We start from the raw sequence: 68,584 nt of genomic DNA on the forward strand, positions 1-68,584 counted from the left end.
ATAGAAATACCTGTCCAGAATGTACTTTAGATCTTCTTAGTCTTTGAGTATTACTTGATAACAGTCAGTGTGATGCATCTGAAGAATCACAGCATTCTATGAGTCAAATGACCAGAGTTTGAATCCTGGCTCTGATAGTCACCTGTGTGACCTCGATAGATATAATTATCCTCTCTGGGGCTCAGTTTCCTCATCTATAAAAAGGGAGGGGCATGAATTTAGGGTTACATTTTAAGTCAGAGGACCTGATTTCACATCTTAACTGCTGTTCACTAACTGTGTGACTGTAGGCAAGTTGCTCAACCACTCTGAGCCTCGGTTTCCTCATCTGTAAAATATGGTTTGGACTGAATAACCTCTAAGGTTTCTTCTCGCTCTAAATCTATGATCCTAATAAATCACATTTACATAGCACTTTACCTCCTATGACTTCTGCAGACATGTAAAGGTGTTCCATGCATGTTTTTGCCTTGGGGAAATAACTATATGTGCAAAATGTGCCAGTTTAATGGATAGGCATCACAGATGTAGAGTCAGGAAATTAATATCCCCAGTTACATTTTTATGCCTCAGGTCTTGCTGCAGGGAAGCAACTATCCATCACTGACACAGGAGTTACACGGTTCAGAAAACTAGGCAGTGGAAATCCATGGAGTGAGAAGCATTTTCACCTCATCACCTAAGACCCAGGTTTGTCTCCCAGAGGGAGATTAACAGCCAGTTTTGGGGGGAGAGGGGGCGAATACTGTCCATGAGCATAGGTACTGAGGATCCCTGGCTGTACTGGAGGGTCTAAGAAGGCAGGCTTCCTTTTCCACCCAAAGTTCACAGCCAGATGCTGGCCAATTCAAGTCCTCAGAAGCAACTGTCTCTCTCCTAGGATGAAACCCTACAGTGAAGATTTTTAGCCTTTTTTGTGTCAAAGGCCCCTTTGGCATCTGCTGGAGTCTATGGACACCTTCTCAGAATTTTTTTTAATTCATAATTGAAGAAAATGCTAAATTTCAGGTAAAGATTACTGAACATAAAGATAATAATTTTTTTTTCTTATTCAAGTTCACCAACCACCAGAAATCTAACTAAGAACCCCTTCTGAGGAGCCAGGTTAAGAACTCCTGTCCTAGAATAACTCCTGCTGAATAAAACAGGCTGACAACTCTTGTAGCTTGATGTATGTCTCCTGGAGTGGTGGGGTAGCAAGGACTTGAGGGGTCTTAATTGTCAGGCTTTCCTTTCACTCACCAATGCAGAGAAGAAAAGGAAAGCTAGAAGAAGAAAGAAAAATGCCTCTTTCTCTTGCCCTCTCTCTTCTCTCTCCCTGAGGATGATGGGATGATGAGATTCCCTCCCAGGAATGCTTATTCAGAAAGCAGAAAAACAAAAGAAATGCAGAAGCCTGCCCTGGCCTGGATCTCCGTACTAAAACCTCAAACATGTATATACACGCAAATGTGCATATATGAGTCATACGGACTGTATTTAAACTTCCCCAGAGAAAGAACTCTCTCATATTTGTATGAAGATAACAATGGAGGTATGACATTCTTCATAACAAAAGCGACACAAGAATTACTGGGTGACCAATAATAACGATTAACTAGCATTGACAGAGACTTTTTACAAAGTTTTACAAAGGCTTACAAAGCGCTTTGCAAATATGTCATTTGATCCTCACAACAACCTCGGGAGGTGGGTGCTATTATTATTCCCATTTTACCTATGAGGAAACTGAGGCCAGTAGAGATTAGGTTACTTGCCTGGAGTCACATGACCAGTAAGCGTCTGGAGGCTGGATTTCACCTGTCTTCCTATCTCCAGATCCATTGTTCTATCCACCGTACCGCCTATCTGCCTCTAGGATTGTTACGAGATATATTTTGGTGAGGAAGAGGATGGCGATGACAACAATAACAAACAATTGACCCTCTGTGACATCCTACTAGGAGAACTGAACCCCATTAACTCTGTCTCTCAATAAATGAAACCAGAAGATAAAGAGAAGTCACACCTAAACAGAAGGATGGCGTCCAAGTACGCCTTGAAGAGGCAAATATAGCAAGTCAGAACATACTCTTGTGATGTCATGGTCGTCTTGGAGAACAAAGTACCAACAACAGCAAAGTTGTCGGTAGAATCAATTTTATCAAACAGGCAAAGGTGACAAGAAACATCACTTCATGGGGCATTTCGCCATCTTGTCTTACATGACTTATGATAAGCCTTTGTGAAAAGACCACCATGAAAACAGTTACAGCTCTTGTGAAGAGTGAGGAGGCAGACTATAGACAAAAAAAAAAAACCCTCTAGATTAAAACAACACGGTAAGAGGGAAATGGTATAGTGGACAGAGGACTGGTTTTGGAGTGAGGGAGACTTGTGCTCAAGTTTTGTATCAGATAGATGGATAGACAGACAGACAGACAGACAGACAGATAGATATAGATACAGATGTAGATTTTTTGTGGACTAGGGCTCTCTCTTACCCAGGCTGGAAATATGACAGCCATTGCAAGCTTGATTCCACTAAAGATCAACAAGGAAGTTTTGATCCATTCAGTTTCTAACCTGGACCAGTTTGCCCCTTTTCAGGCAGCCTGGTACCCCATCACCAGAGGCCTCACCATATTGGTGCTGCACTTAGTGTGAAAACCTAATTAACTTTAGCCCTATCGCAGTTCAGAGCTCCAGAGCTCAAGGATCCACTCTCTCCCCAGAGCAGATCTACCCTCCCAGGACTACAGACTATAGATGTGAGTATACCACCACACCCAGCACATCTGATGTGTGTTGACTACGTAAACCTGGGCAAGGCAGTTTTAGTGTCTCTGGCAACAGTCTAAGACTATAAATTACAAATGAGTTCCTGACCAGCCTCAGGGAAGGAAATTCCCATGCCAGGAAGAAAGGCAAAGATGAAATCACAAGTACAAACCAAAATAATACTTTTATATTTGGTTACTTTAGGAACAGCTAAGTAGCTCAACAGATAGAGTACTAGGCCTGGAGTCAGGAAGACTTGTCTGCCTGAGTTTAAATCTGGCCTCAGACACTTTGTAGCTGTGTGACCCTGGGCAAGTCACTTAACCCTGTTTGCCTCAGTTTCCTCATCTGTAAAATGAGCTGGAGAAGGAAATGGCAAACCACTCCAGTATCTTTGACAAGAAAACCCCAAATGGGGTCATGGAGAATTGGACACAACTCAACAACAACAACAACAACAAAATTGGTTACTTTAATGCAAAGGCAGACATATATACCAAATATATATATATATATACATATGTTGGAAAATATGGTTCAGAAGTAAGGAACAAGAAAGGTCAAAGGCTTATCAGCTACTCAAAAGCATCATACCTATATACATCATGAATGCTTTCTTTAAGAAAAAAATTAGAAGGTTCTAGACATAGTGAGCAAGAAATCAAGTTGATTGTATTTTAATAGACTAGAAGCAAATCATGACTGATTTGAGAATTATTCTAGAATCATCAGTCTGCATGCAATCAGACTACCAATTTGTCTGAACAATAATAATAATAACAATAATAGCCAACATTTGTATAAATGATTCAAGGTTTGCAAAGTCTTTTATATATTATCTCATTTGATTCTCGCAACATCATTGTGAGGTAGGTGTTATTATCATTCCTATGAGTTCTATGCAACCTATGAAGTTTGCAAAACCCTTTATATATACTATCTGATTTCCTAGGCCCAGCACTCTAGCCACCAGAAATGAGAGAATGATGAAAATGATGAAAAGAAAATGAGAGAGAAATGGCATGCAATTAAACAACTCCAGCTTGACCTATTTAAACAAGCTATGGATGCCAAAAGAAAAAAGAAAAAACAATAAGCGACAGATGGAGGAATGGGAATTAATACAGATTGTAAATATTTCCTTCAAAAGTTAAACCAAAGTAAATCAGTTGCCATGATAAGGAATATAAAAGAGCCTGGAAACTGTCATCCAAGAATCAATTGATCTCCTTGCCAAGCAAGGTGCTACTGCAACTAAACACAACATCAATTTAGAATAGAAAATCATTTGTAAAATCTTAGGGAAGAAGATGATGGAAGACTATAAAACATACCACTTCATAAAACAGTGGAATGCATTTGAAGGGAAAAGAAAGTTTCCAAAAAAAAAAAAAAAAGGCTTGGCAAACTGGAAGGAGGACAACAAAGAGATGAGAAATGACAATCTGTAAAAACTTTTATGATCTCCTATTCCTCAACAGGAACAGTGGAGCCACAACATAAAGATTTCACCATCCTTGTCTAGAATGTGGCTGCTGAAGAAGAGAGAAATGACCCTGAAGAAACAAAAGATGGGAAAAGTAGCTGGACTAAACCAGAGGAGGCCCCAGCTAGAGACGACACAATGTTTGGTCACCAAGAAATACCAAAGATGAGGGAAAAAACTCGAATTGTATTATTACCAAAAAAAAAAAAGGTGACCAAGAGAATATTAGTAACTACTGACCCATCTGACCACTTTCCTGTCTCTACCCAGTTTTTATGAGATTAATCGACACCTGTATTGAGAACATCCTTGATACTTGATGAAGACTTGAGAAGCTAAGAGGAAGAATATCACCAACAATATTTTATAGCAGAACACATCTTTACAATCACATGATTGATAGGAAAGTATAGAGAACATAAGACACCACTGTTCATATTGTTTTTGTACTATTAAAAAACACATTTAATTTCACAAAGAAAAGTTCTTCATCAAGGTGTCTCCCATGCATATGTTAAAATCCTCAACAGATCAAACAATAAAGATAACTTTGTTGAATGACTTTCTGCTTACTGCTATAAAGTAAGGCATAAACAGGGAGACAAAAGTTCAACTAAGTTGATAACCAATGTCATAGACGACAGCCAAGGTAGAATCCAAATGGAAGAGGGAATCCCTGTAGATTGGTTCAGTTCTCCCTATGTACCTACTTGCAGGTGCCATTGTGCTGATTACATCAAACCTGGCAATATGGCAAAACATTGTAAGTGGAGACCTGCAATCATTCAACAGAATTCAGCCTGACTGGAGAGTAGGGATTTGATATCTTCCAGTGACCGAACAGTAACAAGGAAAATCAAAGGGGAGAGTGCTCCAGCTGACTGAATCTTTAGCTTATTTGGCTATGAGTTGAACAGCCTTTGGAGGGATGCCTGCTAGTGCCCTGTAGGAGAAGCTGATGGGAGGTCTGAATCTTAACTCCTGAGTTAATGAGTTCCTTGAACTCATTAATATTTAGATATGACTATAGAATGGTTTGGAGGTAGCTGGGTGGTACAGTGGCTAGAGTGCTGGGCATGGAGTCAGGAAGACTCGTGTTCCTGAGTTCAAATCTGGCCTCAGACACTTACTAGGTGTGTGACCCTGCCTAAATCACTTAATTTTGTTTGTCTTCAGTTTCCTCATCTATAAAACAAGCTGGAGAAGGAAATGCCAAACCACTCCAGTGTCTTTGCTGAGAAAACTCCAAAGGGGGTCATGAAGAGTTAGATGTGACTGAACAACAACAAAGTAGAATGGTTTTGGACTACCTGGGTCTTTAAGGAATTGAAGCAGTCAAATTACAGAGTAGCTTTATTGACATTTTTTTCCTGCTATGAGTAAAGAACAGTTATGCTGTGTTTTGGGATTTTTTTTTCAGGCATAAGAAAACAATTTATTTCCTTCAAACAAGCAAAATGCCTAAAACAAGGGATTCCCAAGTGAGCATTGACAGAAAAAAACTTAAACAAACAACAGCAATAACATAACTACTATCCTATCTCCTAGGAGGTTAAGACTTAAGACCACCAAAACAGAAAGCAGTATTTAAGGCTGCTAAATCAACATTTCACATTTCCTTTTTTTCTTAATCTTTTTATTATGAAGTAGAAAATCATCAAACAATACAATATTTCCATATATGAAGCCCAGAAATGAGGATTATATATGAAACCATAAATCTATTACATATTATACCATGCTTTTTTGATTGACTCAAGCTGTCTGTGTGTGTGTGTGTGTGTGTGCGTGTGTGTGTGTGTGTGTGTGTGTATGTGTGTATGATTGGAATCTGGCAGCAGAAAGATCAGAGTGTCTTAGTGGGTGGAAAGCCCAGAAGCCACAACAGTCTAATTTCACAAAATCTACACACACACACACACACACACACCATCCCTACACTAACTAGACAAGTCCTATCACACACAAAAGTAGCAGAGCTTGGAGACAGTGGTAGTCAGCTCTCAAAGACAACTTATATAGTACTTTAAGGCCAGTAAGGTATTTTATATAAATTGCCTCATTTGATAATAATAAGAATTAGCACTTATATAGCACCTACTATGTGCCAGCCACTGTGCTAAGCATTTTATTTCTTTTTTTATTCTTTTTATATAATTTTAACATTCATTTTTAAAATTTTGAGTTTTAGATTCTCTCCCTCCTACTATCCCCGCTCACTGAGAAAGCAAGTAATATGATATCAATTATACATGCGAAGTGATGCAAAACATACTTCCATATTAGCATGTTGCAGAAAAAAAGCAAGAAAAATAATGAAAGGGGGAAAAGTGTGCTTCAATGTTGTTCTATGCATTTTACACATTATCTCATTTGATCCTCACAAGTAGGTGCTGTTATTATCCCCACTTTACAGATGAGAAAACTGGGGTAAAATGACTTACCCAGGGTCACATGGGTAATAAGCATCTCAGGCCAGATTTGAATTGAGTCTTTCTGACTCTAGGCACAGCTCTCTATCCACTACACCATTTAGTTGCCATTTGATCTTTACAACAAGCCAGCCGGGTAGATAGCATAGTTACTATTATTCCCCTTTTATAGATGAGGAAACTGAAGATCAGATAGATTAAGGAACCAGTCGAGGAAGAGCCAGAAGGATGAGAAGTTTCTCTTGTTCAGTCCTGTCTGACTCTTTGGGGTTTTCTTGGCAAAAATGCTAGATTGGTTTGCCACTAGTGGTTTGTAGTTTGTCTACTTTCATAAATACCTCGTCTACCTCCATAAATCTCACACTCTCCCCCTTCCCTTTTATGGCCACCACCCTAGTTCAGCCCCTTATCAACTCTCTCAATAGCTATATCTTGTACAGGATTGTAATTCATGTGTACCATGATTATAAAAAGACAATTTCACTGCCCCTATACATTAAATAACAGAGCACCTACCAATAATTCTACTTCTAGTCCACCAGAACCTCCAAATTCTTTCAAGAAAGGAAATGTTTGAACCATCCCAGGAGAAAGGAGATCTGCCAATTAAGAGTGACCTGAACCATTTCCTGAAGTTGTATACAGCCCTCTGTGGAGGCAGAAACCTGATGAACTAGGTGACTCCACAAGGAGGGGTTGGAAAGTGTTAACTGAAATGTTATCCAAATGTAGTCTGTCTTCATCAGATAAATCTCCCTGAAGGCCAAATGCAAGAAGTCACTGGACCAAAGCCCCTTCTTCCTTTTTCGGCTATTGATGATTTATTAAAGACATAGCTTCTGGGGGGTAGAATGTCTAACATCTTAATCAGGGATATTATTTTAAAAGTCCATTCCAGCTTTCAATGATATCCACCACCTAAATATGGATTGTGGCTATTTTTGACATATTTGTGGATAAATAGGTTTTATGGCTATTTTTCTTCAACGTGGTAATTAAAGGCCATTGCTTTGAACTAATTGTGACCTCTGACTGAATATTAAGGGTAAAATCATTGATGGGGACTTATGAACCATGGTTTAGTGAATGCATATCAGAAGACCACCTTAAAGCTGAGGTAACCTTACCTGTTCTTTGAGTTATTCAATGACCATAAATAACTGCATTTGTACTTGCAGACACTGTGATTTTGTGTCTATGTGTTTTGGCAAATCCCTTCATATCTGAAGGCCTCAGTTTTTCCTCTATAAAATGATGTGGGTAGAATAAATGTTTTCTAAGTTTCCTTCCAACTCTAGCTCTATGATCCTTAAAAAGTAACAAGGTGACATTGTAAAGTCCCACTGTGGACTTCTGAATTAATGAAGTCATCAGCTAATAAGGGGAAAGGTGAAAATAGTGATCTTCAATAAAGTAAAACCAGAGCAAGGAGGGCCTCTTCATATCTAAGGAATATCAAAGAGATATTCATTAAGCTAAAGAAAATACTAGAAATGAGGAGGAGGAGGAGATGAAGAGGGAAAAGGAAAGGAAGAGTCAAGTCATCAAAATAGAAATAAAGACAATCTTCTCCAGGTGAGTGATAAGATCAAAAGCTATCAAAAGCTATCGACAAGAATTAAGGACAAAATGAGCATATAGTTAGGGATGAAATAGTCACTGCTAAACCAGGATGCTCAGCAGATTTGGACTGGATGGAGGATAGAACACCAAACACCAAGGAAAAGAGAGGTCAGCAATGACCTGAAGAGGAGGTCAATCCCCAAGTAGGGAAGCTCAGCCTAACTTCCTCTAAAAATTAGAGAAGGTCTTATGGCTAGAGAGTATGCTTCAGTCCACAGGACACAAAAGGAGACAATAAAAAGTAAGGTTTCCTGAGTCCAGCATATAGCAAGCATGCAGCATTGATTCATTCAACAGCCATTTATTAAGATCTTCTGTCTGCAAGACTGTGACAGGTGCTCACAAAGATACAAAGTTTAGATAAGACAGGCTCACTGCCCTCATAGAGTTTTCAGTCTAATGGAGAGGTAAGACAAGAACCCAATCAGCTACCATAGATACTGTTAGATGATAAATACAAAACAAAGAGGGGATCACAGCAGAGTGAGCTGACTGAAAGAGTAGTTGTCTAGCTTCAATGTAACCAGATACTAGACAAACTGCAATATTTTAGTTACTTAGAAACTTGCAACCTTCTCATATACCCTCACCTTTAGGCAGTAATAAATAGAGTAAATTACAAGGTGAAGACTACATCCGCCTGGATGTCTGCGGAAATTGAGGAAAACTAGGTGTAGAAAGAAAGGGCTAGAAAGTCCAGACCACACACCAGAATTAATGAAGACAAGAGAGGCTTCAGCCTCCTACTGCCTTCCCATATTTCACTTCCTCCATTTGGCAGCCCAGCCTTCCAGATCAATCACTGATGCCCTTAACTCAAGGACTAATTTTTCACAACTGTGGTCTGAGTAGAATGTAAGCTCCTTGAGGGTAAATACAGGCATACCTCATTTTATTGCATTTTGTTGTATTGTACTTCTGCTTTATTGTGCTTCAAAAATACTGCTTTTCTTTGCTTTTTTTTTTTTTTTTTACAAATTGAAGGTTTATGACAAACCTGCATCGAGCAAGTCTATCAGCACCATTTTTCCAACAGCTTAGGCTCACATTGTGTCTCTTTGTCACATTTTGGTAATTCTTACAATATTTCAAACTTTTTCTTTATCATTATATGTGTTATGGTGATCAGTGATCTTTGATGCTACTATTGTAATTGTTTTGGGGCACCACAAACCAGGCCTACGTATGATTGTGAACTTAATCAATAAATGTGTGTGTTCTAACTGCTCCATCAACCAGCCATTCCTCTGTCTCTCCCTCTCCTTTAGCCTCCCTGTTCCCTAAGACACAACAATATTGAAGACTATTATATAAACTTAGTTGATAAAGCAGCAGCAGGGTTTGAGAGGATTGACTCCAATTTTGAAAGAAATTCTACTGTGACTAAAATGCTATCCAACAGCATCGCATGTTATGGAGGAATCTTTTGTGAAAGGAGGAGTCGATCGATGTGGCAAACTTCATCGTTGTCTTATTTTAAGAAATTGCCACAGTCACCCCAACCTTCAGCAACCACCAACCTGATCGGTCAACAGCCATTGACATTGAGGCAAGACCCTCCGCCTGCAAAAAGATTATGACTCGCTGAAGATTCAGATGATGGTTAGCATTTTTTTTTAGCAATAAAGTATTTTTTTTTAATTATGGCATGTACAGTTTTTTAGACATAATGCTATTGCACATTTAGTAGACTGCAGTATAGTATAAATATAACTTTTGTATGCACTAAGAAACAAAAAATGTATGACATATTTTATTGCAATATTCACTTTATTGTGGTGGTCTGGATCCAAACCCTCAAAATCTCTAAGGTATGCCTGTACTCTTTCATTTTGTTCTTATATGCCTGGCATACGGCACAGTGTCTGGCATAAAGGATATGCTTAACAAATGCTTATTGGATTGGATTGGATGCCGTATCTAATTTATTTCAGAGGACTAACGGGGAAATATGCCTCCTACTTCTCAACAGAGAGGTGGTAGACTATAGGTGTGGAATGAGGAATATGTTTTCAGATATGTGTTGATTTGTTTTGCTTGAATGTATCTATTTGTTACAAAGTTGGGGGGGTGTTCCCTATAAGGAAGTGGGAAGAGAAAAGAGAAGTCATTGGAAAATAACTGCTATAAAAAGAAAGCAAGAAAACACATCAATGAAACATTTGAAAAGGAAAAAATGGATTTTATTGGATTGCCCTATTGACAAAATAAAGTGAGGTCAGGGAACTAGGAAGGAAAAATTACTCATTCCTGTTTCCCACTATGAAAATTTCCACTGAGGCTGTTCTCAGTGAGGTGTTTATCCAATTAAAACAAGTAAAAGTAAAAAAAAAAATTGAATGCCTGGGAGGCTTAACCCTCCCCCTAATGAATTTCCCCCACACACAAATAGATCTCTAGTCAGGGATTTTCAAGCAGGCAACCATCACCCACTCCTTGTGCTTTAAGTAACCCTCTCTCTCTCCCTCTATCTCCCTCCCCCAAAAAACCCCACCTTTTTTTAAAAACTTTCCAGGGTGTAAACTCAGCTGTGCAAAGTGACCCTGCCCCTCCCTAGGCTTAGTGCAGGGATTTAATAGGCAAATCTGCGAATGTGAGGGGTCTCTGATAGGCACCTGTGGTGTGGGATCGACTGAGAGAGCCAGGCGAGGATCTGGATCATTCATTACCCAGGGTCAGCATCTCTGGGAAAAGTTTCGCCTGCCCATGAGTCTAAAAGATGAACTCTCCTTGTCTGTTGGGGTAAGGAGAGATCCCTAAATTACTGATTAGATAAAGACCAACTGGCCACGTTTCTAGTTTCTTCCTGTCAGCTCCACCCATAGAGCACATGAGTTGTTTCCTCCACCTGAAGGGAAAATCTAGGTTAAAACCTTGCTCTTCTCCTTGTTCTATCCCTTTCAAATGATCACAAATCCCATGACAGTGAGTGTTAGTGCTGGAAAGAGTATCACCCCTGTCTGACTACTGGTTCAAGTTCCAGGTATCACAAGGGTGACTTTGAGAGAGTTACTTCATCCCCCTGGCCCTAGTTCCTCTTCTGTAAAATCAGAGAGCATGTTGGATAATATGATCTCTAAGATCTTCTTGACTTAAAAAAAAATCTCATCTAACTTGACTATGACTGTTAAATTACCAAAATCACCTCAAACAACCCCTGGGGGTAGGGAAATGGGCCGAGAGAGAAGAAACATTGTTTACATTTTTGGATGAGGTCACTATATCTCGTAGGGAGCCAATGGTATGTGTGTGTAGTGGGGCGTTTCCTTCCAACCCCGTCCCAGTTCTTCCTATCCTCAGGGACTTTGGAAAATCCAGATCATACATTCTACTTATGGTAATGGTTGCAAAAAGGCAGCAGTCTTGAGTTAGCAGCATCAGTGCCCTGGAACTGTGGGCTATTGAAACTCTTATCCCTAAGCTGTCGTCTAGAGAACATAAAATGGGGAGAACCAGTTGGAAGAAGCCTCTCTCCTCACTCACTGCCACCACCACACCCCCCCACACACACACACACACAGTTCTAAGGTGTGGTCTGGATTTTTCAGCCGTCTCCCCCACACCTTGTTTTCCTTAATTAACTACCCTCAAGAAGCTGACGTTCTATTGGGGGAAATAACATGTCCAAAGATATATAAATACAAAGCATAAATGTAGCACTCCCTCCCCTGGCTATTTTACCAACTGGTACATACATTGAAGGCTGAGTGGCCAAAGGGCAGCTGCCACTCATAGTTTCTAGGGGTATACTTCTGTGGGAACGCCCGAATGGGCACAAATGACTCTTAGCAAAGGTATTTACTAAGATGGCGTGCCGCAAACAATAGCTGGTAATTACAATTTGGGCTAAGGAGGAGAACAGACCTTGAAAATCCAACCTCCCCAGCAGAGATGTTGCACTCATCTAAGTTAGCTGTGACTATTAAATTGTCATCACCTCAAACATCCCCTGGGGATAGTGAAGTGGATCTGTGAGGAATCTAGAGAGAAAAAGGACTTCCAAGCCCTTTGGTACCAGCAATTATATGCATTACCTTTGCCACATGTGTATCCTACGCGTATGCCTCACCACCATTTTACTCTGTTTGAGGCCACTCTTCTCATGGATGCTACGTGTATTTGTAGATGAGTAAGCCCCAGGTTTATGGGAGGGAGGAATAATAACAATAATTGCTAACATTTATATAGAACTTTAAAATTTACAAGGCACTTTACATAAATTATCTCATTTGATCCTTACAACAACTCTATGATGCAGATGCTATCATTAACTATTATTATTTTATAGATAAGAGAACTAAGTTGAGAGAGGTTAAGTAACTTTTCCGGAGTTATATAGTTAGGAAATATCTGAGGCTAGATTTGAACTTGGCTCTTACTGACTCCAGGTCCAGTGCCCTATCCACTATGACACCTAGCTAGTTGCCTGGAAAATATCATTTTGGCAGCTGTGTGAATGATGGATTAGATGGTATTAGAGCTACACGTTTTAGTCCACGGAATCGAATCTATTTTTCCTCTGAATTTTTTGAAATATGCTCTTCCAAAATCTACAGTGTGGGAGGGTCATTAAAGGTTTTTGAGAAGGGAAATAATGATCAGAATAATGCTGCTTTACAAAGATCACTCTGACAGGGAGATGTTAGGAGGCTATTCATTCCAGTCTTGCCTCCCCCTAGTCTCTGGGGGTCAATGACCCTGCTGGCTTACAAATAGAGAGTCAATTGAGAGTCTTGGGCAGGGGCTGGATCTTCCAAAATACCACAGAGCCTTTTCCTGGCTCTATCAGATACAAATGCTATTTTCTTCCTCTTGGTTCCTGACCTCAGGCAACCCCTACCTCAGAGTGAGACTGTCCAACAGAGTTATGAACTAAAGCAAGAACTCCTGCCTCTCCCCATCCCATCCCCTAGGAATCAGGCTGCTGCCAGTGCCAGAGGAATCTCTGGAGCTAACACTGCCCCTGGGGGGAGGGAGATGCCTGCAGGCAACTACAAAAGCAGGGGGAAATCTCCCAAGTTCTATGTCTCACACTTATATCTCTCAAACCACATCATCACTGATACACACAAACACACAGTCATGAATGGCAAATAAACACATGCTTTCTTTCCTCCACAATCTCAGGCCCTGAATTTCTCTGCTAGTTCTATTTCCTCTTCTCACTCAGCCCAACAGAGGGGAAGCCCAAGGAAAAAAATGTGACTAAAGTGCAAGGACAAAGATCTACCTAGTCAAAGAGATCCTGGATGAGAATTCACCCACCTCCCAAAGACATATGAAATATGAACAAAACTTGATTCTGAAAAGCAGATTAGTAAAAAAAAAAAAAAAAAAAGCTCACACTGTGTGGCAACTGGAATGACTGCACAGAGGCAGATCTCCTCAAACTACAAGTCTGCCCCAGCCAGCTGCTGCTTAGTTGCCTTCCTAAGTCAGTCCAGCTGGAGACTTAGTAGGTCATGTTCAGCAATCAGCCCTGGAAAGTCTGTACTAAAAGCCAACCCTAGGGTCTCAGGGGAAATGGCTAGTGAACTTGTCTTTGGCACGATTCAGGCTGAGAAGACTTGTGCATGATTCTAGCCTAAGAGGAGCCTCTAGGATTAGAATGTCTCTGGGACTAGATTCCCACTAATATTGAATGAAACTGGAGCTTCAGAGAAAAGTGTAGCAGAGTGGGGAAGGAAAAAGAATTTTCATATCAATCCTAAAATCTCCTTCTCCATTTTGGAAGGCAAGAGAGGTAGGCTGGCAAAGATTTGGAGAGTTAAACACCAATGGTATAAAATCAAATGGTCTTCCATTTATCTCTGGAAAGCTAAGCAGCACAGGATGTCTGTTAGCCAAAGGCAAAAGGCTGATGATAACATGAGAAAAGCCACAAATAAGATCTAATGGTAAGTACTCTAAGTGATGTCAAAATAGGCAAAGCATCCATGACTAACACAAGTGAGGTGGGAGACCTGAATAGCACCTGTAATAGGGACGGTTAGGTCAGGGAGAAGGATATAGCTTGGATGATAATGAGAGATGAGGAGGAAAAGGAGGAGGAGGAGGAGGAGGAGAAACTAGGTGATAAGTAAGATCTGTTCATTGCTTGCCCGAGGTCTGGAATATGCACTCAAGCATTGGCATAGGGAAATCAGATATATGTGTGTACATACATACATACATACATACACATGGACACACACTTGGGAGGAACCCAAACGTAGCTACCACTACCCTAACGTCATGTGTTACAGGCTCTGGAAGCCAGTCCCTGGCAGAGTTGCCCAGATGGTGCTATTCCAGTATTGCCCAGGTAAACTCTGAAAGTTTCTTGTTTCTTCTGTCCAGAGCTATCTTCTCAGTCACCCTCACTGACCATCCCAAACAAGATGAAGAGATGGCTGATGTGGGCAGCTTCTTGGATTCTTCCCTCAGTTCTGTACCAAGCTGAAACATAAGAAACAGTTATTCTCTCCTTGTTCTCTGCTAAATAGTTATTTTCTGTTGTTCCCTAGCATCTTATCTGTCCCCAGAAAGTCTACTCCCACTTGTAAGCCTGAGCAGACAGACCAGCCTCCCACCCTGGGACATGGCAGCATTTCCCCAGGCTAACTGACACCAGCAGCCACAGAGAATGCCATAGAATCTCAGGTCTCCTTTCAGAAAAAGAGAGAACAAAAGAGAGACCCTTTCTTCATCAGTTGGTTTGATGATGACAATACAGAACATGCCAAAGACTTGGGAGTTGAGGGTGGGGGAGATAAATTTAGGAATGATTGAGAGTACATGCAAAATAAATACATTGACTTAACAGCCATTTGTCTCCATAGTTACATATTTGTAACATGTCTCTGCCTGAGTCTAAATCCTAAAGTTCCATTAGATGGGGTTGTCCCTACATGCAAAAGAGATTCTGGTCAATAAATAAATGCTTCCTATTTTACAGAGCAGGAAGTAGGGGTCTTGTTCTATGAATACCAAGCCCTACACCCTCAACATTATTTATTTCTAAGTCAGGTAAAATGTATGTAAAAAAAAATTCTAGTATTGTTTACCATGTTACTAAGTTTCTAGTCAAAAGGCTGGACTTAAAAAAGAAAGTCAGCACTATTAAATGAATTAGGGCTTTACTTCTCAAAGATTTAGCAACTTCAAAACTGTGTTTTTACAATGGTTGGCACAAACCTTAACCACCAAAAATGGATGCTTATAAAAATAAATGTTTTTCTGTTTTTCCATTAGAAGTTTAGTGGCTAACTCCATCCCCCAGAGGTGGGGGCGGGGGGGAGGGAAGAATAGGAAAATATTTGCTTACCTTTCAGGGACCTTCATAGTCAAACATCACTCCAAACATCACTCCTGAACTGTTCATTGGCATAACCTTTGATTCTCCAACCTCCAGAAGACTTCTCTCCTTGGCTGTTCCATATATGAATGCTAAGTGCAGGGACCCTGAGTCGGCGACAGACATTCTCACCAGGTTTCAGAGACATGAAGCTGCTTATCACCAATATCAGGAGTCAGACCTTTTCACATTGAAATGTAGTCTAGATGGAGCTCTGTTTATTTTCCAAAGAGATGTAAAGAGGTGGATATAGTAAGCAGTTCCCAGAAAGAACTAAGATCTTAGCAAGTTCTCACTTATTAAGCTGAAAGAAGTCATAATTTCATAGACCTTTCCATAACGTCCCTTAGCTACCTCTCCCCACTAACCCCATCCAAGTCTTCTAAAATAATTTCTCTGGGTGAAATAGGAGGGAACATCGTTTCCCAAAGTCTACTCAGATTCAGCCGATATCCCCTACTCTGCAAACTGATCCTATCATGCTCTTGGCTACCACAAAGCTCACGAGCATTAGAACTTACACCCCAAACCTCTGGGCAGGCTGAGGCAGCTAAATTGGGTCTCAATTGTCAGGATTAATAAAACTGGTGGCAAACAGTTGCTTCCTATCTTGTTAGACACATTCTGACCCTCACTGACCTAGACTGAGTGGCAGCTTTTGTATACTAGAAAAAGCACTGGCCTCCTGAAAGTCAGGAGGCCAGAATGCTTTTAGCTGAGCCTCCAAGCAAGTCTCTTACTTTAGTCAAAGGACTTCACTTCTAGGGAACCTGTTTCCCTATCTCTAAATGATGGACTTGTACTAGAAGATGATGGATAACATGCTCTGGCATGGTCCCTAAGGCCCATAAGGCAACTAGGTGTCTGCTAGGTAAGCCACACAGATGTGAGCAGGTTTCTGTGAGTGGGTGAGGAGGGGGGTGTGTGCATAGGTGAGCAAGAAGGCAGAGGTTCTCTAGCACCTAAGAGTATTTTGGTATTTTGGTGTATTCTCTTCTCTGGGACTCAGTGCCAACCTGCTGGATGGACTGCCCTGTCCGGAGCACCATGCCAGGCCACAATAACACAAAACCCACCCAGCTGAGCGGATACTGGTCATCCGGGAGGGTGACTACAGCTCTAGGATGCAAAAGGCGTGGCCCTGCCCTGGGCTAAACTTGCTATGAGCCCCAGCCCATAGCCTTCCGGGCTCCTCATTTATTCCGCCTGCAGCCAAGTAACTGGCTGGCTGCCTGACAGCCTGCCGCCTGGCCCGAAGGGAGTATCGGCTGGAAGAGGGGCCAAAGGAAATGGCTGTGCTCCTCCCGGAGAAGGAAAGGAGGGGTTAAGAAACAGCTACAGAACAGGCTTCGATTGAAGAGCTTTCCCCGGATCCACGCGGGCGTCTCTGTCCACGTTTAGATGTAGGGAGGGGAGAGGAGACTAGCTGTGGGAGTGGCGAAGAGGGTTTCACGGGCAAGCCAGCCCTCAGTGAGTCTTCCAGTCTGTCCGTCTCTACCTGTCTTTCACAGTTTGCAGCCATCCAGTACTGTAATCTGTCAGTGGGTTGAGCCCAAGCTTTCAATTCCTGTCTCTGCGTCTTGGAGACTGTCTGGGGCATCTGCTCTCTGGTCCATTTTCTGAGTGTGTGTGCAACAGTTTGTCCATCTCCTTGCGCCTCGGTCCAGGCTGGGTATTGCGGGCAATGAGGGGTGACAGGGAAAGAGTGGGGCGTCCAGGCCGACTAGCCCTCAGAAGGGGGCTGGAGGACGGGAGGGCGGGTAGCTGAAGAGTGGGGCTGTGCAGAGGGGAGAGGAAGGGATCTAGCGAGGAAGGGCGGTGGGGTGGGAGGCTGTTCTGTTTCCCTTCCCCCTCCCGCCCCGGCGCCGGGGTCGGGGCCGGCCTCACGCTAAGTCCTGGTGGCCCCGGCAGCGGCGGCAGGAGCCGTAGAGCGCCGAGAGCAGGTAGAGTGAGAGGCAGAAGCAGCCGCAGACTGAGGCGGCGAGGAAAGCGTTGTAGGCGCAGGGCAGCGGGTAACGCTTAAGGTTGCAATAGCTGTGCCGCTGCGTCTGGTCGATCATGATGCCCGAGGCCGCCACGTACAGGCCGGCCGCCAGCAGGTCGTGGACCACGTTGGTGAGCAGCCAGCGAGGGCCCAACAGCGGAACCAGCTCGTGCTTGCCCAGCAGGGTGGTGAAGTAGAGGCCAGCAGTCAGCAACCAGAAGAACACGGAGACGAAGAGCGCGAAATGCACCGGGCCCTGGTACTTGCTGGAGGCGATGGTGATCCAGAAGGCTGCTCCGGCCAACAGCTGCAGCAGCCGCAGCACGCCAATCGGACTCCGCAGGAAGGATCGTTGCAAGCTCACCGAACTCCGCGCCCCGGCCGCAGGCGGCGGGGGCTGACGCGGGGGCGGGGGGCGCATGGCCCTGGAGCGCGGCGGCGGCTGGGGGGAGACCGGGAATGCTAGAGGCGGGCCGGTTAGCAAGGATTTCAGTGATTTCCTCCCCAGCGGCCGCCGCAGTCAGCCACCCCGCTAGCTGCCAGCTACAGCCCTTCCCCTAGTCTGCCCCCACTTTCTCTGCAGATTTTCACTCCTTCTTTCTACACTGGTCTTCTCGTGCCCCGCCGCCTCCCTTCCAGCTCTCCTCTGTTTCTCTAGCTCTCTCCACCCCTCCTACCCGCTCTTTTCTCTTCCCTCTCTGTCTCCTCCCCCGAACTTTGTACACTCCCTCTTTCCCTCTTCCTGCCATCTTTTTCACCACCCTCTCCCCCTCAGCTTCTCGCCTCTCCTCCACTTTCCCAATCTCTAACGTCCAGGACTGGGCAGGGCGGAGCCCCAAGCACCCTTCCATCCCTCCTTCTCACTCCCTTCTGACTTTGATCTGTTAGGGCAACTTCTGTCTGCGGAGGGCTCGGCGCCTTTCTTTTTCCTGTCCGTACTTCTGGTCCCGTTACTTTCATAACTTCAGAGTGTGGAGGCTCCGCCTGTTTTTGAAAGGTGGAGAAAGAGTCGTTGTTTCTTAGGTTGTTGTCCACACCCAGATGGCTATTTTTCTCGTCTAATTTAGCCCAGCCAAACTAAGCATGTCCCTCCTTTTCCAGCCTGGTGCACAACGTGGAGAAGATTGTTGAGCTCTCTTTGGCCTTATGCCACACGTGCATAAAAGTAATCGTAGGATCATCCTTTCTGAGTGAGAACAGCTGTGCTGGTAAATGTTTAACAACTTGCTTTCGGGAAGGGGAAAACAACAACAATAAAATCTTGTGCTGATAACATACTTTTTAAGTTTAATCTGTATTATTCCTATTTTAACCATTACTTTCTTAAATCTAGACAATCAACATAACAGTAAATCAAGCCCTGATGTGTAACCTTTAAAGATTTCTGAGGTGTAAATGTTCACACTGAAAATTGTGCACAAGCTGACTCCAGCACACCTCATACCTCTGCATGGCTGACTATTATCAGAGAAAAAGTTGGCAGCATTCTGTATTAGAAAAAAGAAGCCAACCTTGGGCCATTAGCAGAACCTGCAGGAGGTAGGGGCCCAAGTCTGGCTGTTCACTAATTAACCTTGGATTCAAATCTGTTCCCCACCCTGGTCCTACTTTAAATTAGATGCCACACACATTTATCAGTGGCCTCCACTGGGCAAGCACTGTGCTAGGCAGTGAGGAAACATAATGATAAAATCAGCTCCAGCACAGAATCTATATGGTCCCTTATGGAATTTATGGTCTAGAGAAGGGAAAGGGATACAACTGTGACAGGGTTTATCCATCACCTCCACCATGCATTTGTTCAGAATCACATGGAATTCATGGAGTGATACGCCTTGAAAGACAGTATGGCATAGTGGTTAAAGGGCCAGTCTTGGAGTCAGGCAGACCTGAGCTCAAGTATCATCTCTGACACTTATTAGTTGTGTGACCATAGGCAAGATTCTTAACCTTGCAGTGCACGGTTCAACTTACTAAGACTATAATTAGCTGATGAATTACCAATCTGGATCAGTGGAGGGAGTTTCCACACTGGAAATTACCTACACAAATTAAATCATAGGTTCAGCCTAAAAAGGTAGAGGGCCTTAAAACAATAATCAATTGATTTTTCATATTCACCCAAGTCCAAGTTATCTTGCCATTTGCCTGCCCCCGCTGCCCAGGTTCTCCCAACAGACCAGCACTCCCAATAGACAATAGGCTTGGATCAATAGAATCTATGTCCCAAGTCACTGAGAGAAGTTAATCTTCACTCATCTTTGAAGACCCCATCTATCTTCATTGGTGACTGAGTGAGTACAAGCTGGACCACTTAGCCCCCCTATGCACATGCTCAACCCCCTTCCACCTCCTGTGCTGGGCACCAGAACTCCTTTTCCTGGCCACCACTCTTCTATATGTGTTGTCTTGTATTAGAATGTAAGCTCCTTGAGGACAGATACCGTCTTCTTCTATTTGAAACCCCAGTGCTTAGCACAAGACACAAAGTGTTTAATCAAAGCTTTTTTCACCCATTTATTCATTGTCCTGAAACATTCGAATGGTCAGAAAATAAGATGTCTACTAGGAGAACTTAGGGAAAAGATACAGTCAGAAGATGTACATTTCTGAACTATGTAGGTCATCATGACTAAAAGAATTTACCACCTAGTGGCCAATTTACTGGTGAGCTTCTCCAAATGTAGTGAAACTGGTCCTCAGATGCCACATAAAGACCAGTACAAACAACAAACAAACAACGCGAAAACCTCAACAAAATAAGAGAAAGGGAGTTTAGGAGAACCTGAGGAAAAGAAGAGGGAATCTTTCCAGTTATCTAGAAAAGGTCTTGAGAACCTAGATTAGCAGCATCTGTTTAGATACTCACATGTGCTAATAAATGTTTAACAACCAGCTTTCCAAAAAATACAAGTGTTTAACAACCAGCTTTCAAGTATGCATGCACACAAGTATATATGTGTGTGCGTATATACATATATGTGTGTATATGTACATATGTGTACAAAGACTTTTAAGTTTAATCTGCATTATTAACATTTTCTCCATTACTTTCTTAAGTCTACTCTAAACCATCCACAGAACAATAAATTGGGCCCTGACTTGAAATGTTTGCCAATTTCCAAGCCATAAAATTCCATACCAGAAATTTAACAATCAGCTCAGTCACTTCAAGCTCGCTCCCGTTTGTTTCACCACCCTGCAGGCATAATTCTGAAAGGAATGAAGTTGATCTTATAAGGAAGTATTCACTAGTTTGTTTTCTCAGAGATGCTATTTTTAGTTTGGGAGAACTTTGCAGTCATTCCAAGGGACTTTCAGCAAAACTCCCTGAGCAAGTAAAACCAGGCAAAAACATATTCATAATTTCATTCCAAGGGTCATGTCTTTATTTTTTAATTAAATGTTTTATTGAAAATCTATTTATTATTGAATAATAATACAATCCCTAAAACTTGTTTAACAACCTTTGACAATTTAATAAATTTCAAAGAATAAAATATAACTTTTTTCCATCACTAGTACTACGTACAACCCACCTTACCCCCCCATCATGATTTCAATTTTTTTCAACAAATCTAATAATAAATAACCTAAAGAAAGTCCCTGGTATAGACTGTACCTGTCTTATCTTCTGTCTCTTCTTATTACATAAGTTGTATAACTAACACAAAACTACCTAACTCCAGGGGCAGCTAGGTGGTACAGTGGAAACAGGACCAGCCCTGGAGTCAGGATGACCTGAGTTCAAATCCAGCCTCAGACACTTGACACTTACTAGCTGTGTGACCCTGGGCAAGTCACTTAACCCCATTGCCTAGCCAAAAAACAAAACAAAAACAAAAAATCCCTACCTAACTCCAAATTTTATTCCTACATCCAATCTCTCTTCTCTTTATGCACAAGATATCACCAACTCAAATCATGAGACAGGAACAGCGCCAGTCATTGTCCTTCCACCCTGGTGTCTCATGTTCTAATAGGTATGGAGAACTAGAAATGCCCCGGAAGACCCTAGCCTCGGGGTATGGAGAGTCTCAAGCACTCTAGATAACTCTCCACTCGTTCCTTATGCATAGAAACCTCATCCCAGTCTGGAATTCTCCCTGATCCCCTTAGCCTGGGAGTTGTTGCTTGGTCCATTAGTCGTGTCTGATTCTTTACGACACCATTTAGGGTTTTCTTGGCAAAGATATTGGAGTGGTTTGCAGTTTACTTCTCCAGCTCATTTTACAGATGAGGAATTGAGGTAAACAGGGTTAAGTGACTTACCCAGGGTTACAGAACTAGGAAGTATATGAGGCTGGATTTGGACTGAGGTCCTCCTGACTCCAGGCCTGGCACTCTATCCACTTTGCCACCTGGCTGCTTAACCCCGGGGAGGGGGGAGCCCCCGCGGTTCCCATACAATTTTATATTGTGTAAGATGTGTGAGGCATTTTCCTGCATCCTCATTGCCACCCACTGATAAGACCTTTGTTCTGATATTGAAAATATCTCCAAACAAGATGTAAATATCCTTATTAACACCACATTTGAAGAAGATCTATTGAATCATGGCTTGTCATACACCTAAGCCAATAACCAAAGTGGATATTTGAGTTCCCTGAAGGAAAGCCCCTGCAGCCTCACAGACAGGCAAGAAGCATTTATTAAGTGCTTACTATGTGCCAAGCACTTTGCTAAACTCTGGGGATTAAAAAAAAAAAAGCAAAAAAAGACAGATAGTCCCTGCCTTCAAGGAGTTTCCATTCTAATGAAGGAAGACAGCACCTAAAAGGAAGCAAGGGAGGAAGGAAGGTACCTGTGGAGGTATGGGGACAGAGAGGCAGAAGCACAGCCAGGAGGGGAGTGAAGCATGGCTATCCCACTGTCCCTCCAGGGAACCAAATGCAGCAGGAAATCACATGCCCCCAGGAAAGGAATGAACTAAGTGGGTCCAGAAATGGATGGTAGCTAATGGAGGCAGCAGGGAAGCAGTAAGGAGCTCCCCTGCTACGTTGGGAACTGCACAAAAGTAACCCAGCAGCAGGACAGGGGCAGTGATGGAAGTGAGAAGCTCCTGGACCAGAGCAATGATTCCGAGACAATGCTGAGTTCCTGGCAAGCCTCCTGGAAGAAGAGGAAGAGCTCATGGACAGCACTGAATTCCTGGACCAAACAAGAGTTAGAGCCAACAACCAGTAAGAGACAGAGTTCCAACGAGAAGCAGCAAAGCTGGGAAACCTTAGCCTTCACGGATGCTGTGATTTATGCAGATTGTACAAGTCTAGGAGGAAGGAGTCAATTATCAACCCCAAGGGATGTCTCTCCCTACAAGAATGGAAGGTCTCCATTAGAGGAGTATTCAGTACCCTAGAAGGGAGTATGTAGGTCCTTTGTAAAGTGGGGCTCACCTGAAAGGGAAAGAGAATTGTCTTGATTATTTATGGGTTCAGGTCTAAGTGCTTTTTGTTTTATGTTTATTTTGGGTCGGGTTAAATAAAGCCTGCCCTATTTTTGTAGCACTGTTAGCCTCAATGCTTGCATAGGCAGATCCTAGGGCCTTTTCTTCTGTAATGACCTAACCATGAGCTATTTAAATTCATTTGATTTCCCTCAAAAATCATGGAATCTATGAGTTAGACAGGACTTTGGAGACCATCGAGTCCAACAGGTCTCTGCTCTATGCCCAGAAGGTGGCTATACATTCTTTCCTTGAAGTTAAGCTGTAATTGACATTTTTGCTACCAGGTGTGCTTTGACAAAAAGTTAGAACAAGTAGGACTAAACACAGTCTCAAATCCTTTTTGTTGCAATTTGTTTTTTAAAATTTTACTAATTCAGTAAGAAGGGAGGGAGAGTCATTTTTAGTCCCCATGGGCAAAGAGCCCAGACCCCTACAAGGCCATCGGGAAAGGAGCTCATCTGGGGTGCAGCCTCAGAAGGTAAGAAGTGTGCCATCTAGTGGCTTCTTGTTATAATTCATTATTTTGACAGGAATGCAAAATCTGTCACTGATACTAAATTCCTGTACCCAGCGCAAAGCCCGACTTGAAGATCTCCATGGAAAGTGAACATCCTATCTCCCAAGGTGATCCATTAAACTTTCGGGTAGTTCTAATGATTGTTGATAGTTTTTCTTAGATGATGCCTAAAATTGAGGGAGGCGAGGGGAGGGGGAAGAGAGATGGTAAATACAGGAACCCTAGGCCACTGGAGTCCTTCCTTGGTCGGGGAGGATGAGGGGATCACTGTGCAGAGCAGGGGAGAGGGGAAGAGGACAGGTCAAGGGAAGATCTTACTTATATTACTTATCTTAACATTTTAAACTAATTCTTTTTGCTAACTGGGAGCTAAAAATCTGTTCTTGTCTTACTGATAAAGGATTTCAAGTGCTGTCAGTGCCTTCTAAATTAGGGACCCTTGGGCAAAGGCCTGATCACCCTACCCTAGTTATAGCTCTAGATATGTGTGTGGTTTGTCCTTTGTTCTCAAAGAGGACCATGACATCAGGAAGATGTTGTCATAACTTGCAAATGAGATACGACTTACTCTAAATAGCCATGAAATTCATGTTCTGATACATTGAGGGAAACTTCTGATAGGAATTGAGAGTGGAGAAATCATTTATAGTCTGATGTTCTTGGGGAAAACTGGATGGGGGCATGAGCCAAAGAGGATGATTTGTGAGAAGTTCCTAAAATGAAACTTCATCTTTAAAAACACAGAGCATTCTGTTCTGGGACACAGATTACAGAAATGAATAAATAAAAAGGTATTTATTAAGTACTTACTATGTGCAAAGCACCATGCTAAGTCCTGGGGATATAAACAGAAAAATAAGACAGTCCCTGATCTCAGGCCATGCACGTTCTAGTGCGGGAGACAACACATATAGAAGGTTTCAGCTGTGAGTCAGAGGGAGAGATCCCAAGGTCCTTAGGGTGGAGTGGTAAAGCAGATGGTCATGCCTCTTCTTCCATGTCATTGTCATTGTTAAAATCATATTTTCTGAATTGAAACATTTGACAATGCCAAGGACTTTGGGAGCACGATCTTTCTTTTCTGGACCTTTAATAGCTGTTGCTGCAGCCCCTGCAGAAGCAGTTATTAGGCTGAATCTCCAAAAAGTTGGCTACCCACGATGATGGCTGCTAGTACATCTGTCCCCCAAAACACCTAAGGGGCACTGGAGCACCTGCAGTCCCATCACCGTTTGCCAAAGTGAACACAGAAATGGGACTCAGAGAGAGTACTGTTGGCCCCAGATGTACCGGTCGCGCCGACCTTATGCCGGCCGCGCCGAACACTCCTCCTACAAGGAGCAGGCTGCCAGAGTCATACTCACTCATCAGTCTTCGGTCCTCAACCGGATAAACACACAGAGATGAGCCATCGGGAGGCGCCAACACCAGAGCTTTATTCAGAGGCCATCACAGCAAGCCATCACAGCAAGGCCAAGCAGGAAGGCCAGAGCAACAGAGCAGGAGCCAAGAGAGCGTGATCTGACCACGCTCATTCCTTAAGTACCTACTTAGCCCCTCCTCCCCAGCCTGCTTACTAGCCAATGATTGTAGGGTCAGATACTGGAAGGGGCTGTCTGAGTTTAGCACACCAAGGGAGAGGGAGTGATGTAGGAGGCTAGGACCGGATACAGGAAGGAGGCGTCTGGGGTCAGTGCCACACAAAGGGACCCAGGAAGTCAGGAAGGTCACAGGAAGGAGGCATCTGGGGTTGACGTTGCATATAGGGAGGGGACTAAGCAAAGGGAACTTGTCCTCTGCCATCCCACTCCCACGTGGCACCGCCCCTTGCCTCAATACTTCCTTGCACCCAGCTTATCTCACATAGCACTGCCCACTGCCTCAGGGTTTCTCCGTACCCAGCCCATCCCAGTTCACCACGACTCCGCCTACCACAGCCCCTGCCTCGACTTCCAAATACCCAGATTCTACCCCAATCTTGCCACAACGGCCATCTGGTAGCTGCCAACATCAGACAGTCCCTCACACCCAGACTCAGCAGGGTCACCAATGCCCATCACATTAGCTAATAACCATGTGTCACTAATATCCCGATAAAAAGCCTCAGACAAGGGGAAGACTTCATTGTCTTTCACTCTGCATGGCTGGGCTGATCTTGTCTTCAGTCTCTATTTTTAATCACAAGATCATAGATTTAGAGCCAGAAAGACCTCAAAGGCCCAACTTCTCATTTTCCAAATGAGGAAACTGAGGCTCAGAGAGCTTCAGTGACTTTCCCAGGGTCACAAAGCTACTGAGTATCAGAGGAGGCACTTGAACCAAGGTCTCTTTGGCTCTGAGGGAAGCTTTCTATCCACAGTGCTATAATACCTCTCTCAATCAACAGGCATTAAGGGCCTACTATGGTCCGAGGATTTGACTTTTCCTACCTGCCTACCCCTATCTCAGGGCCTTAATTTTCTGTTCAAATGTCTTTTACCAGGCAGGACAACTTAGAATGAGAGGACCTGACTTTAACCTGGACCTGACCTCAGGCACGTCATTTACCCTCCTAAGCCTTAATAATTATCTAAAATGATGATAATAATGATAATTATTGTTGTTATTTAGATTTTCCAAGTTTCATTTTCTTCATCTCTTAAAGAGATATACTATTAGTAGGGCTATAATGATTATCATTGGTAATGATGGATGTTCCCCAGCCTCTGGACCCAGACCTTTGTCTTTTTCATTGATGCCCCTCAAGTGAATGTTGCCTAAGGTTTCATCTTGGCTCTCCTCTTCTCTCCTGGTAAATTCATCCAATCCCATGGCTCCAACTATCATCCACATGTAGATGACTCCCAAATGTCTTTGTACGGTTTAGATCTCATTTCAGGGCTCTAGACCTGCATCTCTATGGGTTTACAGGACATCTCCACTTGAACATCCCACTGTCACCTCAAACCCAATATGTCCCAAACTGAACTTACTATCATTCCTCCTAAAACTGCTCCTTCCCTTCCTTCCCTTTCCTTTCCTTATTTTCTTTCCACTCCTTCCCTTCCCTACTCTTTCCTTGCCTTTTCTTTTCTTGTCTTCCTTTCCCTTCCTTCCCTTTCTTTTCATTCCTATCTTTTCCTTCCTTTCCTTTCCTTCCCTTCCCTTCTTTTCCTTTCTTTTCATTCCTATCTTTTCCTTCCTTTCCTTCTTTCCCTTTCTTTTCCTTCTTTTCCCTTCCTTTTCCTTTCTTCTCTTCCCTTCCCTTCCTTTCACTTTTTTTTTGTCAGTGTCAGGACCATTCACTTCTGTAGTCTCCAGCATCTGAAACCTCAGTGTTACCTTTGTAGGTAGAACTGAATGTTCAGTAAAGAGAACTGGTTCAAAAAACATGGGTGTGACTCCTGGCTCTGCCACGTCCTACCTTGTGACTTTGGGCGAAGTCAGTTAATTCCTTTGGGACTTTTCTGTAAAATGAAGAGGACTAGATGGCCTATAAAGTCCCTTCTAGCTCAAAATCTACCATCTTGTGACTTTCTCTCTCTTTTTTTTTTTAGTTTCTCAACTGTGTTTCCTGTTCCTATTCTTCAGTCAGTTGGCAAACATTGATTATTTACTTACCATATGTCAGATACTGTGCTAGGCACTAGGGATACAAAGGAGGGCAAAAACAACCCCTGCTTTCAAGGAGCTCGCCATCTAACAAGGGAGACAAGATGCCAAAAACAAAAACAAAAACAAAAACTGTATGTACGTATGAGAGTGATACAGAATAAATGGAAGGTAATCTGAGATGGAAGGGACTAGCAAGAGACAGCTGGGGAAGAAAGGCAACCTGTGGGAAGTTGAGTTTGAGCTGAGTCTTAGAGAAAGTCAAGGAACCTGGAATTCACCTCCGAGGTGAGAATCAGGAACATTCCAGGAACGGAGGACAAACAATGTAAATGCATGAAATGGGAGATGAAGAATCATGTGTGAAGAACAGAAAGTAGGCCAGTGAAGAGTACAAGGAGGGAAGTCAAGTAAGAAAACTAGAAAGGTAGGAAGGAGCTTGGTTATGAAGGGCTTTGAATGCCAAATAGATGATCTTATCATGGAGGGGACTGGCTTAATTGACGGGGGGAGTGATATGGTCAGATCTGAACTTTAGGAAAATTGCTTTGTTCAGTGAAGGGAGAATGGATAGGAATGGGGAGAGACTTGAGACAGTGAAATCAATGAGAAGGCCATAATAATAGTCCAGATGAGATGTGATGAGGACCCATAGAGGGGTGATGACCGCGTGAGTGGAGGGAAAGGGACATGCGTGGGAGACGCTGTCAAAACAAAAATGACAAAACTGGACAACAAACTGGATATATGAGGAGAGTGAGGAGTTGAAAGGAGGATGGCACTGAAGCTTTGACCCTAAGTGGCTTAGAAGAGAAAAGAAAAGGACCAAGCATTTATTAAATGCTTCTATGTCCCAGGCAGGGTAGTTAGGTGGCACAGGGGATAGAATGCCAGGCCTGGGGTCAGGAAGACTCATCTTTGCGAGCTCAAATCTGGCTTCAGAACTAGTTGTGTGACTCCAGGTAAGTCACTTAATCCTGTTGGCCTCAGTTTCCTCATCTGTAAAATGAACTGAAGAAGGAAATGGCAAAACTACTCCAGTGTCTTTGCCAAGAAAACCCCAAAAGGGGTCACAAAGAACTGGATACCACTAATTGACAAAACAACAACAGTGTGCCAGGCACTGTGCTAAAAGGCTTTACAAAAATTATCTCATTTGATCCTTACAACAACCTTAGGGGGTAGGTGCTATCATTATCCCCAGTCTACAGTTGAGGATACTGAGGCTGACAAAGGGTAAATGACAGCTAATAAGTGTCTGCAAGTGGAATTTGAACTCAGATCCCTCTGACTCCAGGCCCAGTACTCTATCTACTTCACCAGCTAACTGCCTCTAACTGGGAGAATGGTAGTACCATCAATAGTAATGGGCAGAGGGGTGGGTTTGAGGGGAAAAGATAAAGAGTTCTGTTAGGTACATCTTGAGTTCGAGACATCCTTGGAATACACAGATTGAGGCATCTAAAAAGTCAGTTGGTAGGGGCAGCTAGGTGACAAGGTAGATAGATCTCCAGCCTTGGAGCCTGGAGGACCTGAGTTCAAATCCGGTCTTAGACACATGATACTCACTAGCTGTGTGACCCTGGGCAAGTCACTTAACTCCGATTGCCTCACCAAAAAAAAAAAAAGTCAGTTGGTGATGGGGGCCTGGAGCTATGTGGTAATATCTCTACAACATCTCTCACACCTGTCTCCTCCTCTACTCCCATGGCATTCCATCTATCCTTGGCCTTCATTTCCATGCTCCCAATCTATTTCAACCTATTTCCCACCTTCTCTCTTCTCTCCAGTCTTCATTTAGCCAGACTAATCTTCCTTATGAATAGATATCTGCTAAAAAAAAAAAAAAAGGCTTTAGTCTCTCTGAACTGTGTACAGAGTAAAGTTCAACTGTTTTTGTCTGGTGTTTGAGGTCCTCCACAGTTGGATGCCACCCTGTCTTTTCAGTCTTTCTCACCCTTCTCCTCAACACACACACACACACACACACACACACACACACACACACACACTCCTAAATGGTAACCAAATTGGGTTACACCATCTCATAAACATGCCCTGTACTTTATTAGCTTCATCTGTCTATGGAATGTCTTCTATCTATGGAATGTCTTCTATCCATAGAAGGTCTTCCTTCTGTTTTACCTATGGGACAATTGATGTAGAGCTGGAAGGGGGTAACACCTGATTTTACAGATGAGGAAACTGCCAGGAAAACTTAAGGAAACTTAAAGGAGGTTAAGTGATTTGCCAAGGTTACCCAACTTAGTACATATCCGAGACAGAATTTGAATTCAGGTCTTCCTTACTCCAAGCCCCAAACCCTATCCACTGCCTTTACCTCCCCATGCTTTTAAGCCCAGGGAGCAGTCAGGGCCAAACAGAGCAGCGATTGATGATTAGAGCTAAGATCATCATTACCCAGTACTAATTGAGCTCTGGCAGCAGCCAGGGGTTACCCGATTTGTCTGTAGCTGGTGAGCCAGAGAAACAAGAATGTTCCCCAATTTCCCATTTGATCTGGGACCCTAAAACAGGGGAAATAAAGGCCTTTTTCCCACCGATTTTCCATAAGCAGTGAGTGCGTGCACTTGGGGAACACTAGAGAGGCTGTAGGTGGGGGGGAAAGATAATAATAATAAAAATAATAATAGCTAGCATTTGTATAGTGTGTACTATGAGTCAGGGCACTGTGTTAAACTTTATAAATGTTATATCATTTGAGCCTAACAAAACCCTGTGATTCAATTGCTATTATTAACCCCATTTTATAGATGAGGAGATTAAGGCTAAAGGTCACAAAGCCAGTAAGTGTCTGAGACTAAATCTGAACTCAGGTCTTCCTGACCCCATGCACAACACCTTTTTCCCTGCAGCACCCAGACCTTCCCTCCTCCCTCTTTCCCTACCCGCCACTGAATATGCCCCAGGTGCCTGAAGTTCTATTTATTGTTCTGTTTAGAACCTCTTAAGCAGATGAAGATAAACACAAGAATTGGCAGAATTCTTTTGCAGTCAGGAGTTGTCCTTTTGGCTATTTATTTATCACCCTGGCTATCTCTAGGTGCACATCCAGCCCACTATCTCTGAAAGAGACCTGGCCTAACCATCGCAAGTACAGGAGGCAAGGATTTTGTCTGACTTACTTAGTTTATGTAGGTGGATACTTAATAAATGCTTATGATTCACTGAACAGGAAGAGCATAGTTGACTCAGAAGTCAACACCCTGTTGCCTAGGGGTTTCATGTGGAACTTCAAGAGAACAAGTACTTGCTATATCCTGCTTAACCAAGGACACTCAAAGATGATTGCTCAGGTTCTCCAAACCCACTGATTTGGAACAAGTCCTAGCCCACTGCTGGGAATCATGAACAATTACCCAACCTCCACCACCAAGAATACCAAGGAATTCGGGACAAGAGAGGCCAAAGGCAACATGTACCCCCAAATTACACCAAGTGCCCAGTGGACATGGCACCCATTTGGGGTCTCTCCACTTTGATCAGAGGCTCCTCTTGAACAGGACCAAAGAGGATACTAGATTTGGGGTCAGAATACCTGGATTATCTGATCCCTGTGTGATATTAGGTAACTCACTTATGTTTATGCCTCAGTCTTAAATGCTTCCTTCAGGCTATTTCTAAACTTGTTTGGATCCAGGAATCTCCATTTTCTCTCTGTATCTCCACCAGCCAGAGTTACATACATATGAGGTCAATGATACAAAAGGACATTTACTTAAAATAAAAATGCAAGATAAGGCACAAGAATATTTCAACAAACAGCAAAAACCTTCTCACTACCCATTTCCTGGTAAACCTCCTTCTAACCTTCATTGGTAAAAAGTTAGTGAGTAAAGCTCTTCTCTAACCCAAGTTGCTAAATCACCAATTTAGGAGATCAATAACAGGTGTGGAAATGATATTTGCCCAATGGATAAACAAAAAAGATGTTGTGCCATGATACAGGAGATGCCATTGTCTTTTACACTGGTCCCCCCCAAATTCTCTGGATGAAGTAATTGCCAAGGAAGATATGTAGCACAGGGACAGCCCCATGACTATATGTAGCACAGTTCCATGACTATTTCTTCTCCTCTCCTTTTCTCCCTGATTCATGTTTCCTGTTTCCCCTTCTTTCCTTAGACCATGCCCACCTGGCCTCCAGTTAGAGCCAATGTCTCGACAGCGCCATCACTGGTTACACTTAGTAGAGGCTCATGTAGAATGGCATCTCATTCATATGTAAAATGGGACTAATAGCTGCCCAAAGTACCTCACAAATATGTTATGGGAATAAAATGTGATAATGAACGTGAAAGCATTTGCAATTCTAAAATATTTTATAAATATAGGCTCTTATTATAACTCCCAGACTGGTTTTGCCTCACTCTTTAGCAGCAACCATCTCAGGATTTGGACTTGGAAGTTAGAAATCTCACTGCCTCATTATCATCCTGAACTACCAAGATTGCCAGGAAAACTTTGTGCTCCCCATCTTCTTGTCAAAAACATTGACACATGACACTGCAACATGAGATGCATTTTCACTCTGTTATAAACACACTGCTGGTTTAGGAAAAGTAGGTTTTTTTCCTGTCTGCTCTTAGTTGCAGCTGCCCTAGAAGCCAGGATTCCATATCCTTGTTGAATATTACACCCCTGATTTCGGAGAGTAAGAATTACTGAGGGCTCAAAGCCGTTTACAGGCAGATCTAATTGGAGCATAAGATCATAGACTTTAGGCTGACAGGGGCCCTAGAGGTCATCTAGTACAAACTCATCACTTTACAAATGAGGAAACTGAGTACCACAGACTTGCCCATAGTGATAAAACCACCGGGGTACTGGATCCTGGTCCTATTTATTCTTCACTGAATCCTGCTTTTTTTTTCTTCCCACAGTTTCTAGAGGGTATCTCTGACTGGCCCACAATTCAGAGATCCTCTTTTTTAGGCTTCCAACAAAGCAGATCTCCCTTATCCAAACACTACTAAGAGGCTTAAGCATGAGCACTTGCCTGACTGGAGTGAGTGCCTGAGAATTCTTTGGCCCTGATTTTGGCAGTTGGTTCCTTCTGATTTCTTTCTCAGAACACTCCAGGCAGATCAAAGAGAAGTCACATTTTCAGTGTTTGTCACTTTGGCAAAGGTTTTTTCTGTATGACCCTTGCCCTGAATGGGCTGATACCAAGTGGTGGGGCAGGCTCAGATTAGTTAACTAGTCTAGAAGAAGTGGCTTGGGGCAGCTAGGTGGTGCAGTGGATAGAGCACCGGCCCTTTAGTCAGCATGACCTGAGTTCAAATGCAGCCTCAGATCAAACAGTTGACACTTACTAGCTGTGTGACCCTGGGCAAGTCACTTAACCCCAATTGCCTTTAAAAAAAAAAGTGGCTCAAAGAACCCAGGCCACAGGAAAGAGGCAGCCCAGGACTATTTCTGGGGCAAGTGGGGGTGGGGTAAACTGCAGGGTTCCCAAAGCACACACCTAGGAACCTGTTCCTCCTTCATTCCAGAAGAGGATCAAAGACTTCAGGAAGTTGATGGGTTGACTTGCAAGTGAATTTGATTTAAGTGAGGCAGGGCTGTGCAGTCATCAGAGTCCAGTGGCAAAACATAGGTCAGGATGACTGGCAATGACCCTATGCAGTGGGAGACCTTGGCCTTCTTAAGCTAAGGTTTTTCCTAGGTCTCAGTTTGTCAGTAGGTGAAAAGGAAAAGAACACATGCAGTCTGAGGGGGTATGGCAACAAAGGAGAGTGTCAGAGTCAAACTCAGGGTTTGGCCTTGGTAATGGGACCTGCTGTGTTTATGGAATGGCTCTGTGTGTGTGTATACACACATGTGTATGTATGTATATATGTATATATACAGATATATACACCCCCCACACCCCCAAAGCCACATAGGGTGTCCTAAAAATCTAAGTGAAATTTAAGCCTAGTCCAATTTTAATAACTCAAAACCACCCTACGACTTTTGGAACACCCTTGTATCTATACACAAATGTGCCTGTGGTCATTTTTAGCTCTTGTTGACAGAACCACCTCATCCCAGAATCTCTATCCATCTTCCACTCTCCTTACCACCAAGGTCTGCCTCCAATCCAACTCACCACGCATGCAAATGCGCGCGCGCGCGCACGCACACACACACACACACACACACACACACACACACGCAAGGGCTCTCTGGCCTGACTCGCCATCCCTACAGACAGACAGCTCGGACAGGAGTACAGCCTATTTCAGAACTGCTGGCCCCTTTCCAGACTGCCACACAGCAAGCCTGGGGGGGAGAGGTGGGGATAGTGTGTGGAGGTAAGGGTGGGGGGAGAGGCGGCAGAGACCCTTAGCATACACGAGGATCCCTTCTCACGCAGGCCTTACATTGGAGCCCTATGGCTACGCAGTCAGCCTAAAAGAAGAGGAAGTCATCACGTGCATTGCAGCAGGGTTGTCGCTGCCGCACCCCAGGGACAGGAATGCGGCTCCGCCCTGGTTCTCGGAGCCGGCCTAACCGAGCTCTGCTTAGTGTATTGACGTCAATGACGCCTGCGGCCCGGCTGGGGGATGGGGACGGGGATGGAGAGGGAAGGAGGGACACGCCCCCTTCCCCATTGAGGCTCTGATTGGTCGCCTGGGTTATTCGCGTTCGATTTTGGAACGTTTACCCAGGAGCTGAAGCTGGGGCAGGGGCTGTGGGTTGACCTTATCCTCTGGTCAGGATCCCAGGAGCAGCGTTTTTCAATGGAATCGTGGAAGTGAGCTGGGTTGCAGCGTTCGGACAGTCGAGCTTCCTCTCGGCCCCTTTCTGGCGGAGTCGCATCGGCAGACAGGTAAGAGAGACAGATGCATGGGGGTCGCTTGTGCAGGGCTGGGATAGGGAGGAAGGAGCAGCTTGCCAGGTCCAGACCCTTCAGGGCCCCCGAAAGGGAAGGGTCCCTCCGCCGCTTTCGGGCTCAGTCTCATGCTCGAGAGTCCGCAGAGCCGTGAGCCGTCTGTTGTACGCGTTACGGACTGCGGAGGGGCGCGATAAGACGCGGGTTGGGGAGGTTGTACTGTCATCGATGTCAGTATAACCCCCTGGTGCTTCTCTGAATCCTCGGGCTCCGGAACCGGCGTGCCGGCGCTACTTGGAACCCACAGATTGCTGCGGGGTGGAAACAGGGAGCCTGGGCTGGCCCGCAGACTCTGCTGAGGATTGAGGGTTTCGTTGGCCACTCTTTCAGAGAAACCGGCCAGTGCTGAGACGGTGGGGTCGTGGAGAAATAAAGGTGTACAGACTGAGGACTCCAAGGGAGGAGAGCCCCAAGCTGAAAGTAGACCACAAATTCAGCCCTTAGTTCAATGACCAATCTCACAAGCGTCTCCCTGGGCAGTGGAGTGCAGCCTGTGGGTACTCTGCTGGGATTTCTGACCTTTACTCCCTGACCCAATCTAAAGAGATAAACAGACACCGCAATTAATTTCCTGAAAGATTTGAAAGCATTTCCATGATTTCCTCTAGTCTTTTGAAGAGCGGCTTGGCACCAGTACAGGCCGGTATCTGGGCAGAAACAATAAAAGTAGATAGCTGAGTCAGTTTTTCTGAGATGTCTCTATTTCTTCTCCACTTAAATCTCAAGCCGTAAGTGTTCGTGGAAACAGTCTTGAATTCCCCAGGAGCTTGTAGCCCAGGACCCCAACCTGGAGGATTCTGGCGTTCTTGAATGCTGGAGGCTCTGATCTGATAGCAATAGGGAATGGCTATCAAACATCCTTGACCCTGTCAGGCAAAGGAAGATGGTGGATCTTAGCCACATTGGCCCCTCCTACTATTTTTTTTTTTTGGTCTAGGCAATGGGGTTAAGTGACTTGCCCAGGGTCACACTGCTAGCAAGTGTTATATGTCTGAGGTTGGATTTGAACTCCAGTCCTCCTGAGTCCAGGGCTGGTGCTCTATCCACTGCGCCACCTAGCTTCCCCTCTCTCCTCCTACTGAGCCACTGATATGACCTTCTTGTTCTTTGTCCTAGTTTCCCACAGATGGCAGTGACAGGAATCTCCCCAAAAAAATTTGAGTCATAGTTTGTACCCTGGTTGATCAGGTTAATCTGAGGGACCTAGAGAGAACATCCCAGCATTTGTAAAGCCAAGCTTGGGGAACTATAGAGGCTGCTGGGATTGTCTAGCTCTGGCATCAAGGAAGAGGCATTTTCCTCCACCCTGCTGCTCTTCCTTGATCTTAGAGAAGTTATGGCCATTACAGGAAATAAGAGTTTTATCGAGTTCTAAACAAGAGGACCTAACAACCTTCTCCTCCCTCTATACACACCAAGTCCACAATACCACTAGAGACAGAGGACTCATCTACACTTAGTACTGACCAAGAGACAGGATCTCATGTATAGATTTAAAACTAGAAAGGACATTAGGGGTCTTTCAGTTAGCCTCTTCAACCCTCCTTTTTTTAGAGGTTGTAACTTTCCTGAAGTCACACAGTAATTAGTGGCACAACCTTCAAATCCAGGTACTCCAAACCCAGCGCCCTTAACTTTGGTAGAAATCTGAGCCATGCTGTTTTGTGTCTAGACATAATCTGCTTTTACTTGGGGGTGGGGTGGGAGTGGGGAGTATATGGTTGGGAAAGGTGTGCCTAAAATCTGGGCAACAGGACCTGTTCACACAGGCCATTCCTAGGTAGTAAATCCCAAGCTGCCCATCCTTACCATTCAAATTCCTTCTAGATTAAACAGGATTTAGACCCAAGGAATATCACAGCCTTCTACGGTTCCCCCAAAGGAACCATTCATTCCAATTTCATTTTACAGAGGAAACTGAGACTAGAGAAATTAAATGACCTGCCCAAGACCATGCAATGGTCCAATGGCCAAACCTGGGCTCTCTCTCCAACACCACTCTGGACTTCCAAATTCAGCTTGTTAACACCAGTTTTCTTCATGTTGTGGAACCCAGGTTCAAAGCAAAGGTGGCTTATTACACAGTAAACATTCATTGTATGAGCCATCAAAGGCCTTCTGACTAATGGATGATCATTTGCCTTCTTTCCTAGTGTTTTTCCATTTACGTTTTGGAGAAAACATATCTGTTTCACAGCATGTAAAATCTAGAAGCAAACTTTAAGGGTCAAAGAGATTGTTGTAAAGGAAAAAAAAAGATGTGAAAGATATTTTGCCATTCAAACTATTTGCTATTTGGTCAGAGCAGTATATATAGGAGTATATGTACCTCCTAGGCCCACAGAATGTAAACTTCTTTATGAGTAAACTGAATTTTCATGATACAAACTAAGACTAGGAAGGGTCAGTTAAGGAACATTTATTAAATGCCTACTATGTGCCAGCACTGTGCTAGATGCTGGGGATACCAAAGAAAGGCAAAAACAGTATCTTCTCTCTAAGAGCTCACAATCAAATAGACAACATGTAAATAACTATGTACAAAGAGAGACTTAAATACACCTATTTTATAGCTAAAGAAACTGAAACACCCTCATAGCATCTGAACTGGCCAAGGACTTTTGACAAAGAAGGCTAGGACTGGAAGCCAGGTCTCCTACCTCTCAGTCCACTGCGCTAATCACTATGTTCCCTTACTCAGAAGTATCTGAAGTAAACTGCAGGCAGTTTTCATCTTGCACTCATCCAGAACAAATAATAATTTATGGCAGGTAAGTATTTAGGAATGCTAGTTCCCATTTAGCTTACTGCTTCTATCCTTCTTGGAAGAAGGTGAGCTATTAAAAATGTTTGATGGGCCAGTGATACTCCTGTCTTATTTCCAGGGTTTCCCATCTCCACTCTTTAGGTCAAGATTTGAAAATTTCCTGTCTTTAGCAGCCCTTGAGATTTATCAGTAACTCCAGCACCTAACACAGCGCCTTGTAGACGGCAGGCAATGAATTAGTGCTTTTTTGTTGACAACAATGGTATTTCTAAAGAGCAGAGATGCTAGGCCTGGTCCTTTTTTCACAAGTAACAGTTTTGCTGCTCAGTCACCCTGGGAGAAAGGCAGACCTCTCAGATACAGCACAGGGAACAGTCATATGGGAGGAGTAAAGGCGGATGTTCATTTATTTTACCCCCAGCAATGCCCAGATTTTAGCAGAGGAACAATAAAGTGAATTCTCTCTACTTGCAATTGGACATTTGAAATGGGAAAAGAAGAACTGACATGTGAGAGGCAATAGGGTGGAGAAGGGGGAGGATTTAGGACAGGGGAAGAAATTCAGTTCACAGTTAAATAGCATCCCTCATTTAGGTAATAAGGAAATTGAGGCTTAAGGAACTGACTTATTTTCACCCAAATATTAAATGTCTGAGGCAGGATTAGAATCTGGGTCTCCTGAATCCAAGTCTAGGTAATATTCTTACCTCTACACTTCTGGGATAAAATGGAGAAAACTCAGAATAGGATACAAAAAAGGTTCTGGCAATCAAACAGCCTTGTTATTAGGGTCATGTCCTTCAAGCCAGATGTGCTATGTCAGACCCAGGAGAAAGAACCTAGGTGAGACTCTGACAATATCCCTGCCCATCTCTCACTACTCAAAAGACCCCAGACTCAATAATTAATTGTAAGCTTTTGTGAGGATCTAGGACCCAGCCTGACAACTAGAAGGTGAGAGGGAAAGAAGGTGATGCAAGGCTTGAAAAGAGTATTAAAACTGTCACCTCCACTGCAGAGATGAGTATAGCTTGCATATTCCACCCCCCTCATCCCCCACCCCTAAGATGATCAGCGGATGAAAGCAGATTAACTTGCACATGGTCCTCTAGCCCCACGTTGATAGAGCATTTTAAAATTGAGAAAGTTGACCTAACAGTGAGTAGGGTCAGAACTGGGACTTGAACCCAGCCCAGGGCTCCTTCCACTATGATGTCCTATCTTAAGAGACTATTCATGCCAACTTGACAACTTGATAATACAACTTGTATTATCTCTGCTTCATCCATGAAGAAACTGAGGTTCAGAGACCAATTGACTTGCCATCTTCACAAGGCTAGTGTCTGAGCTGTTATTTTAATCCTGACCACAAGAGAGTGCTCTTTCTACCTCAACAACCTGCCTCCCATGCTCTACATTTTTATAAGTCCTGTAGGGGCAGGGATTGTTTCATTTTTATCTACTTTAAGAACTTGTTGGGGCAGCTAGGTGGTGCAGTGGATAGAGCACGGCCCTGAAATCAGGAGGACCTGAGTTCAAATATGACCTTAGACACTTGACACGTACTAGCTGTGTGACCCTGGGCAAGTCACTTAACCCCAATTGCCTAACTAAAACAAACAAACAAACAAAACCACAACAACTTGTTTTCACTTCTGTTCCCAGAGATCTGGAATGCTGATTGCCCTGTAAGTTATTTCTGACCTTGGGTGATTATTATAGTTAATAACAATAGCTCACATTTCTAAGGCACTTTTAAGGTTTACAGTACACTGTCTCCACAGCAAGTGTGAGAGAGGGAGGATAGGTCTATTCTACAGATAATTCTGAGTGACTTGCCTATGTCAGGGTTAAAAACAGAATTAGATAGGGGCAGCTAGGTGGCGTGGTGGATAGAACACCAGTCAGGAGGACCCGAGTTCAAATCTGGCCTCAGACCAAATACTTGACACATACTAGCTGTGTGACCTTGGGCAAGTCACTTAACCCCAACTGCCTCACTAAAAAAAAAAAAGTTAGAGAGAGTTAAAGTTAGAAACAGGAAAACAGAGTTGGATTAGAGTTAGAGTTAAATAAAGAACCACAAAGTTGGCCATGATCTTGTCATCACCCACAAATGAACCACTTCCATAAACTCTGAAAGTTCCTTATCTGATCAAAATCTACCTTCTATCTCTGGTTTACAACTCCAGACCCTATTCTTTGCCCCATCCCTTGACCGCCAATCCCTCTTAGGCCATTCCCCATGCTCTAGTTACACCCTCCACCTTTCCAAATCTTGGCCTCTTGGTGAACCAGTTCAATTCTACACTCCTTTTGAGACTCTTTGTCCCCTTATTGTATCGAAGATCTTGCCCTGCCATGCTTCAGCCTTCGATCACACCTACCTTCCACTGCCTTGCTCCTACACATTGAATAGAGATGGAGAAAAATCACAAAACCATATTGACTGGGTCCACTACAAATTTGCTAGCATAACCTCAACTGGGCTCTCACCGCCACCAGGCAATCCTTTTACATCTCCCTAATTAACTCACTAAATCAGCTAGCTGGCTCAGTGGATGGAGTGCTTCTCCCCCCCACCCTTTGCGAGAGTTCCCTCTTCTCTCTCACTTTTACATCACCTGGATGACTTCCACCACCATGTCCTCCTTTACGCCATCTCAAATGAGGTCCTCCTCCTTGCCAAGGCAAATCCTACGTGCACTAGTGATCCCATTCCATCCCTGCTCCTTCCTCATCTCTTATCTCCTGCCTTCCTCAAAGTCTCAACTAAAATCCCATCTTGAAACTTCAAGAAGATCCCAATGCCCCTTAGTCCTAGGGCCGTCCCTCTATTTATCCTACTTATAGCTTGTTGGTACACATGCTATGTTTTCATGTCTCCCCCATTAGGCTGTGAGTTCTTGGCAGCAGAATCTGTTTTTGCTTTTTTTTGTATCCCCAATGCTTAGCATGATACTTGGCATGCAGGAGGTGTTTAATAAATGTTTACTGACTGACTGATCACATGGTTTGAGTTCAGCCTCTGAGACTTACTAGCTGGGTCTTGGCGTCTGCTTTTCACCCTATCACAACGCCTAAAGCAAGATCTCATTAGGCTGACAAAGGGCATGTGTGTTTTCCTCTTAGAGAGCCTAAGATGGGCACTCCAGCCTCTGTGGTGAGCGAGCCACCCCCCGGGCAGACACCAGCAGGAGTCCGGGGACGAAAGCAAGCCTCTGCCAACATCTTCCAGGATGCGGAGCTACTACAAATTCAAGGCTTATTTCAGCAAAGTGGTGACAGGCAGGCTGAGGAGCGAGCACAGATCATTTGGGAGTACGCCGGGAACCACGGGGTGGCTGAAGCCTTGAGGCAGCTGCGCAGGAAGAAAAGACGGCCGGTGGGCCACTCACTGCAGCACTGCAGTCGACGTAGGTGGGTTTCTGAGGCTGGGTAAAGAGTGGTCGGGGGCATTCGTGGAGAATAAAATCCTAGTCCTTATAGCCATGGGCAGCCTTGAACCTCACCCTACAATGAAGCTGCCATGATATTTGGGAAGGGGATGGCATAGGTCTCAGTATATTGTTTAATAATAAGAACAGGGGCAGCTAGGTGGCACAGTGGATAGAGTACCAGCCCTGGAGTCAGGAGGACCCGAGTTCAAATCTGGTCTCAGACACATGATACTCGCTAGCAGTGTGACCCTGGGCAAGTCATGTGACCCTGGGCAAGTCACGTAACCCTGATTGCCTCACCAAAAAAAAAACCAGAATAATGAGAATAAAAAGAATAAAGCAGCTAACATTTAAACAATGTTTTAAGGGCTACACGGTACATATAGGGGTGTGTGTATTCACATTTCAGCTTCACAACCCTGTGAGGTAGGTGTTATTACCTCCACTTTACAGATAAAGAAACTGGGACTAAGAGCTTTCAAAGTCATCAAACTAGAAAGTGTGTTAGGCAGGATTTGAATTCAGATCTTTCTGAGGCTCCTTATACCATGCCACATAGTTGCCACATTTGAGCTATGTACCTGGGCAAGTCCAGTTTAGCTGTGGACCCAGGCAAGACTTCTCACCTAGCGCTCTCCAATGAGTGGATTCATCGTCAGACCGCAGCAGATGCCATCTTATGAGCCAAGAACTAGAGATCCCCAACAGCTTGAGAGGAACCAGATGCCACACGCTGGTAACCACAGGTGGTGGTTTGGGCAGCAGAGCTCTTCTGGTGCCAGTATAATCCCGGCGTTTTTGAAGAACCTGGAATATCCTACGAGCCCTCATTTTGTCTTCCCTGCCAGTGTAATGACTCAACTACTATCTATACTTGTTCCTTACAGAGTACCAGAGGACTGCTCTGCACCTGCCAGCCCCTCAAGCAGTACCATAGAGCTGACCACCAACGGGCAGCATCTAAACCCAAGAACCAGTGCCAGGAACCGGCGGAGCTGGAGAAAGACAAGCCCCACAAGCTATCTCCACCAGATTAGACACTGACCTGTTGAGGGCAGCTGAGGTTACCCTCCCCAGGAACTCAGATGTTACCTGAAGGGAGAAAGAAGCGAGACCTGAATCAGCCAGCCCCACCAGGGCAGATGAAGGTTCTAGCCAAAGGGGAAGTTACTGCCTATCCTACTCAGTTAAGGAATAGGTGGGGGGCTTCTACTGATCTCTTTATTGTGTGGGACTTGCTCTTTCCCAGAGTGAGTGAGAACATTAACAGCTTCTACTATTAAACAACCCCCCTTCTTCCAAACTAACACTATAGTGAGACTAAACTACATTCCTCAAGATTTCTGATGGTCCCAGGCTCAGGCCCAGGTTATTTATTACTAAGTCTTTAACCAGTAGTCTAACAGGCCCATCCCAGGGATGTCAATAATAATTCATAGCACTTTTAAGGTTTACAAAGCACTTTACTCACAACAACCCTTTGAGGTAGGTAGTGCAAGCATTATTTTCCCCACTTTACAGATGAGGAAACAAAGTCAGCAAGGTTAATAGACTTGCCCATGGTCACACAGCTAGTAAGTGTCACAGGTGGGATTCAAACCCAGACCTCAACTCTGGATTCAGCACTCTTTCCACTACACCGAGCTGCCTCTTTCTTTGCCTACCTGCCAAAAAGACAAAGGCAAAGAGAAAACTCTGGCTAGAGTTTCCTTGAGTAGACAAGAATATTTAATAATAAAAATTTCTCATAAAGCACAGTGTATTTGTCATGAAACAGGTAAATAATGATTGGGAGATTAGACTTGGAGAGAAGTGGGACAAAGGGTCTCTAACAAGCAAACCTGCTATTTCAGGCAAGCTGCCACTCCCAGGGATCCCAACTCTGGTATCTCGAAGTCAGAGATGGAGGGCCCAAGTCACCTTTCTTTCCAATTTCACAGAGGCGAAAGGTCTTCAGAGACTCATAAAACCCTGAGGCCTTGGTATGAGCATTTATACCAAACTGGTGTGACCAATGACAAGTGGGAGCTATTTCAGTTCACAGACAAAAGGAGACACCTTGCTAAAGTAAGACAGCACTAAAGAACAACTCGTGGCCGAGAACAGCTTGGCATGGCTGACCACTGAAGTTGTGAGATCAGCAGCTCCAAGACCTGCACTCCTCCCAAATAAGAGGAGAGGGTTTGTTATCACCCCCTGTAACACAGATACCATTCCCATATCCATACAGGCCACCTTTTTTGCCACCAGTCATAATATCCTCCAAGGGAGGACCCGGCTCACTACTGGCTGAAGGATCTGCTCTCTAGTAATCAATCACCTTCCCATCCATAACCTAGCAGGTCCAAAGGCATCCCTGTGCAAGGCTACCCTCTAGTGGCCAGGAATGAAGCTAACACATCCTTTAGCATTTTGCTCTTCTGGCCCCAGGCGCTTCGCTACTACTTTAAAAAGTGATGCTGGCTACAAAACAGGTCTTGTTCAAGAACAATTGCTCTTTGCTCTTTGCCCTAAAAGCATCACTTCCCCTCCTACTAAGAAAGCCAGGCAAAGAAGGCCGGAACTGAATTCGTTATTTGTACATTTGCATTGTTATAAATACATTACATACAGTTTCTGCAGTGCATTAGAACAATACGTGACAGCAGCAGCGATCACGGTAACCAGGACTCCACTTCTTTTCTCCTCACTGCTGGAACGAAGCCTCTTGCCGACAAAAAAGAGCCAATTTGCTCCATTCTATTCAGAAGATTCCTACTGGATCTCTAGTTCCTTCCAGTCTATTCAGGGCAGCCTGAAACCAGCCTCCAACACTTCTAATTACCAGGGGCTGGGAAGAGACCCTACATCCATGTCACTGCTAGGGGACAGGAACTAACTCCTTCCCCAGTCTCAATTTCCTTCTGATCCTCTGCTCATCTTAAACAGGATAAACAATTTAATGATTTAACCATCCCCATCTTAAAACTTCAAGGGCTCTCCCCATCCTTCTGGGGGAGCAGGTGGGGTGGATGCAGAGGGAACTTGACATCTGATGTGTATCTATAAACACATACACACCATAAGGAAAGTTCTTTTCCTCCAAAAGGCCTTTTCACCCGTGAAGAGTTTGGAGCTTGGTTCTGGTTTCCACAGAATTGGGCAAGCTGGCCGTAGAGACCTCCAGTCTCCATGGGAGTCACTTGCCTTCTCAGTGTAGGTCCCTCATTTTCACATGCGTGTCACCCAGCCTAAGAATCAGGATGAGATTGTTGATTGGGATTGTCAGTGCTAGACAGCTAGGTTGTCCCTATCCTTGGGGCCATGCAGAAGGACTTACATACTCTTCCTGACAGAGAACAAAAATCCTATGGAAGGCTGGTTCTTTCTAGAACACAAGGGCCAAGAAGAGAGGTGATCACCACTACTGCTTTCTTGCCTCCGAGGGAGAGACTGGACAGGCTGAGGGCACTCTCTTCTTTGGTTACTGGTCAAACCATCTTTCTCTGCAAGGCTAATTCCGCTGTTTGTGACAGGGAGGGGGCTGGAACCCATACAGCTGTAGTAGTACAGTGTACCATCCTCAAAAAAAGAACTCAACTGCTACACGAGATAGGCTCTATTCCACTGTACTATCAAAGAGCCTTTGCATGGAAAAGACTCCTAAACCTGGCAAGGACAGCAGCTGGAGGAACAGTCACATGAAGGCAAACTGCTGGAAGCAGTAGGATGGGTGAACTGAGGAGGCAGTGAGGGACTCCTTCCTTTGGGGCCTGCTTTCTTAAAAAAGGGAAAACTGTCTAATAGAGGGAAAAAGATGGAAGGAAAGAATATTAACAACATTTACTTCCTGCTGTCCCACTCTGAAAAGCATGTCACACAAAACAATAAAATTCGGGTTTTGTTTCTTGCACCTCCATACCTTCTCCCAAGGAACAGACAACAGGAGCAGGTCAGTGGGGTGGACCAGGCACTAGCAGCCAGTAAAAGAAGGAATTGAAACCCTTACTCTAAGAGCCAAGGCCAAGCATGAACTATAGGCAAGATGAAGCAAATGGCCGGATAAGCTTTCTCAAGCACTGGATTCCTCTGAGAAAAGAACTGGAAAAGAATTTAAAAGTCTAAGAACACATTAGAGGGCTGAGACTGAAGCGTGCTGAGGGAAACAAAGTCTACTTTAGTTGCTAGGGCCAAGCACTCAAGAAAGTGGGATTGGGATAGAAGTATGACAGACCAATCAAAGCAAGGTCCACTAAGTTTAAGAAGTCATAAAGACAAGTCAACTCCAGCTCCCAGTGTACACATCGGGCCATGTGGAGAGCTGAATGCTGGGAATGTGCCTCCCTATTAAAACAAGTCTGACCACTACTGCCTCTGCTTGAGTCACAACTGCACAGCAGGCCTGAGAGCCAGTAGGATCCACATGGGCTTAGGCAAAGCTGCCTAAAGCCTACAGTTAAAATAGACTTTATAAAAATAAAACCACAACCACACCAGTAGATTTTGAAGCAGACTATATGCCACTGATGAGGTGGAAAGGGAACAGAGGGGACTTTCTGGTGGGTCCTGGTGGGCAGAAAGAGTAAAAACTAAAAGGAAAGGTATGACTTTTCCACTCAAGGTCTCACAAGTGTTATCCACTTTGATGCACTGTGACACAATCTCTCACCTCCATGGTACACAGGGAACCAAGGCTCCTGAATTCAACCAAGGTTATTTCTGAACTGGTATCACGTTGTGTACATTTTTGAGGGATAATGTTCTGCCAGGATATTGCTGCTAGGGTTTAATGTTTTGGAGGGTTTTTCTGATGCAGAATATAACAAGTGATAGGGAGCTGCAGCAGAGTAGGGTACCTGGGATGATGCAGCTTGGTGAAGTTCAATGAGGTGTTCTCTCCCTAGCGCCCCTACCACTCCCCTGCAGAATTCTGACCTCACACAGAAATGTAAAAGGCAACACCAGGGCCCAAGACTGCCCCAGTATGTCTGGAAGTGGTTCTCCCCATATTCTGCAAAGCTCTTTGGCTCTGCCAGAGGGGAAGGGTTCTCAGGTATATGATTCCACCTGCTTCACTGGCTTATCTCAAAAGCTGCTCCCCAGGTTCCCTCCCAGTCCCCAAGTCTGAGACATCATCTCATTTGCTGGCAGGGCTACCACCAGGAGAAGAAGGGTTTCCGGCTCTGAAAGCTCTGCGTGTAAGACTCGCTGGAGCTCCGCTGGTGGGACCGGGCTGTCTCCACAATCACAGGTGGCATCTGGACTAGATGAAGGGGGCTTTTATTGTCTTTCAGGGCCTGGCTTAGATTCAAAATCTGTAACAAGAAAGAAATTAGGTAAAGGGAAAGCCTAGGGATTATTTTAGCCTTCATGTAAAGGGAAATATCCAGATCAACTGGTCCACCTAGTTGTACAGAAGCCAACTGGAAAAGAGAAAAAAAACTTATTTTTCCATTAGGTTGCAACACTACCCTAACAAGGGTAAAAGAAAGGATATTTCATTCTTTATTTGGAACCTCCCCTCTCATGAATGAATGAATGAATGAATGAAAATGCATTTACTGATCCCTTAGAGTATACCAAGCACTGTGGCCACACAGAGAAAAGCCAGAGAGTTCATGGTCTCTCATCATTGTCCCTTCACCCTTCTACAGCAACATTTCCTCTCTCTTCATAGAGCGGCAGATCTGAGCCAAGTGTGCTGACAAGCATACCTCAGGGGAACAAAGCAGAGAGCCAACAAGAGCGCTCCCAAGCACATTCAGCCTAGAGGCACAGCACGGATTTGCTGTCATGAGCACACATTGTCACTCCTGCTCCACTCAGAACTACTCCTATTCCTCTAGAATAGGCAAGAAGGCTCCAGCCATTTCTTTAAACCAGCTGGGGGCCAAGATTCCCACAGGGAGGTGTCTACCCTTTCAAGCCTAAGGACTGAGAAGCCTAGGAGTGAGATCTCTTAAATGCTCTTCCTTGGAACACTTCTGCTTCAATCAATGAGGTCAAAGGATAAGGGAAAAGCCATATGCTACTTCCAAGACTGCAGCAGGTCCTACAGAGAGTTAGCTTTTCTCCTGAAGCAATATGGGCTCTTAAGAGGAATGAATCATTTACTTAATTTGTCTGGTTTTTATGATTTGGGAAATTATAGGGAATCTATGTAATCTTAACTAACCTCAATCACAAAGTATTTTACAGTCCTTTTAACCTCTGTCTACCTTATTCCCAAGGAAAAACAGACACCAGTAAAACCAAGGGTTTATTTCACCTGAGACACCTATGGCTTAGAAGTAAGGAACATCTATGTGGACAGTTATCAGTGCAGCTGAAAAGTCTGTTATGCTACAAAAGTCTGAGTATCTGATTTTTCTATATATAGAGGACCACTGCTTCTCAAAAATTTCAACACTAATCTAGCCTTATGTTTAACTATGCATTGCTGAGTTGAAAATGACTCCTGGTGTGTGGTGATGCCCTCTTTGTTTCTCCAGAAGCCTTTGCCCATTCTGACCAGCAGGTAGAAGGTGAAGGTGGTTATAAGCAGAGCAGAAAGAAAGGGGGAACAGCTGGTGCATGTGACATTGGGGCTAACGAGTGCAGATGGACAGGTGGCTGGGCTCCGTGTATCACAAAGTCTCCTATGTTATTTGGCATATTAACAAGTGGGTCATGAATCAAAAAAATGCTGGGAGATACTTGCTAAATGCATTTGCTTAGCGTGACAAAGTTGTTGATCATCCTAAAGAGACCCTAAGGTGGACCCTAGAAGGTGTATACTGAGCCTACCTGTCCCCGCATTACAGCAATTTGCTTGTGAAATTGGCCCCTGTCAAAACCAGGATCTTTCTGCAAGAGAAACAGGATGAGATGAGACTCCAAGTAGCATAGGTCCTTCCATAATTAGAAAGCTCTTACTAATAAAACCCAAGACTGGCTTTATACATTTTGGTGAAGCCTAATTATAGCCCAGGATTAACACATTCCATAATTCACAAATGGGGAAACTGAAGCACAAAGAGGGTAGATGACTTACCTGGATCACACAGTTAGTTAACATAGACCTCAGAGTTGCTGACACTCTCTCACAGCAAAAGGGGCTGACTGTGCTCAAAAGCCAAGTGAAGCACAAGATTCCTATCAGTGCTATCCACAACACTGGGACTTTCTTTGACTCTGAAAAGAGTAGCAGCCAGGCCTGTGCCCTCCCAATCCTAGTTCTGCGCCTGCTGGGTTCTAATGCTTCAGTTCAGGGATGGAGATGGATTGAAGTACAGAATTTCAGTCAATTAAGAAATCACATTTAGTAGATGTCAGCTCTACCCTCTTCACTTATACTAAAGTTGACTGAGACATACTTACTTCCTTTACACTAGTTAAATAAGGTTGAAATTCCCAAGGCTGACCTTGAAGAGCTCATACAGGTCCTCTTCCAGGTCCTTGATGAAGTTAGGATCAGATATCTTTGGAAGGATCAGGTCTTTGATTTCCTGGGAAAAGGGAATTTTGGCTTGGGGCAGCCAAGCCCAATAAAAAGGATCTGAAAGAAGCAAAGAACAAAAGTAAAAATCCACCATTGGGGAAATTCTAGCTCATCTGTGTTCTCTTCCTACAAGAACACTCTAAGAAAGTACTACCCACAGCTCCATTCTATAGCACTTAGAGCATAAAAGCAAAATGCACAAGGGTTATTGAACTCCAAAGTAAACTAAATTCTAACTAAAAGTATGTTACTTGCCTCTCAAACATGGATATGAGTCTCCTAAAAAGGCAGGGTAGGGGGCCAACTTAATATTTTCCACCCCGTCTCAGAGAATTATCAACTATGGTTGGACAGGTATCATCTTTAGGAGGCTCAAGTAGGGAAAGAGAGCATAGCACTTCACAGCTATTCCAGAGAATCATAGGCTTTTCAGGGAATTAAAATTTTAGACTGATGAGAGATTACAATAAGGGAAGGAGTTAGGATAGGTAGAAAAGTATAGCGTCTACAGTATAGGAAAGTCTTGCTGGTCCTGAGAAGGGAGAACATAACTCTAATTTATGGTTTCCAAGAAGAAAAGCCTGAACCACTACGGTCTTGGGACTTACACGCCCTCCAGGAGTCAGGATGCTTCAGAGGGAAAGCCAGCCCATTGTCTATGGCAGCCAGTTTGATAACAGGCTCCTTCACCACTACCCAGTCTGTGTCCTGGAGGGGAAGGGAAGGCTTATTACACAGGGATGCCCATTACCAAAATCCGCCAGTCTCATCCCCTTTATATTGTAAAAGTGGTTTTCTCACCTTGTCAAATCCATCCATCCTAGATCACCCTTCCTCTTCAATTTATTTCTCCTTATTTATCCTTTTGCAATGGATCCAAACTCTTGCAACATTTTCTCTCTGACTGAATTAAAGTTCTAAGGCTTTTTCCATCTTGGAAAAGTTTAGCAATCTAAAAGCTACTCTTCCCTCAAGAGAGGGGGATTAGTGATCTAAACCCAAAAGAATTACAGACCAAGAAGGGACCTTAGAAATCATATAATCCAACTCACTCATTTTACAGGTGAGGAAACTAGGACCCATAATGAGCAAGTGATCCGTCTGAAAGAGTCAGTTCACGGTAGCGCTGGGGGGTAAGCACCCAGGTCTCCAGTCTCCCAGGCTAGTGCTGTTTTCACTATATCACACCACTTCTCCAGACAGAGATAAAGAAAATAGGATTGATGATTCTAAGCTGAAAAGTGTCAAAGTAAAGGAAATGAAAATCCTCAAAGAGTGGAAAGGAGAAAGAAAACTTGGTCTACTTTCCAAGTGTCTATTGTGCAAAGCTGGCTCCACAGGCACTGCTGATTTCCAGCATGGGGACAGAATCACTAAGCAGAACCAGCTGCTCTTTCACAGGAAGCTCTACTCCATGAGCTCACTGGTACACAGAGCTAAAGCACACAGGGAAGTATACCTGCCTTAGGGGCATAACAGCTGACTGGTGGGAGGAGAGGCCAGACACTAACCCCTGAGCCTCAACAGGAGACATGCTGCCGATGGGAGAGAAGGATAACAGGGCAGCAAGCCACAACAACCTCCTATATTCACTCCGGGCAACTAATCCAAGGCATGAGTTACTGTCTAACACAGTGACGAGTATAGGTAGGCAACCAGGATGAGGATCGTGGATGAAGAAGTGTGATTAGGGAAATAAGTCACTAGTGATGAACTCTCCCATCAAAGCTTTAAAGAATGCATTAGGGTAGTTATCCTATCCTGCTCTTTTCTGCCCAGTCTGACCCAGATCCCTATTCATCTAATCTCCATTTGTGGATTTAAAGATCCTATGATTAATTTACTATGGGAACAGTTCATTGGTAGTATGTCATGCATTAAGAATCCTCTTCAAGGATCCTTTCTCTACCAGGGCTTCTCAGACTCTTACCCGGTAGCTGGAATTATCCATCGGACAATCATATTTGATCAGCCAATTGTCATTGCCTCTATCTGCAAACAGAAACATCAAAGGTCAGCAGGGAAAACTGCATACCAGCAAGCTCTAATGTGGTAGGAATGGGCAGGGGTTAAAGTCACTGCTTACAATTCATCAAACTGACATCAGTAACCTGGAGCCAGGGAAAAGAAAGCAAGAATCGTCTGTCTGGGGAGGGAAGCTGGCTAGGGTAAAGAGTTCTAATACTAGTTATGGGCCTTCCCACCTCTGGTAGCTGATACCATATTCGGGTACAGTTTAAGTCCTCAGAAAATCTCTGCTGAAAATGCGGTAACTTATAAGCTCCAGAAGAGGACAGGGAACAAATGTAATATAGCAGTAAAAGCAGAAGTCTATGTCAGTTGCGTAATAGACTACCACCCATATTCAGAAGAGGCAGAAATTCTCTTTCCCCTTCCAAGTTATGATCTATACACCCAGCTGCCCTTCTTGTAAATCCCAACACTAAGGGTGAGAGTGTTCAGCTACAGGATCCCTTTTCAACTTAGAAAATAACCTAAAAATGTCATGTTGGAAAGGTCCTTGGCTCATTCTAGTGAAAAATTTGGTTCAAGCCAAAGGATCTCTCATTTAGACACTAAGCAACCCACAATCATCTGAAGAGGTTAATCAGATCATTGAGTTTTCAATTCCTACAAATATCTGTGTGTCTGCATAACAGATTACTGGAGTAGGGCTCCCCACAGTAACTCACCAGTGTTTCGGATGATGTAATCTAGTACCACCAACCGTTCAAATTGCAATAGCAGCTGCCGATTAGTGTTCTCAGGCAGTGAATCTGCTTCAAATCGTCGCAGCCAATAGTCGGCATCCTTGTAGCCTTCAACAAAGAGCTGGAATGAACCAACCTGGCAGCAGAGAAGAAAGGCAGAGGTCAGACTACTGTTTCTCTGATGTTTAATTCCAGAACCTCCAGGAAGGCCAGATGCCCATCGAGGTCCTGAGAAATCAATACACCAGAAGTTGCCAAACAGTTGCCAAAACAGTATTGTCCTCTTCAGCATTCCATTTCTTTGAAAATGTGGAAGAAGGAAGTCATGAGAGTGGCCACCTAAGAAAACATGCAAAGCCTACCCAGATGGCCTGGCTGAGCTTGTTGGCAGAAGCACACTCAGACACCCCAAGGTGAACAATCCCCCAAGTTTCAGGCTGTCCGGCACTAAAATGAGGACAGAATAGCATGATGAGCTCCCTATGTCCTTTACACACACACACCCACACACACACACACACACCACTCTGAACACACTTTTCTGCAAAATGCCAGCAGCCGAGCCACCAGAAAGCACCTTGCCTACGGATCATTTCTGACACACATGACAAAGGTGGCTAAATCTGCTCTCTACCTTGGGTGGAAGCCCGATTCGGTTAAACCGTTGTCCAACTTTTGGCACTTTCTCTAGGGCAAGTCGCTTCCCCCTGGACTTCACTCGGTCAATGGCACTGTAGTTGAAGGTCTCACTAGCCAGGTATACTACCTAAAGTAGAAAAACAAGAGACCAACTGAAAGGACAATCTGATCCCAGAGACTCCTTGGATATTAATAACTAATAATTAATAACATTAATAACAGCTTAAAACCATTAATAATAGCTCAAAACCATCAGAGAAGAACAGTATTTTTCTATATAAGGATGAAACAAATTCACATTTATAATAAGGTATCATTGCAGGGCACTCTAGCTCTTCCAATATCAGATATGGTAGCTCCTCTAAGGGAGAAGAAAAACTCACAACAAAGGAATTTGTCCATATAAATGTCTGAGGCAATTAATGATAAAAAATTTTCCCTCAAAGTCTCTTTGAAGTACATTGCAAATTTTCTGTTGCCCATCTCTGTAACAGTAGGCATTTAGAAATTAAAATCATTCTAATTTTCTTTGCCTTGCAGATTGGAAAACTAAGGCAAATGAACAGACAAAAGAATGACTTATCTAAGGCTAACGCCAGTCATTTGTAAGTGAGTAGGTCCAGTTTTCAGCTCTCAAGATACTGCCAGTCTTCTCCTCCACACTGCCTTATTTCTCATCCCTCTTTGCAGCACACTATTCCCTTTCCTATGAGTAATGAAACTCTCATAGTCTGAAAGTGAGGAGCAACACTGTACAGGGGAAAGACCACTAGATCTTGAATTAAGGAGCCTCCATTCAAATTCCAGCTCTGCTGTGTGTACTGGGGCCTTAAAAAAGTCATTTAATCTCTAGTTCTGTTTCCTCTCATTGACAATAAGGAGGTAGGACAAAATGACCTCTAATTTTCCCTCCAGCTCTAAATACATGGTCCTATGAAGCCTAATAGAATTCAGGCAGCTAAGGCCTAGATAAGAATCAAAAGGTTATTATTTAAGATTCAACCATACAGGCCGTCTTCATACTGACATCTTCTGATCAACAAAGACTCCTGTGCAAAGGCTCTTGTGACTGAGGGCTCTTCAATCTCTGCTCTCAGCAGCTGCAGGGGATGGAGAGTAGTTTGTTTCAGGCAGAACACAAAATATGAGAAAGGAAGTAACATGAAATAAGATTGGAAAAGTAGGCTAAGTCTAATTAAAGAAAGCCTTGAATGCCCAGGTCAGGGAGATAATGAAGGTTTTTGAATAGAAGAGTTATGTGATCAGAATAGCTCACTTGGAAGATTATCTGAGGCAACTACGAGAAGGATGGATTGAAAAAGTAGATCAATTAGGGGCTGCGAGCACAGCAGCCATCAGAATATGTGGTTTAAAGGTTAAAAGGGAAAAAATACAAGAATCAATCTGAGTTGCTGCAGTAGACAAAAAAAGATGGAAACAGATGAGAGTAATACTATGTAATCAAATCTAACAAAAAATGAAGCTCAGGTTAGGAGTCTAAGTACCTGGGAGATGATGATGCTATCAACAGAAATCAAGATGTTAGAAAGGGTAAGTTAGAGCTCCAGGGGAAATAATGAATTCAGTTTTTAGCATGTTGAGTTTGAGATGCTAGTAGACCAATCAAGTAAAGATACCCAACAGAAAACAGAACGTATCATCTTTCCTTAAACATATCCTTTTCCTAAAACCTACTGCTTTCCTTAACTTTTCTATTTCTTTTGAAAATATCCACATATTTCAAGTCATTCAGACTTGTAAAACCACATTCATCTTTGCCTCTTCCCTTTTTCTTTGACCTCACACATCCCATCATTTGACAAGTCTACCTTTACAATATTTCTCACATCCAAACCTTCCTTTCAACTTCCATTGTAACCACTCTTCTGAGGAGAAGCTAAAGGACAGAGATAGACCTTTAGGAGTCATTTCCATAGAGCTAAATAATTGAAGCCATAGGAAGTACAGGAAGGAAGAGCAGAAAGAGAGAAAAGGAGACTAAGGACAGAACCATGGGGGATGTGTAGTATAGGAAGATAAAGACCCAGAAAGGAAATAAAGAAGGATCAGTCATGAAGGTAGAACCATAAGAGTATCATGTCAGAAATATCAAGGGCCAAGATAAAATCTAGGAAGGCGTGGTCAATAAGAGTCAAATGCTTCCGAGGGAAAAAGAATTGAAAATAGGACCCTAGATTTAGTGAAAAGGAAGTCATTACTGAAAATGGAAAAAGCTGTTTCAAGTGACAGGGAAGGAAGCTAGATTGAAAGGGACTCAAGAAGGGGTGGGTGGTGAGCCTAGGGGAGGGAGTGAGAGTACACTATTCACTAGAATTCTGGTAAGGAAGCAGAGACAGAGAGAAGATTGTGGGGTTAGAGAGCTCAAGGGAAGAGGTTTTGTTTTGTTTTCACAATTGAGAGGAGACCTGAGCATGTTTGTAGGTGGAGAGGAAGACCGAAGATGTGTTAGAACAAGAGGATTACTGTCACACCAAAGGGACAAGAGGGAATAAAGATAAAACTGAAGACATAAGTGGAAATTCTAGCCTTACTTAGCAAGGAGGATTAATTATTCCTATGAAACAAGAAGGAAGAAAAAGATGGGTACTGACACTGTAAATAACACTGCTAGGTACTAAGGAGGATAGACAAGAATTTGAAAATCAAATAAAAGAATGTAAGCTCTTCGAGAGTAGACCACTGTTTTTGTCTTTAAGTCTCAGTGCCTTGCACATATCAGGGGCTTAATGGCTGTGGAAATGAATATTAAAGTATTATGTAAACTGTAAAACATTAAATGTAAGATATTATAATCATTCAGATGTGGTATTGGTGTTATATTGAGACCTAGAGGTGTTGTTCAGACACATACTTCAAACATGCCCATCATGAAAACATTTTAGGATTTTTAATGTTTGTCTTTATATCCCCGTACCTGGCACAGTACTTGGCACAACATCATGACTTAGTAAGTGCTTGTTGAATGAAAGAATCTTAGATGCCTGTCAAATAATGCTTGAAAATCACGGAAACAAACTATGCCACATCCTTCTACCTGAAGGGACACTACACTACAGACAGGACTTAATGCTTTGCTGCTCTTTGCTACGTAAGATTTCAATGAAAATCAGCGCCCCTGCCTTGCATTCTAAAGATCAAATGAGAAAGTTCCTTAATTTGTGTAGGTGAGTTCCATAATTCATGAAAGGGTCAAGAGACAGTCATTTATTCCTCACCCATCTTCAGGTACTATCCTTTCAAGAGCTACTGAACTCCCCTAATGACCAGTGATCATAATTCAAATGAGTTATGAGCTGTTTTTGTCCTTCCCTACACAAAGTGTTCTTATAAGAAGTCACACGCTGGTCTTGAGATGCCATTCAGCCTTTAACCCTAGGAAGTTTAATGGGTTCATAAGAACATTCTACAGTCTGAATTTGGATAAATATGAAAAATACAAAGAAATATGGAAAGACATTTATATACACAGTGATTGTGATTGTATTAAAAGAAATAACAGCAATGAAATTTGACAAGTAAACAGATGGAAAGGTAACTGCAAAGGGACATAGCAAATAAGATGTTATTGTAATTATTTTACCAAATTTATACATACACACACACACGCACATTTTCCTTTTAGGAAACAAAAGTTTGGAGTTTCAAGTTTGATTAATTCTTTGTTTCTTTTATTTGCTTTTGCTGAGATAGTTAATAAATTTATATTAAAATTGTGTTTAAAATTTGAAAAGAAAAAACAAACAGGCTCTAGAGAATTTGTTTTGATCTACAACTGTCCTTGGAAATCCCCTGTAAAGTCCAAACAATTCTCACACTCCCAGAGAATCTTTGACTCATCTCTTTACCCAGGATCCCAAAACTATACCTTGCCTCCAACCCCCTTGTCCTAAAAGTCCCCTAGATCATAGTCTAACATGAACATAACACTGATAGCTCAATTAACTGGTACACTCTAGGCTGTAGCGGAATTTCTAGAATGGTCATAGGTGCTCTACCAGTTCTATTCTCTAGGAATCTCCCAGGATCTAGGAGAATGAGTCACAGGAATTTCTGCGGTCATAGACAACTTAGAAAATGGATAGGCCTAGAGGCAGCTAGGTGGCACACTGGATAGAGTACCCACCCTGGAGTCAGGAGAACCTGAGTTCAAATCCAGTTCAGAAGCATAACACTCACTAGCTTTGTGACTCTGGGCAAGTCACTTAACTCCAACTGCCTCACCAAAAAAAAAAAAAAAAGTAGGAAAACAGATAGCCCTCACACTGAGCCTGATGACCCTCCTGCAAGTGACTGGGGTTTATAACACCATGAACCAACAAAGGTTTTGATACTCCCACGGAATACCTAACTTACCTTAGTACGGGGTACAATATTGAGTTCTAGTTTTTGGTCCACCAAACTGGCCCCTGCCTCTGATAGATAGCCCTGATTGAGGACGAGACAATCACGGCCAAAGCAACAGGGACAGCATAGCTTCTGTAGCCATTTGGTCCACTTGGGGTTAAGGTGCCCATATGGCTCTTCATTCTTGGGTTTGAAGACACCGATGATTTTCTACATGGAAAAGAGAGACAGGTGATGAGGGAGAAGAAAGTAATAAAAATGGATGGGAAAATAGCAGAATAGTCCCATACATTTCCTACAAAGAAAATAAACAACTTTGTCTCTACAGCACAAGGGACAACTTTATGCATGTAAATTAGAATTTTGGAAAGAATTTTCTTCCTTTCCACATTCTGGCCCTAAATCATTAACTATTTTTAACCCATTCATTACCTTTGCCTACAAGCTGTTCCAAACCACAGGGCAAAGTTATATACCTCCACAGAAGGCCTAGATGCAAGGTCTTAAGAGTATGGAAGCCAAGTTACATGATAGTCAAGTTAATGGTAGCCAAGTATATCTTCAGGCAACAGTCAAGTCACTCTCTTTTGGCAATCCAATATAGCTCCCTCACAGCAAAGAGAGAAATCACACTAACATTATCAAGCTTCAACTTTTAAATCTTATAGCAGCTATTATCAATTAGGTGTGGACACAGTGTATATAAACGAAAATAACCAAGGTATCTTTTAATGAAATGAATAAAATCCCTCTCTTAGTTGCTTACTTCCTCCAACAGTCTTACTATACCCCCTTTGAAATTAAAAACAAACAAACAAACAAAAACCTCTAAAAACAACAACAAAGGAAACACCCTAAGAAAGAATCACAATAGTGACTGAAAGGACCTATTACCAGGCTCCGGTGAAGTGCTCATCAATCTGTGGAACCTCTGCTTATTGCATCACTATGCTCCAGGGTTCTTGGCACCTAAGAGCGCTTCTGGCTACAAATCTACCAGCTGGTAGTCACTTGTATTCCATGCCATTATGAAATTTCTCTCACTGTGGATGACCCTATAGGTTGGTCAACTTTTTGAAGTTGTTTTTTCATTTGCTTCAATCCTTCTTCCAGTAAATATGCTGACTTAGCCTTCTAACACAATGATTCACTAACAAATCATATGATTCTTTCTCTTCCCCTCACCCTCCCAACCAACTCAAGATAGTCTAAGTCACAGGATTTTTTCAAGTCTCCGTCATTTCCCGAGGATTAGATGATAGCAGAACACATACAGACAATTAATAGCCAACCCTTGCAAAAGACAACCACTCACATTAGAGTTGGCAAAGTATCTAACTCCATCAACAGCTACCCAATAACAGAAGCAATTCCTGCAGAAAACCAAGTTGACCCAGAATTTGGGATAGTAGGAGGGACACAGAGCTGTCCTGCCCTCCAAAAAATTCATCAGTTCTAAAAAACATTTACTGCATATACAAATTCCTCTTTCATTTGCAGCCATTCCCAATCTGGCTGCAACCTATCTTACGTTTCCAAATTGATTTCACATTATTCCCTTTCATGCCAAACTGGTGTACTTCCTGTTCCCTACACATGACATTTTTCCTATTTCCATGCCTTTAAACACTCTATCCCCACACCTGTAATGTTCTCCCTCCTCATCTCCACCTCCTAAATTCCCTAGCTCCATTCAAGGCTCAGCTCAAGGTCAGTTTAGTACTGAAGACCTTTCCTGATCTCCTTTAGCATTTCCTTTCTCCCTCTCCTCAACATTTTCTATTTACTTTATGAATATTTTGCATTTATTCATCTATTGCTCCCCTTTAGGAGTTTCTAAGCAACTTGAAGGTAGGGACTGTCTCCATTTTTGTCTTTGTAACTCTTGCACCTAGCATAGTGCCTGGCACACAGCAGGTGCTTATATTAAACTGAATTCACAGTGTAGCTCCTCAGAATTAATTGTGTATCCAGAGATCACCAAGTTAAGGCACAAGGAACAAAGACTCATTAGCACTCCCTTGCTATAGGTCTGTCAAAGAAAAATCCCCTTCCTCATTTTGCCTATTCTACATCCCACCTACCCCCAAAGTCCTCTGGGTCAGAAGCTGGCCTGGACTTAACAGTGACACTCTCGAGTGACTCTAAAGTATCTCTGGACCCATCGTAAGCTACATCTGATGTCATCAAGTGGTCCCAAGAAAGATGAAAGTTCAGAATCTACCTGCTCAGGGAAGGAATGGCCTAGTGACCTTCCTGCACTTTGTCTGGGACACAAGGAATTATTAAGCTAGCCCCCTAAAAAAAATGAAGACCAAGTTATTCATACCTGTTGGGGCCAAAAGAAAACTAGAGCTACTAAGGACTAAACATTTCTACTTAAAGAAAACAGACCATCAAAAGTCAACATCACTGTGAAATAAGACCTCTCTACCATGCCAGGGATATTATCTTCTCATTGAAGAGAACAGCCATCATGAATTTCAAAGAATTAACACTGTTGTCACTAAGCTACAACACAGACACACACACACCCCCCTCTACTTCCAATATGGACAAGTGAAAGCAAATCATAGGAACATAGAGTTACTACTGGAAGGGACCTTGGAGATCATCTTGTCCAATCCTTTCATTTTGCAGATAAGGAAAACTGAGGCCTACAGAGGTTAAGTGACTTGCCAAAGGTCACGCAACTATCAAGTAGCAGAGGTAGGATTCAAACTTAGGTCCTTTGACTCCAAATTCAGTACTCTTAACATTGCACCACAATGCCTCCTCAGATCTGTGGGCCATCAAGATTGACCAACCAGCAACTTGAAACGTATCATTTTGGTGTATGCTACATTTACTTTGTGAAGAATGAATGGCATGGTAGTATTAATTTGTTTACTATGCACACACGTATACATACATACACACACATATGTATATATGTATGTGTACTTTGACATCCCCTTCATACAGAGTGTAAGAATGTTCACAGTCCCTCTAGGTCATCATAAAGCCTTCCCAGGCAAGGTCTCTAGATCCCATAAGCTCAGGTACAAAGGTGGCAATCCTTTTATCTCTCAGGCCAAATAAACAGATCACATTACTGCTACCTCCTGTGTCAGAGCATGGGATCATTTTCTCAGCTGACCTGGCTCACTTCCATTAGAAATATAAGTGTTAAAAAAAAAAAATCTTTCTCCTGCTTCCCCTCCCATCTAGAAGTATTCTCCAGTTCCCTCTCACAAACAAAGAACAACAAAATCTTAAAAAATAATTTATTAGCTCTTAGATCCCAATCTGTTTTCCAAATGACAAGGACGAAAGTAATAAAGGGAAGGTGGTATGGCACAAGGACCAAAGGACCAGTACTAGAAACAGGTTGAGTCCTGTTTCTGAAACATGGTGTAAACAAGTTACTTAACTTCCCTGGGCCTTGGATTCCTCATCAGAAAAATGAAAGGTGTGGCCTAGATGTAGATGGCACGTGAGATCCTATCACTAGCCTTTTGGAGAGGTCAACCACTTTGATTTGCCCACTGCTTCCAACCAAAAAAGAACAAACTTATATCATTCAGAAATGAACACCATTCTTCAATACCCACCCAAGGGGAGTGGGTATCAATGCTATCAATTCTGCTACCTCAAACAGATTCTAATATGCTTGGTAATCACTCACTCCTGTAAATTACAAGGGAATACTCAGAATGCTTGCGGAGAGCCTCTACAAAATCTCCCTGGGAACAAGTGGGTCAGATAAACGACCTGAATAACTAAGGTAACCAAAGTACAGTCATATATATTTACATCACAGCCTAACCTAGTCATCCAAACCTCAGAACTAAAGAGTTCAGAATCCTTCAGAAGAGATAAGTACCAATAGTGTACAAGAGTTCGAAATGTGCTGGCCATGATCTTTTAATAACAGAGAAAATAGATGGTTTTTCAGTAAGTTATTTTGAATTAATTCTTGAGAGGCTTTTAAGGAAGGAGCTGAACACACTGTTTTACCAATGGCACCTCTGATATGATTTCAATCATGGCCTAAATTATTGTTTATTTTTCAAAAGTATAAAAGCAAGAGTTGTGGACAGATAGTCTTCTCCCACACACACTCTGCAGACTCACGAAAAATCTGGATCTTGCCTAATGGGAAAAAATTAGCTACCCCCTGGCTTGAAAAGAGAAACGGAGGAGGAAAGCACCTGACAGCTCCGTGTTTTCTAAGTCTCCATATTCGGAAATGAAGGACCGTAAGAGAAATTTGCATCACTTTGCAGAAGAATTTCGAAAAAAGCAGGACAACTATTTCCAATGATGATGCCACTGGCAAGGCCACCCACTCTGTCATCAGCACCTGCAAACATACTGGGGGAGAGAGACTTGGGTCCCTGACTTTCAGGTACCCCTGCAGGCATGGATCACCCTGACGGAAAATGGACATTCAGGGCCCACGGACGCTCGCGTGGCTTCAGTGAACTCATCTGGTTCTGGACGAAAAGGAGAGCCAGGGCCCCAAGTCTAAAAGCCGGGGGATTCGTGGGCTGGAGCGAAGAGAACTGCTGGAACAGCAACATCTCTCGGCAAGTGACTGCCCCCATCCTGAGCCTTGCGGGGCCCGTCTCCCCACAAGCTCCGCTTCCTCTTTCATTTCCTTCCCGTCTCCAATCGGGTTCTGATTTGATTCTAAGTTCCCCCGCGTCTCCCCACGCTGAGTTTGCTTTCCCCGCCCAGCCTCACGCCCCTCCCCCGCCCCCGCGCTCACCCCCTGGGGGTCCTTGACGAAGTAGCTGCCGCTGGAGCCCTGGTAGATGCGCTCCGGGTAGATGCCGCGCTCGCTCGCCAGCTCGGCCAGCCGCACCACTTCGGCGAACTCGGGGTCGTCCGGGAACTCGTTCCGCTCCCGCTGGGCCTGCGCAGCCTGCGCCGCCGCGTGGGCCTGGGCCGCCAGGGCCTGCGCCTGGACCGCCACGGCCTGGGCCTGCGCCTGGACCGCCGCGCCCCGCGCCCCGCCCGGGCCCCGCTCCAGCAGAGGCTGCCGCTCCCGGTCCCGGCCCGGGGAGCCCGGCGGCGACGGCCCCAAGCCGGACGACGGCACCACTCGCACCACGGCCCCTGGCACCTGAGGGAAGTGAGCGCCCGGGCTCGGGCCCGACGGGAAAGTGTAGTCCGGGGGGTGGGCCCGCTCCGGGGACACCAGGGGGCTCGTTTCGTCCATCCCTGAGGCGGCCGGCTCCAAGACGCGCTCGGCTCAGCGAAGCCCCGGCACCGGACCAATCCGCGTCACTCCCCGGCCAACTCGGCCCCGCCTCCCGGAAGCCCCGCCCCCTCTGAGCCCTGTTTACATGGTGACGAAAAGGGACGGCCCTTCACGCGAAGGCTGACCAATCGAGGCGCGCTCCGACGCAACTCCCCCCCACCTCGACCAGCATTCCGCCCCCTTGGATGAGACTGCGCATGTGCGCAGGTGGAGAGCCTTTCATCTTTACACTTTTTCAGAAGACCTTCCTGAGACGCCTTGTGGTTCTCGGGCGAGCACCGCCTTAATCTGTCAATCAACAAATACTTAAACTGTTCACATCATCATCATCATCATCATTATTATTGTTATTATTATTATTATTATTCACAATCGATTGAGATCTCCTTGAGGGCAGACTGTCTTTTTCATATGTATATATATATTTTTGTATTCCGAGGCACATAATAGTTGCTGAATAAATGTTGATTGATTATCGACTGATTATATACTCCTTGGTGATAGGTGCTTTTCATCCCTCTCCTACCTTGTCACTCAGTTGTCCAGCTACTCTTCTATAGCACAGGTTTCACTATGTCATTCCCCTTTTCAATCAATAAACCCATCTTGTCTCTAGGATCAACTACAAACTCCTTTCTTAGGCTTTTAAATCTCTTCACCACCTGACCCTAATCTACCTTTCCAGGCGTATTGCAAGCTCCTCCCCTTGACAGGCCTCACTGTCCAGCCAAACTGGTTTGCCTGCTGTACCTTACACACAGAATTCCATTTCAGCTGCCATACCTTTCTTTGCACAAACTGTCTTCCCCCATGTCTGAAATTCACATTGCCTCTTAAATCTAGATGCCTTCAAAACTCAAATGCTACCTTATCACCCACCCACCTTCAAGTCTCCCTCCAAAATTACCTTGTATTCAACTTTGACTACATTTTGTATTTATTTATCTGTGTACGTGTTGTTCCCTTACATAACAAATTAAGTTCCCTGAGAGCAGAAATTGACTGTTTTTGTATCCTCAGTATTTAACACAGTATCAGGCATATGTTATTGTTTCATGTCTGATTCTCTGTGACCCCGGGTAGACCATACTGTCTATGGGGTTTTCTTGGTAAAAACACTGGAATGGTTTCTGTTTCTTTCTCCACTGGATTAAGACAAACAGAGGTTAAGTGATTTGCCCAGGGCCACACAGCTAGTAAGTATCTGAGGTTGAATTTAAACTCAGGTCTTCCTGACTCTAAGCCCAGTGCTCTACTCACTGTGTTGTCTAGCTGCCCCATCAGGCGTATAGTAGGCATTAAATACTGTAAGTGCTTGTTGCTTGATTGATTAATTGATTAAATCCAGTATCCAACTCTTCCTATAAGTTCCTAGCTTGGAGGCCAAAGTAAATATTTGTTGAATTGATGTGTTTTTCAGCTTTCTACAGTGAACTGTGGTGATCTCATCATTTCCCTTGGATTCAATTATCTCTAAACAAATAATTCTCAGACTTACTTATCCATCCCTAACTTCTCTCGACCTTTCAGTTTCACAACTCCCACTGCCTTTTGGACATCTCCATTGAATGTGCTGTCAACACCCTAAACTCAACATTTCCTAAATTGTACATTATTTTCACCCCCAAATCTACTCCTAAGTACCCTCAACTATCAAGGGTACCACCATACTCCCAATCACCCAGGTTTACAACATAGGTGGCTTCCTCAACTCCTCCTCTCTCTCACCTCCCATATCTACTAAGTTGCCAGATCCTGTCCATTCTATCTTCACAATATCTCTTGTATATGCACCCTTCTCTTCTCTGTCATGCCTAGTACAGGCCTTCATTGCCTCATGCCTAGACTATTTCAACAGCTTGTTGGTTGCTCTCCTTTGCCTTAAGTACTTCCATTCTCCAGTCCACCTTCTACTCAGCTATTAAAGTGATCTTTTTTCTTTTTTTTTTTAGGCAATTGGGGTTAAGCGACTTGCCCAGGGTCACACAGCTAGTAAGTGTCAAGTGTTTGGTCTGAGGCCGAATTTGAACTCAGGCACTCCTGACTTCAGGGCTGGTGGTCTATCTACTTCACCACCTAGCTGCCCCTTAAAGTGATCTTAAAGTACATGTCTGATCATGTTACACATACCCCTATTCAATAAACTCCAGTGGCTCCCCATTACCTTTAAAATAAAATTATAAAATCTCTTTGGTAGAGCTCTTTTGTCTGAAGCCACATTTAAACTCAGGTCTTCCTGATTCCAGGTCCGGCAGTCCTGTACCACTATGGGGCAGAAAGATACCTTGCAACTCTTAGCACTGAGATTTCTTTTCTCCCTTCTCAGAATCTTCACCAAGTTTGCATTAGATGTAGCACTCTGCTGGCTTCCAAGGACTAATGTCCTTCTAGAGTCCACAGGCAGTCCCTTTCTATCTGCCATGAGGGAGTCATACTGCCTGAAGCTTCAGCTATCTCCAGATGACTGTCTCCACATCCATCTGTAGCCACTAGGACACCTGTGATCATCACAACTGCCACCATTCACCTCTGGCTCTCCTGAACTCATAAAGTCACTGCCTAAATATGTCCACAATACTCATTCACATAATAGCAAAAAAGAAAAAAATATCAGAGACAGAGGAGGCTATATGCTCACTTCCACTATAGTAGCTAGCATTTATATAGCCCTTTGAGATTTGCAAAATTCTTTACAAATGTAAACTCATTTGATCCTCAAAACAATCCTGTGAGGTAGGTGCTATTACTTATTCTCATTTTACAGATAAGGAAACTAAGACACAGAGAGCTTGAGTGACTTGCCCAGGGTCACAAAGCCAGTAAGCATCTAAATCAGGATTTGAACTCAAGTCTCCCTGAGTCAAAGTCCTGCATTCTATCCACTGAACCCAGTGGCCAACTTTCTGAGACTGCTCAAAGTAGTCTTTCCTCCTCAAAGCTGCAAAAGAAAGAAAAAAGTAAAAGAAGGAGCATACCTCTTTTATAGGTTCACTCAGTTTCTGTACCCCTGAGCCAATCAGAAGTCTTTTCACCATTATTCATGCCTCTCAGTCAGGCATGACTGGACTTAGGCTCTCCCCAAGTTCCACATGGTTGCTTAAACTGAAACTAGGGAGGGAATATCTATGTGTGCTCCAAAAATGGGCCTCTGGGTGCCAATCCATCCCTATTACACATATGAAACTCTTTACTGAAATGTGAACCTGTGGGTATTTTCTGATTTTTGTTACCAGGTAAAAGAAGTATAGTTGGAAATGGAAGGATGGTTATGATCAAGATTTGAAATATTGAGAAAGCATGTGACCAAGTCTAAGTATTTGGTCCTTCTTGCATCATCATCTTCTGGTCACCTAATAGAAAATGCAGTATCAATAAAGACCTTATTAAAAACTTTCTTTTTTATCCTCAATAACAGTGGTAGAGCCAGCATATTTAGTCTCTGACATCTTACTGCCTGGAAAAAGCTAAGATGAGAGGAGTGACTAAAATAGACCTAGTATATACAGAGAAGGTTCCTGTGAAAGAGACAGTCTTGAGGAATTGATTCTCAAGGTATCTGAAGTTTCATTTACCCCTTTTCTGCTGAAGCCAGGGAAGCCAGGAGGAAGGATGAGGAGGGAGAGTATTCTAGGCATCGGGGACAGCCAGGAAAAAAAAAAATGTCTGAAGTAGGGAGATGGAACGTCTTGTTGGTGGACGCTAACAAAAGGAATAGGGTTGGTGACTCCCAACGCATCTAAGCCATTTGAGCAGCCAAGCATTGAAGATTTGAGAGGAAGAGGGATGTTTGGCGGGAACAATGAAGTAGTTTAGGAAAACCAAGCCACACAACAATCAAGCCTGACGATATATGCAGTACCCATGGTCCCCACCTCTTCAAAGAAAGGAGGGAAGGCAAAGCAATTTAAATATACTAGCACGCAAACTGTGCAAATTCATAGGTGGAAAAACTAAGGGCAGTGATGCTTTACAATTGTGATGCTGGAGAAAGGTGCAGAGAGGCTTAGTCTTAAGGGCTACTGGAGTGGGAGCGCTTCTTGCTTTAGAGTCTTACACGAGCTGTCCCTCGTAGGGGTCACACACCGGTTACTAGTACCCTCAGAGGATGCGGGATGGCCGAGCACAATCCTGCCCGGAACTGCCGTTCTCGGGCCCTCACCTTCCAACGGCCCATCCCTTCGTTACACTCTTTGCCCCGCACAAAGATGGAGCATGCGACGCCGGAACGGCCAATGGCAGGAGGCGTTGCTACCGGTTGCCCAGGTAACAACCAACGGGCGGCGGGGACTCTGCTCGGTGCCGCGCCGGGCCCCGGAGGGGGCGGGGCCGGGGTCCGAGTGGTGGAGCGGCCGGCAGCAGCAGCTGGCCAGGCGGAGTCGGGACGCAGCAGCCGGCACTCGGGGTCTCGGGGGCAGCGCAGGTCAGCCGGCGGGGGATGGGGGTGGGGGGAGGGCACGGGGTGGAGGTGAGGTGGGTGTGACCGTGGGTGTGGCCAGGGATGGAGCGGACGCGAAGATGCTGAGCTTGTCCTTTGCAAGCGGAGCCCTCCGAGCCAGGCCTGGCCTCCGGGGCGCGGGTGGGAACTGGCGGCCGGGATCGCTTTGCTCTAATGAGCTGAGTGATGATAACAATAATAACAACAACAACAAAAAAAACCAATCCAGCATTGTTTGTTTGTATGGCATCCTGAGGTTGCAGAGCTCCCTCCGTGCGTTAGGTCATCGTAGCCTCCCGACACCGCTATGGAGGTAAAGTCTGCCCATTTTGCAGATGAGGAAACGGAGGTTCAGAGAAGTTAAGAGGCTCTCTAACAACATGTGCTCTTTTTCTCTGGATGCTTTTCTGCTCACCAGCCTCCAGTCCTAGGCTAACTCGTCCTCTGTGATCCGTGGAGTTTCTTGCCTTATTTATTCTGACCTGCCTCACAAACTTCCAAACTCGGACTCTTGGAGGGTAATGAAAACTTTGTTTCCATTTGATTTGTTGTTTTTCTGCACGAACATTTAAAATAAATTTCTTGGTCATGTTAAATTTAAACTATGAGCTCTTGGCACCTGCAAAGACCACTGGATTTGGAGTCAAAGTACTGTTTCAGATTTTATCTAGGTCTGTCATTTGGCCACCTATGTGATCTGGGACAAATATGAAGTCCTTCAACCTCTCCAGGTCTCAGTTTCCTAATGAGGAGGCTGGGCTAGATGACCCTTCAAGTCCCTTCCAACTCTGAATCAGTGATCATATGAACTCTTTCTTTAATGATTATTGTCAGAGTAGGTCCATCGTGAATTCACGTGTACTTTTTCTGTGGTCTAGTTGGAAATGGAAGGATGGTTATGATCAAGATTTGAAATATTGAGAAAGCGTGTGACCAAGTCTAAGTATTTGGTCCTTCTTGCATCATCATCTTCTGGTCACCTAATAGAAGATGCAGTATCAATAAAGACCTTATTAAAAACTTTTTTTTTATCCTCAATAACAGTGGTAGAGCCAGCATATTTAGCCTCTGACATCTTACTGCCTGGAGAAAGCTAAGATGAGAAGAGTGAATAAAATAGACCTAGTATATACAGAGAAGGTCCCTGTGAAAGAGACAGTCTTGAGGAATTGATTCTCAAGGTATCTGAATGAGGGGAGGATACCAAAGGCATGTCAAAAAGTCTTAGACCTTAATATTAACACACACACACAAAATTGGGAGACTATCAGTAAATATCAGCCCATTGGCCTATATTCCCCTCTCTGTAACATTTTTATAGCAATAATCTACATATGCAACAAGGCCATCCTTGATGAAGGTATGAGAAGGGAAAAGGCGGTTTTCACCAAAAATGTTCTGTCTTTATAGTCATACAATTGACTGAAAAGTATAAAGGTTAGGAGAGCCACTGTGCTTATTGTTTTGTTTTGTTTTGTTTTTACTATCAAAAGGCATTTGATTTAATAAGGCAAGATACTTCCTTAAAGGCTCTTCTCTAAGAATGTACCCCCATGCATATGTCAAAATCCTACAATATCCCTTGAAAGATGTAACAACAGAGATAACTCTAATGACTCTCTGCTTTTTAATGTCAAATAAGTCATAAAACAGGGAGACATATGCTTGCCAGGAGTGCCATTGTAATGGAGAATTATCTTATGTTCAGAGCAAAGGATAAATGGAAGAAGGATTTTCCGTAGATGTTAAGGGTCTTCAGATGCACGTGTTTATGGAATACATTGCGCTAATTACATCAAGCCCCAGGATATTACAGCACCAACCAAGTGAAAGCTGTAATCGCTCAAAAGTTTTTGTCCTGATTCTTCACAGAATAAAACCTGGTGGAAGAAGAATTCGTATTATTCAGACTATGTTATGCAATAAAATAAACAATCAACAAAGCTTAACTATCTTGTACAAACATTGCAAATTGACAGTGAACTGTGCCCAAGAAGTAAACAGGAGATCAGACAGGATTACCTTTGGGGATCCTGTACAATGCTTTTAGTGATCCTGAGCTTCTTCTCAAAATTATTTCCTAGCTTTTTAACAGTATTTTCTTGGTGATGCCTGACTGAGTTGTCAAAATCCTCAAATTAAAGGGCAACAGAGACAGTATATGGTGGGTATGAGCTGACGATAGTATATTACCAGTGAAGAATTACCCAAGAGAAATATTGTAAACTAGAATATCATCAGAGATTTACAAATGTAAAAAAGATTAGGGAGAACTGATGGATAGCCCACAATCTCTGTGGTTACCCATACAATGTTAAGATCTAGAGATATCTCCTTCTCCTTCCCTTTCCCCTCCCCCCTCCCTGCCAGGTTGATTCTGCTGTGGAGGATTTATTTACAGAGGAATCTGGACAGGAGTTGTACAGATAGGACAAGAAGGTATGGATGGGCTTAAATCTTACAGTATTGGAGAAAGTACCCACGTCAGTGGAATCAGAGATCCATCAAAGGATCCAAGTTGAATTTCAAGGCGTTGCTGGCACTTATCAGTCTTTATTTCCTTCTCTTTAGTATTCTTAAAATCAAAACACCAATATCCTTTTTAATCAAGGAGAGAGCTTTGTTGAAATTTAAGTGTGTGACGTTATCTGGGAATGTTATGTTTTGGGAATATTATTAGAAAAGTATATAAGCAGGTAAGGTAGACACTTATATAAAACATACTTTAGCTTAGGAGACTCTGACCCCTTATAAAACAACCATCTTTATTTGAGAACAGGTTGCCCTGTGCTCATAAAATGATAATTTCATTGTGAGGACTGAGTAGCATGTTGGTGCATCTATTCTCTGAGACAGCAGAGTAATTTCCTTTTGGGCAAATGTTTGGCATGCTCATTCATTAATCCAGAGTACAGAAAAGGTGGGTGTCTCTTTAGAATCATGAATCATCTTGCCTTTGTGGCTGGATTCCACTTATAACCCTGGAATCTAAGCCTAAAGTCCCTATATCCTCTTTAAAGTGGTCATTTTAATAACTGGTACAAATATTGATTTGAGTTCATTGTTAACTAAAGTAATCTGTGTTCTGACATCTTTTGTTGTATACTAATTAAGCCCTGGGCTTTGTTAGCAGAAGTTACATTTTTTTTTAAACTAGTAAATCGTCTCAGCGACCAGGGTCAGTGATAAAATTCCATTTCTGAGCTATTGGCAGTGCAACTGTCCATTAATCAGTTTGAATAATTATGGAAGTCAAAGCAGTAAATCTCTTTATTGCCCCAAACAACAGGAATAAGATGTGGACATTTGTCGCAGCTGAACATCTCAACAAAAAATGTCTCAAATGTTTTTTTCAATAGTCTTCCAACTTGTACTTTTAGGGGTGAGTGCATGCGTGTGTGTGTGTGTGTGTGTGTGTGTGTGTGTGTGTGTGTGTGTGTG

General features: G+C 43.5%; 4 protein-coding genes across 8 annotated transcripts in view; 2 read left to right on the plus strand and 2 right to left on the minus strand.

Annotated features, from left to right (window-relative positions):
- Positions 1-14,082: 14,082 nt before the first annotated feature.
- MARVELD1 (MARVEL domain containing 1) lies at positions 14,083-24,983 on the minus strand. 3 transcript variants are annotated; one of them, XM_027859851.1, is made up of 4 exons: positions 24,952-24,968; positions 20,764-20,834; positions 15,608-18,605; positions 14,083-14,739 (listed from the first exon to the last, which is right to left on the minus strand). In XM_027859851.1, exon 3 carries the CDS (start codon positions 18,040-18,042, stop codon positions 17,521-17,523), a length of 522 nt encoding a protein of 173 aa, XP_027715652.1. In that variant the 5' UTR covers positions 18,043-18,605; positions 20,764-20,834; positions 24,952-24,968; the 3' UTR covers positions 14,083-14,739; positions 15,608-17,520. The 3 variants fall into 3 exon arrangements, with proteins under 3 accessions (XP_027715652.1, XP_027715660.1, XP_027715669.1); XM_027859859.1 differs by lacking the exon at positions 20,764-20,834 and having other exon boundaries at positions 24,952-24,983; XM_027859868.1 differs by lacking the exons at positions 20,764-20,834; positions 24,952-24,968 and having other exon boundaries at positions 15,608-15,851; positions 16,714-18,857.
- Positions 24,984-33,817: 8,834 nt separating this feature from the next.
- Positions 33,818-41,593, plus strand: AVPI1 (arginine vasopressin induced 1). Its single transcript, XM_027860547.1, has 3 exons — positions 33,818-34,016; positions 39,979-40,266; positions 41,174-41,593. Exons 2-3 carry the CDS (start codon positions 39,989-39,991, stop codon positions 41,328-41,330), a joined length of 435 nt encoding a protein of 144 aa, XP_027716348.1. The 5' UTR covers positions 33,818-34,016; positions 39,979-39,988; the 3' UTR covers positions 41,331-41,593.
- Positions 41,594-41,996: 403 nt separating this feature from the next.
- Positions 41,997-60,724, minus strand: PI4K2A (phosphatidylinositol 4-kinase type 2 alpha). Its single transcript, XM_027859505.1, has 9 exons — positions 60,214-60,724; positions 55,470-55,670; positions 51,091-51,222; positions 50,439-50,592; positions 49,676-49,737; positions 48,354-48,453; positions 47,669-47,802; positions 47,052-47,111; positions 41,997-45,580 (listed from the first exon to the last, which is right to left on the minus strand). Exons 1-9 carry the CDS (start codon positions 60,664-60,666, stop codon positions 45,419-45,421), a joined length of 1,458 nt encoding a protein of 485 aa, XP_027715306.1. The 5' UTR covers positions 60,667-60,724; the 3' UTR covers positions 41,997-45,418.
- A 4,315-nt stretch (positions 60,725-65,039) lies between these two features.
- Positions 65,040-68,584, plus strand: part of MORN4 (MORN repeat containing 4) — a 10,406-nt gene continuing 6,861 nt past the window's right edge. Inside the window, exons 1-3 of one of the 3 annotated variants that reach the window (XM_027861200.1) lie at positions 65,062-65,128; positions 65,562-65,661; positions 67,514-67,582. The gene's annotated coding sequence lies outside the window, so the exon portion shown is untranslated. Of the gene's footprint in view, positions 65,129-65,561; positions 65,662-67,513; positions 67,583-68,584 lie in introns of all 3 variants that reach the window. The other 2 variants (XM_027861191.1, XM_027861182.1) reach the window with 2 other exon arrangements.

The sequence above is a fragment of the Vombatus ursinus genome, unplaced genomic scaffold (assembly GCF_900497805.2).
Source record: "Vombatus ursinus unplaced genomic scaffold, bare-nosed wombat genome assembly UNPS02000749.1, whole genome shotgun sequence".
NCBI classification, from domain to species: domain Eukaryota; kingdom Metazoa; phylum Chordata; class Mammalia; order Diprotodontia; family Vombatidae; genus Vombatus; species Vombatus ursinus.

What these genes read in the sequence shown, in the direction of transcription:
- AVPI1 (XM_027860547.1), top strand. Translation starts at nt 39,989, where the DNA reads ATGGGCACTCCAGCCTCTGTGGTGAGCGAGCCACCCCCCGGGCAGACA. An exon ending in CAGCACTGCAGTCGACGTAG is followed by an intron (nt 40,267 to 41,173) that starts GTGGGTTTCTGA and finishes TGTTCCTTACAG; the next exon opens with AGTACCAGAGGACTGCTCTG.
- MARVELD1 (XM_027859859.1), bottom strand. Translation starts at nt 18,042, where the DNA reads ATGCGCCCCCCGCCCCCGCGTCAGCCCCCGCCGCCTGCGGCCGGGGCG.
- PI4K2A (XM_027859505.1), bottom strand. Translation starts at nt 60,666, where the DNA reads ATGGACGAAACGAGCCCCCTGGTGTCCCCGGAGCGGGCCCACCCCCCG. An exon ending in TTACATCATCCGAAACACTG is followed by an intron (nt 49,738 to 50,438) that starts GTGAGTTACTGT and finishes TTCTGTTTGCAG; the next exon opens with ATAGAGGCAATGACAATTGG. An exon ending in TGGATAATTCCAGCTACCGG is followed by an intron (nt 48,454 to 49,675) that starts GTAAGAGTCTGA and finishes CTTCCCCTCCAG; the next exon opens with GACACAGACTGGGTAGTGGT.